At 36.7% G+C, this 72,089-nt stretch overlaps 1 protein-coding gene and 1 non-coding gene across 2 annotated transcripts; one reads left to right on the top strand and one right to left on the bottom strand.

Annotated features, from left to right (window-relative positions):
* The first annotated feature begins 20,748 nt into the window (after positions 1-20,748).
* LOC141659082 (uncharacterized) lies at positions 20,749-22,426 on the top strand. Its single transcript, XM_074465815.1, has 3 exons — positions 20,749-21,045; positions 21,139-21,412; positions 22,165-22,426. Exons 1-3 carry the CDS (start codon positions 21,024-21,026, stop codon positions 22,223-22,225), a joined length of 357 nt encoding a protein of 118 aa, XP_074321916.1. The 5' UTR covers positions 20,749-21,023; the 3' UTR covers positions 22,226-22,426.
* Positions 22,427-40,333: 17,907 nt separating this feature from the next.
* Positions 40,334-40,440, bottom strand: LOC141663472 (small nucleolar RNA R71). Its single transcript, XR_012551540.1, has one exon. It is a non-coding gene; the product is annotated as a small nucleolar RNA R71 (small nucleolar RNA).
* Positions 40,441-72,089: the final 31,649 nt, after the last annotated feature.

Consider the following 72,089-nt stretch of genomic DNA (forward strand, 5'->3'; position numbering starts at 1 on the left):
CCGGTTCCAATGCACCTTGCATTGTTGATGAAAAAAGGAATTGTTATTATCACCAAGTTGAAGCCATCTAACCCTGGCCTTTTGAAGTAAAAGAGATTCCTCTTGATCTAAGGCTGTATTAAGTTTGGAGATTAACTCCCGCTCTTCCAATATTTTGGACTGGTCCAAAGTGGAGCTTAAAGATGTTTGAAATGCCTCAAGAACGGCACGAGCAGATTGTACGTTACTATGAACATTGCCAACGTCTCTATTAAGCTTTCGCAAGTGCAGTTTGGTATGCTTAAGTTTAGTACTAAACTGGACAAGAGGAGAACCAAAACATTGAATAGACCAAGCAGAGGAAACCAAATCTAAAAACCCAGGTACATCGATCATGTAGTTGAAAAACTGAAAAGGCTTACCAAATTTCTGGAATTGCATAGGCTCCTCGAACAAGAGAGGATTATGATCCATAATACCTCGATGCTTGACAAAAAGACTACCCTCAATGAAGGTGTTAAACCATGTAGAGTTAGCAACCATACGATCAAGTCTCTTAAAAATAGGATCATGCAATCTTTTATTAGTCCAAGTGTAAGTGTCACCAACCGTACGCATATGTTCCAAACCACTATTAAGCAAACAGTCCTTGAAACATTGCATCTCAGGGGTCCAATGCTCACGTCCTCCAAGAACTTCAGAAATATTGGTGATGCAATTAAAATCACCAAGAAAAGCCCAAGGTAAAGAACTGGAACAAGTAGAGTGAATGTACTCCCAAAGTGGCACACGGCCTATAGCATCATTAAAGGCATAAACAAAAGTTACAATAATTTTCAGATTCTTCTCAATGAGTCTAGCATTACAGGTGATAAATTGAGCAGATTTCGAGTGCAAAGAGATTTCCCAAACATTAGGGTTCCAACCGACCCAGACCCTACCATTTCATGCTAGTTACTGATAAGTACTATAATTTCAGTGACTTGGTCTTGTTTGAGTTAGGCTTTAAGTTAGGAAAACTCAATAAGAGAGGTAAAAGTGTCTATTATGCTAGATTTTTCATGATGCTTACTAACCATCTCATTGAGAATATTGTGATTGAGAACCCAACCAACAAGCAGAATTGTTGGGTTCAAGAAAGAAGAATAATTGCAGATCTTAACAGAGCAGACCACCACAAAGAGGTGCCCCTCTTCTATTTTCCAGTAATTGAGGGACCTCAGGTAAGTGAGGTAATTTCTACTGTCTCCACCCTTCCAACCTCACACACTTTTTTGCCTTCTAATGTAGCAATGTCATCTATATCAATGACCAAACAGATGCATACCCAAGCTACTAAATCACAAACTTCTAAATCCAAATCTAAGAAAGCCCCCACTGGTTTCTTTCAAAAGAAACCAGTTACAAAATCTACTAAACAAAAAGAGGGGAGTGTGAAGGTGGGTAAGAAAGGTGAGGGACATGGTGAAAATTAAAGAAACCCTAAGGATAAGGCTGGAGAGAAGAGTGTACCCAAACCTAGCCACACCACAGTTTCCCAATAAACTGTGGTTGTTAATAAGGAAATCAGCTCATTACTAGTTTCATCCTCCCAAAAGGATGTCACTATTGAAACAAGCTCCCAACCAGGAGCACAGGCCAAAAGGGGTAGGGACACTAGCTCACCATAAACTTATGCTAGAAAGAAAAGATCAAAAACCCTTGGGGATGCACAGGGCACACACATAGTGCAAACTGGTACTAAAAACCCAGTCACTACACCATCTCAAAGTCAAATTGATGTGGCTCAAATAAATGTGGAGTCACAGCCAAAATCTCTCATAATTGAAGCACCTGTTACACCAAATTCTCCTACACACTCACTGGATGTTGACATGATAAATACATCACTTCCAAATTATCCATCTTTAACTCTCTTGGAGAAGCCAAAAATCCAAGCAAGTGAGCATCATCTTTTAGATGATTTGTTGGCTCACTTGCCATTTTTTTCTGAGACTATTGAAACTTCTGTGCCTAAATTATCATCAATCTGCACAGAGTCTACAATAGTCTCCATTCTAAACTCATTTATTTCTTCTATCCCGATGGATATTCATCATCCATCGAGTAGTGACTGTATCCCCACGGATAAGCCTAACAGCAGTCATCCGTTGGATAGCGAAACTACTATCCTGATGGATATTCCTCATCCATCGGGTGTCTCTGCAAAACTTCAAATCTATTCAATTCTCACAAGTACAGAAGACTTAGTAGTCATATAATCACTCTTAGGACTGAGGGAAGGGAGTGAATTGAGTAAGAGTCTGGGTTGTTCCCAGGAAAAAGGAGAGAAAAAGAGTGAACAAATGTAGTCCATTTCTTCAGGACTGGAAAAAGTGAGTGAGAGGAGTCCCACCTTAGATGGTGATGGTGAGGGTGTGAGGGTGGGGAGCCAAGGGGAGCCCTTGATGCAAAAAGAGGGAGAAATTGAGATAAATGCAGGTACATGAGAAATAAGGATGGACATCATTGCTAGTGAGTCAGTGAATGCCAATGATGTAGACATAGAGAAACTATCTCAGCATGATCAAGCTGTTATAGGTTCCATCTCTTTGGATATTGAGGCATTTACTCATCCTGTTCCAGCATATCAAATTTTGGCTGGACAGGGCAATGAAAATGCAGAAAGAATGCTGAACTTGGTGCACACTACCCAGTCAATGCAAAGAGCTAAGGATGTCACAGCTATTCCACCTAGAGCTGATGATGATGTTGACTATGGGACTGGGGAATCTGCTCATTTCTTTGGAGATGATGGTGAAACTGAGGAGCTCATGGACATAGGGGGAGAAGCAGGCACCAGCTCTAGATCTGGCCTTCCTTCATGGGTATTCTCCAAGGGCTGTGATCTTCAACATTTTAAGGTCACTCTCATTCATCAAATTCAGGAAATACACAATGCTATTCATTCTACCACAGATGCCGGCACCAGGCAACTCTTACCAGCACATCTAATTTCTCTGCAACTGCATCTAATCTAAGGCCTCCAACACAACCAGGATATCACTTCTATCAAGACAGAGATAAATGAAGTAAAGAATGATATTTCTGAAAGATTAGATGTCAAACTTCTAGAAGCCACAATGATTGATATTAAAAGGCAGTTAAGGAAGAACACTGATCTTGCCACCAAGGTGGATTCCTTGGATAAAAGAATGAATGTTATTGAAGCCTCTCTAACAGCTATACATCTACATCAAGCACAGCAAACAGACTTGCTTCAAAAGCTAGTGGCAGCACAAACCTCTTCCTCTGCTTAACTTGCTGATAAAAAAAGGGTGGAGAAAGAAAATGCTATTGTCCCAATCAATCAAGAGGGATCAAGGAGTGAGGGGGAGCAGAAAGTGCTAAACATCCAAGTCAGTAAAGTAATTATGCCAACAATTTCTTTCACAAAGCCACCAGCCATGGACAGTATTGATATCATAAATCTGGCAGCAGCAAAACTGAACACAGATGACAAACTGCTAAAGATTGATGTAGCAGCAGCTGAGAAGGAGTTGAAAGAAAAGTGGAGAAAGATAGATGCAGAGATTCAACAAAAGTTTGGGCCAATTCAGAAGCCAGATAAAACATTCATTCATCACTCTCAAGTCAAGAACATTTCTGTGAATGAAATGAGTATGAATTACCTGGAAAAAGGCCAAACATCTTGCATCAAATCTCCAAAAGAAAATTTCATCTTGAAGCCTAAAAGAAACTATTCAAAGTTTTCAGACAAGAATCCTATGGATACTATGTAAGAAACCCTCAGTGGTATTTAAATAATTCAAGGTGGTGGATCCAACAAGGAATATACATGGTGAGCCCATAATTCCAAAGGATGAACAAGTGGACTGGGATAGTTTGCCTATTCCTGAGCTAAATTTACCTATCTTCAAGACAAAGAAGACAAAGACAAGAGCTAGCAAGAAAGTGAATCCAGTGATTCTCAAATCCAAGACCCTAGTCAAATCGAAATCCACAGTCAATAAAGAAGATATGTTGTACATCTGTGACATCAAAGAGTTTTCTGACATTAACCTCTACTTAGATGAATTGGAAGAAGTTAGAGGAATTGATGCTCACAGACATCTCCCTGAAAGACTGGTATTCAAATACAAGGGAAGAAAAGAGATCATATGGCCACTTCACAGGATCCTCCTAGAAATCTAGAAATCCAATATGTGCTAATAAAGATCTACTCATCTTTCAAGAAGAACTTTGGATACAATGTGACTACTAGAAGATTAGTTCTAAAGAAGATTGATGAGCTGAGGAGTAATAGAGCCAAAAATGCACTTCCAAAAACTCTATCTATTCCCTTCATAGGAAAGAGAGTGCATTTGAGGCCTTATTGGTTGATGTAATTCATGGATGAAAAGGGAGTTAGAAGATTTTTCAGATTCGAGGACTAATTGAGTATCTCTAGCAATGAGACTCTATTGGAAATGCAAGGAATACTAGATCTCTCAGAAGCTGATGAACTTGAATTTCATAGACAACTCCCGAACCAGATTGAAGAGAACAAAAGGAGGCTTGGGAAGAAACCTAGACAATCAAGAAAATAGACTTATCTACTCAGACTAGAGGAGCACATTGATAATGATTGTAAGCTATTCTATGTGTACTTTGCATTGTTAAATTCTCAGTAAATATTACAACACTTATCAGTTTTATCTACTATTTCAAATTTGTATTCTTAGAGTGTTTTGTTATCATCAAGTTTCTCTTAATTTATGGCTACAATTCCAGTAGACATAAATTGGGGGAGATTGTTAGGAATATGTTGTGAACATGATGATAAATCATACAAAACACATTAGTAGATTTAACTTGGTGAATTTTGTAGCACTCGACGGCTGATCAAATATAGTCCCGACGGATGATTCAATATAGTCCCGACGGATGATGATTTAATATCCATCGAGTGAGTAGCTTATGTAATAATAAGTATTATAGCACATTTTTGTAAACAACTTTGTGTAGATTCTGTAGTAGCATATGAGTCATGTTGACTACTAGTAGATATGCAGAATAGGTTGATTAATTTTATATATGAGATGTCTTGTAATTCTGCATAAATGAAATGGAGTCAAGTGTCAAATAGCTACCCGACGGATGATCAAAAAAGCTACCCGACAGATGATCAACAAGCTACCCGATGGATAACAAGCATGTACCCGACGGATGATCAATTCAAATATCTTTTGGCAGTGAGAACACAGTCACATGCGTTGGGTGTTTGCAAAAGGAATGTGGCATCCTGTTTAGCAGGAAATTGAGAACAAAAAAAGCATTACCATTTCCATGCTATTATGAAGATATTCAAAGATGATGGAATATAGTAATGAAGCAGCATGGAGTTAGACTTGATAGGTTTTATTTTATTATCTTGTCTTATTACCATGTAAACTTGGTGATATATAAACCAAGTGTAGCTAGTATAATAAATAACTAAGCAAACACTTTTAGAAGAGAAATAGAAAAAGCTGTACTTGTCAAGAATTTCTCAGTAGTTTGTTTGTTCAACTTGTAAAGCAGCTGTGAGCCAATTTGAGCTTCATAGAGTTCTCAAATAGATATATATATGTATATATATGTATATATCTGGTGGATACATTCAAATCAACCTGAAAGTTTTAAAGATTTGTATTTTTATTACTTTGTGTTTCATTTACTTAATTCTTTCATTCCGCAATTTGCAATCAAACCACTTTTATATATATTGAGTTAGAACATTTTTATAAATCTCAAAGAGAAGCCAGAATTACATTCAATCCCACTTCTATAATTCTTGTTATACTGTTAGGGAATAACAATCTAGGATGATGGAGTTCAATTGTACCAACTTGCGGAAAAAAATCATTTTATCTTTCAAAACTGTATTCATTGATGGACCTCTTAACCTCTTGGCAGATGAATTAGATATATAAAAAAGAGGGCTCCTTGATCTAATATTGCTAGATGCATTTACTGTAATTCAACATTGAAACACATAAAAATAATAAACATTTACACTGAGCTGAACAACATTGTCCAGTTATATTTTTAAACAGGTAATAATAGTATATAAATATCGAGAAAATAATACCTTTTGACTGTGTACTTGTATCATTCCTGAGAATTCTGCATCTTTTATTAGCTAGTGCAACTTGCAATATATTGGCGATATATAAATATTGTACCAATGGATGATTTAAACAATCAAAACCGATAAGAACAATTAAAGACACAATGAAGCTTTTTCAAATTTAATACATGTGGTCTAACTCATACCACTTTCATCTGAGGTCCATTGAAATCCACGATTCTCGGTATTTTCACGAATTTCATGACCATGGGATAGCGGGGTGTCTAATATAAAAAAATGTAATCCTGTAAATAAAACCTATGTTAGGTCACACACACACTGTAGAGGGGGTGAATACAGTGCAAAGTACAATCAAATCGAACTTTAATAACTCAAATAACAGAAAACAAACTTTATTGAAACAATAAACTCTGTTACAGTATGGAACTGTTACCTCTCAGTGATGAACAAATATCACGAGAGCGGGTTACAATGAATAATCTTCTCGAATATGATAACACTTATAGTGTAAACCCTATGTCTGTGTTTATATACTACACAGTTACAATACAAGATAATCGCTGATTGATATGGAATATAATTTTGCTTCCTAAAATATATCAATCAGATATCTTTTCTTTCAAGTATTCTATTCTTCATAGAATTCCTTTTTCATGCATATCTCTTTTTATGTTTATCCCAATCTTCTTTCCTTTAATCAGCTGTTGTCCTTATCTGAACGTCCTCCAGTACTTAAGTTCTGATATCCATCTTCGGATGATTATCTCCTGATAATATAAGTACTGATATCCTTAAGTCCCGACTTCCAGTAAGTACTGATTTATCCTGTTTAAGTAAGATCTGAAAAACTAAACATAAATCATATTAGCCATGACATTATCAAATATATCTAACAATCTCCCCCAACTTGTAAATTAGCATAATATACAAGTTTAACAGATATTTGATGATGTCAAAAACATTAAGTACAAATGCATGAGAATTAGACTAGATAACTACAACTTACAGTCCTTAAAGCTTTACCAATCTTTAACTTCTGATAACAGCTTCAGTCTGTACAAATATCAGAATTTAATCAGTTGTAGATCTTGACTTGGCTTCATCTTCTGATCTCTCTGATGTCAGGAGTTGTTCTGAGATAGTTCTTCAACAAACATTTCTCAGCATATCTAAGTTCATCAATCATCCTCCTTTTAGCATCTTTAAGCTCTGCAGTATCTTCACTAATTTGAAAGATTGCAGCCTTGAGATCATTAATCTTAGCTTTTCTTATATCCTGATCCAGTCTGATCAAATATGCCTTATCAGACTCAAGATTGAATTCCACAGCCCTGTAACCCAGAAAGGTAGTTATAATCTTAGCAGTGTTGGGCTTCATTTCAACTATATCACCCTTGTGATCTCTGTACTTTGGAAAATATGTGCTGTCAGACTTAACAGAATAAAGTCTTTTCTGTCTCTGAATTTGATCCTTCAAATAGTTTGCAGCACTTTCTGTTAATCTGTCATTCACTTGAAGTAAGAATAGTACATGCTCCAGTTCTTCAAAATACTTCAATGGAATGGCATTTTGCCTTATATGATAAACCCTACCATCTGTCATGAAGTACAATAAGATGTGTTCTTTCAAGTAGGTATGGTAAACCATTTGTACAGATTCCAGTTGATTCAATCTCTCAGGAGTTGCTCCAATACCTGGTTCACTCAAGGAAGTTGGATCATTGGTAGTGTTTTGTATTCTTCTTTCATCAGCACTTCCCAATCCAGTTTTATCTCTTGCTTCCTTTCCAGTAACTACTCTTGCTTCAAAACCACTTGCAGCAGTCTTCAAAGGTTGAGTCTGTTTTGCTTTAGTGAATCCTGGTAGGACTGTCTTTGATTTATCTTTAGATATCAAGTTAACTTGAGCTATGTCAGAGGTTACTTGCTTCTTCGAAATATCAGAACTTACTGTCTCTTGACTCTGAACAACTTGAGCCATGTCAGAGGTTGTCTTAAAAACTTTTCTTGAAGTTAGAGCAAGATCATCATTTTCATCAGTGATTTCTTCATTCTCAGGAGGCACATAAACCTTGATAGGTTCACCAACTTTTTCTTTACCCTTGGATCTAGGATCTATCTGCGGTTGTGATTTAGCCAATGTTGCTTCAGTATTTTTCCTTTCTTTTATCACAATGCCTTTGAGTTTTGGAAGTGTCTTTTTACCAGAAGCTTCAGATTTAGATGTGACTTTCTCTGATTTAAGTCTGGCTTCTTCTTCCATTAAAAACATTTCTTCATTAAGATCTAAAAGTTCATCAGATTTTATCCTTTTACCAGTAGCAGAACTAATTCTTTTTCCAGTATCAGAACTTGTCCTGTGACTTGTGATTTCAGCTTTTCTTGATGAAAAACCTCTACCTTGACTATGACCTCTACCATTCCAGAGTTTCCTTGGTCATCCTTTTCATCATCCTTCCCCTTCAGTGTCTTATCAGTTTTGCATTTGGACTTAATTACTTTCTCCCCCTTTTTGGCATCAGCATGTAAGAGAAGAGAGACAAGCAATTCCACTGAGGCTTGGATTTCATTAAGTTAAGATTGCTGAGAAGCTTGATTTTTCAGAATATCATCAATTTGAGCTTGTTGTTTCTCTTGAGTCTTCTCAATATAAGCAACTCTGTCAAAGGTAGGTTGGAAGAATTTTTTCTTGTCAATTTTTTGAACTTGTTCTTGCTTAATGAATTCTTCCTGAATCTTATGTAACTCTGCATGAGTAGTTGAATGAAGACCTTGTAGATGTTTAGTACTCAATGCAGTGACTCTAAGCTGTGTTTTGAAATCATCAGTAATTAACATCTCATCAACTTTAGTCAAGTGCTCAGCAAGATGCTTTGCATTTGGAACACAGGAAACTGAGTTCCATTCCTTAGTCCACTCCTGTCCTGCAGGAGTTTCACTCCAAGGCACTGGTGCTTCTCTTGTAACAAACTTCTTAACAAGTTCAGATTTAAGAATAGTTTGTTGAGGGGCATGTCCTGAAGGACCTGCTTCATCAGCATCTGCAGTTAGAGCAGCATCACCAGTATCTCCAGCATTTGCAGCATCAGAACTTACAGAATTAGTATCTTCTGATAAAACAACAGTATGAGTAGCAATGGAGGCTTCAAGATCATCCTCTAATTGTTGATCTGGTTCCAAGTTCTGATCAACAGCCATATCCTGATGCTCACCTATATTCTGATCATCAGCATCTAGATGCAGAGAAGGTGTAGGAGATAATTCTGGAGTTTGAACAACATCAGTAACAAGTGTAGTTGACGGATTAGTTGTTGTTGGAGCTTCTAAGTAAAGTACTTCAGGCACAACCAAGTTCTGGATATCAATATCAGTACTTGTGCCTGAATTAACAGGAGATACAGTCTTAGGAGACACAGATGGTGTGTTGGCCTTTTCAGTAGCAGCTTCCTTAGTTGGAGTTAATGGAGAAGCAGTGGTTTTAGCAGATTCTGGTTCTTGTGAGATCAGAGATTCCTGATCTCCTTTCTTAGCTGCTGCTTCCTCATCATCTGAAACTGGCCTTTTTGCCCTCTGTTTCTTGTATCTCTTTGAAGATATGGATTCCTTGGGAGTTTCATCAACAGTCATTCTTCTAAGCCTTTTGAGAAGCCTAGATCCCCAAATTGCAGAATCCTTCTGAGAAGGAACTTTCTCAGCTTCTTTGACAACAGGTTCTGATGTAGAAACCTGTTCCTCACTGTCAGATTCATCTCTCAAAACAATCCTCCTTCTCTTCTGAGGTGTTTGGGGAACTGTCTTTGTCCTCTTAGCCTTGGAAGATAAAGGCTTCACAGGAGATGCTGAGGATGAAGGTTGAACTGTCTGTGAAGTTGAGAGATATGATTTGAGATATTATCTGAGGGTAGGTTGAGTAGTATGAGTGGTATGTGCTGATGATTGTTGTGGTGTTTGAGATGTGGTGGTTGGTTGGACATCAGGATAAACAGATCTGTAGGTATCAGGATCAGTATTTACTAAGATCTGTTGTACAGATTGAGGAATCTGTAAGGATCTAACAACCTTCTTCTTAACATCAGCATTTACCAAATCATTAAAGGCTTGTTTTGCAATTTTGAAAGATGGAGTTAAGTCAGTGGTAAGTTGGGGGTTATCAGCACAACAATGATTAAAAATAAGCTGACAAAATCTAGCAAAGTAGACAACATTCCTATCTTCTGTCATCCTATCCCCAATAAAACCTATCACAGCAGTTACAAAATCAGAATGAGTTTGGTTAATGATAGCATACCCGATGTGCTGACTTATTATAGGAATAGCATCAAAGTTTGAACATTTATTCCCAAAAGCTTTAGTTATGCAGTCAAAGAAGAAGCTCCATTCCTTTCTGATATGAGCCCGTTTCAACTGCCCAAGCTTTGCCAAACTCTGCTCATACCCCAAACTAGCCATGAACTCTTTAAGAGCTGATTTCTCCGGGGTTGAAAAAGTACATCCTTCTGGTAGATGTAGGGCCTTGCGAATTGTACCAGGAGTTACCCCATATGTAGAATCACCCAATTCAAAAACAGTACTAGGAGTACCATTTTGACCACCATTATCAAAGTTTCCAGTCCTCCAAAATGTCAGAACTTGGCTCGAAAAGGTTAAAGGTTGGGTCAATGCATACCCGATTTCACTGTGTGCAAGAAGATCTTGCACAAAATGCAACTCAGACGGAGCTTCAGCATGCTCAAGAATTGCAGCATAGTTATTTGGAACAAATTTAGCTCCATCAATGATTAAATCCTTAGGTGCCATGAAAATAATCGAGATTTAAGAGTGCCTGTTAGGTGTTTGATAAAATGTCTAAATGAAAAACCAACATCAGGAGAAGAAAGAGAGTAAAAGAAAATAGAGAGATAAAGTATAAAAGTGAATAAAAGGTTAAAAAATCCTCTCTCTGTCTTACTTATACTTTAAAAAAAATGTAATCGTTGGACACCTGTCAAACATGCAGTAATAATACATAGTTAATGGGCACGGAAAACAGTAATCATTACTTACCCATTTGCAGTTTTTCAAGGAAAAACCGTTCCACTTACCCAGTAATTCCATTAATCAAGGTAAATCAGTTTTAATTTAAAATTGAAACTGTTTCCACTTATTCAATTACTGCAACACCAATATTCTGGAAAATAAAATTCGAGTGAGAATGACCAAAATAAATCAAGGGAACAAGTACTGATAATGTAAAATCAGAACATAATTTAAATTTAAATTGTAATGGTCATCAGAATATGAATATTTATCAGGATTTATCAATTCATTTCAGAACATCTCAGAGACAAGAACTTGCAAACAGAGAAATTTCATTAATATATTAAGAGAATACATTCATAAAATTTAAATTACATCAGAACTTTTACAAGATTATCCTAAGCTGCTAAACCTAACATCAACAGCTAATGTCCTGAGCTAAGAAGCCTGACAAAGCTGATGATGAAGAAAAATAGGAAGAAGAAAATAAATTATTTCTTCTTCCTACTCTCGACAAAGAGAATAGCGAGTCATATTATTTGCTCCTGCTTTCGAAGACGACGAAGGTGAAGTTCTCTTCGAACTGCCAGCAGATCACGTTTAATAGCCTCTAGAAATTGAATCCAGAGATTATGAGGGATGTTGGCGATAGGGTATGGAGTTGGAATCCCATTTAAAAAGACATGTACAGTCTCATCGCCATAGTTGTAAAACCAGCGAAATGCAGCCATTTGTGGTGGTAAGTGTAAAACGAGAGTGAGTTTGTGATAAAAGAGTTGATGTGAAGGCTGATGTGAAGTGGTTGTTTTTATAGGAAAAAGAATGTCAGGAGACGCAAGGAAATTTAATGCTGACAGGTAGAGTTAATTCTACCTCGTCTCCCCAGACTTGGAAGAAGGAAAACAGTTATTGGAAGTTTAAGTCAGGGTTAATGCGCACAAGTAACAAGTAAAAATTACTGTACGTGTATGTGAACCACTATCCCTAATGATATTGACTGTTAATATTCTACCCAAACATAGTCTGATTTAAAATGAAACTATTTTTAGATTTTATCCACAAATAAGTCAAGTAAAGAATCAGAATTTAATATCAGAACTTAGACCTATATTAGAACTTAATAGTTATCAGAACATAATTTCTTAACTCGAAAAATGAATGCCTATCTTAGTAAGTCCTCGCACAAATTCTGATTTAGATTCTTCAGAACTTAATCATCAGAACATGCAATCAGAACTTGTCCTCAGAATTTGTGTAATGTGACACATAAATTGTTCATCTAAAATAACATAGATCACCACAGTAATTTTCATCATTCATATGGAGTGTTTAGTGTGTGCATTAAGCTAAACATCAGACAAAGAGTAAAGTCTGATTCACTTCAGTACATATTAGAAATAAGGCATAACTAAAACTTTACTAAAAACCTGTCATTATTCTGAGACCTACTATTCAATGAGTTCATGCTAAAAGTCCACCTCAACTATTTTGTGCTAATTTTGTGCATCTTTTTGAATTCCATTTTACAGTGGCTTCTCAGTGTAAGTGAGTCACGACTGCTTATCAGAATTTATGCTATTATCAGAGTATTTCTCCAGTAATCATAGAGTGTGAAAAGTCACCAAGAAAATATTTTGCTTTTCTGATGCATATTTACTTAATACCAGCAATGCACTTGGGTCGTTCCTTCCACATTTATACTCTAGATCTCAAAGGAGTACCTGAATTTTAATCCTTGAATCTTTTCTTTTTCTTTTGATAAGAGAGGTTTATCAGCACTTAGTACATTCAAAAGATTTACTAGCGTAAGAACTTAACAGATGAGAAGCATTATTCTAGTTTGTGACTTAGTAATAAGATAGACAAAGTAAACTCAACTAAGCTCAATATCAGAATTTGCTTGTGTCAATAGATTTCCACAGAAATAATTACTTCTAACATGGGATCCCTAGTTTATTGAAGACTACTAGGTCAGCATCTAGCACAGGTATCCTCATAGGATTGAGTAGTTACATTAACAGACATATCATTATCAAAGTTTAGAAACTTACATCAGACAACAGTCAGTACTTAAGCAAATTTTCAATTAAGCACAGAATACACAAAGAGAGTAATTTCTGTAAATACTGATCATAAAGTCTGATGCATCAGAACAAAACTAAGCAGATTTAGAGAAAGAACCTGAAACCATTCCAAGTTCATTTACCAATCTTGTAAAAGTAGCTTCACACAATGGTTTTGTGAAGATATCTGCTAGTTGTTGATCTGTTGGAACAAAGTGCAATTCCACTGTACTTTCATCCACATGCTCCCTTATGAAGTGGTACCTGATGCTGATGTGCTTTGTCATAGAGTGTTGAACTGGATTACCTGTCATAGCAATAGCACTTTGATTATCACAGTAAATAGGGATTTTGAAATATGTTAACCCATAATCCAGTAACTGATTCTTCATCCAAAGAATCTGTGCACAACAGCTTTCTACAGCAATATACTCTGCTTCTGCAGTTGATGTGGAAATTGACTTTTGTTTCTTGCTAAACCAAGAAACCAATCTGCCTCCAAGAAATTGGCAGATTCCACTTGTGCTTTTCCTGTCAATTTTGCAACCTGCAAAATCTGCATCTGAGTAACCTATTAGTTTAAAATCTGATTCTCTGGGATACCACAATCCCAGATCAACTGTTCCCTTAAGATACTTGAAAATTCTTTTCACAGCTGTTAAGTGAGGTTCTCTTGGATCTGCTTGAAATCTTGCACAAAGACAGGTAGCATACATGATATCAGGTCTACTAGCAGTTAGATAGAGTAGAGAGCCAATCATACCTCTGTAATCAGTAATATCTACTGATTTACCAGTATCCTTGTCCAGTTTTGTTCCAAATTTCTTCAGCAAGTTTCTGGTGTACTTAGTTTGACAAATAAAAGTGCCTTCTTCATTCTGCTTGACTTGAAGGCCCAGAAAATAGCTAAGTTCCCCCATCATACTCATCTGATACCTTGACTGCATCAGTTTGGCAAACTTTTTGCAAAGTCTATCATTTGTAGACCCAAAAATGATATCATCAACATAAATCTGGACCAGAAGTAAGTCCTTTCCATGATTGAGGTAGAACAGTGTTTTGTCTATTGTTCCTCTATTAAATCCACTTTCCAGAAGAAACTAAGCTAAAGTCTCATACCATGCTCTAGGAGCTTGCTTATGTCCATAAAGTGCTTTATCAAGCCTGTAGACATAATCTGGATATTTGGAATCTACAAAGCCTGGAGGTTGTTCAACATATATTTCTTCCTCCAATTCTCCATTGAGAAAAGCACTTTTCACATCCATTTGAAAGACAGTAAACTTTTTGTGAGCAGCATAAGCCAAAAATATCCTTATGGCTTCTAACCTAGCAACTGGTGCAAATGTTTCATCATAATCAATTCCCTCCTGTTGAGAATATCCTTTTGCAACCAGCCTTGCCTTATTCCTTGTAATTATGCCATTACTGTCAGTTTTGTTTCTGAATACCCACTTTGTACCAACAACAGATCTATTCTTTGGTCTTGGTACTAGGGTCCAGACTTTGTTTCTTTCAAATTCATTTAACTCTTCCTGCATTGCTTGCACCCAATCAGCATCTTGAAGAGCTTCTTCCACTTTCTTTGGCTCAGTCTGAGAAAGAAAAGAATTGTAAAGACATTCATTTGAAGTACTTGTTCTAGTTCTGAAACCTGCATCAGGATTTCCAATTATCAAATCAGGTGTATGTGATTTAGTCCACTTCCTTGCAGATGGAAGGCTTTCTCTAGAACTGGATGCTCCCCCATGATCCATGCTGTCTTCATTTTCATTTTCTGATGCTCCCTCTGAAACTATGCTCTCTGAGTTGGATTCTTCAGAATTTGATTTTCAGAACTATCAGAACTTGGCTTATCAGAACTTGACGAATCAGAACTTGAAGAGCCAGATGTATGTTCTGATGCTTCTTGAGATGTGGTAAGATCTTGAGTATGCTCCCCCTGCATAGGTGCATCTTCCTTTGGCGTAGTCACCACAGTTTCAATAATATCAGAGTTTAATCCATCAGAGTTTGCAGTATCAGGATTTAGATTGTCAGGATTTTCAGTGTCAGAATTTGAGTTTTCATTTTCAAATCTCAGCTGATCATGATCAATAAAATCTTCAAGTCCAGTAATCTTCTTATCATCAAAAGAGACATTGATAGATTCCATGACCACTCTTGTTCTCAAATTATAGACTCTGAAGGCTTTTGTGGAAAGTGGATATCCAACAAAGATTCCTTCATCAGCTTTTAGATCAAATTTGGATAGCTGTTCAGGATGAGTCTTGAGAACAAAACACTTACATCCGAGTACATGAAAATACTTCAGATTTGGCTTCTTTTTCTTTTCCATCTCATATGGTGTCTTTCCTTGCTTGTTAATGAGTGTTGCATTTTGAGTAAAACAAGCAGTCTGCACAGCTTCAGCCCAGAAATAGGTTGGAAGCTTTGCTTCTTCAAGCATTGTACGTGCAGCTTCAATGAGAGTTCTATTCTTCCTTTCAACAAATCCATTTTGCTGTGGAGTTCCAGGAGCAGAGAATTCCTGCTTAATTCCATGGTTTTTGCAGAACTCTTCCATTATCAAATTCTTGAACTCAGTGCCATTATCACTCCTTAAAGTCTTCACAGAATCTTTGACCAATTTATCCAGTTGTTTGACATGATCAAACAAGATAGATGCAGTTTCACTTTTTGTGTGCAAGAAATACACCCATGTGTATCTGGTGAACTCATCCACTATGACCATAACATATTTCTTCTTTGCAATAGACATGACATTGACTGGACCAAATAGATCAACATGTAGTAGGTGATAAGGCTCAAGAATTGATGATTCAGTCTTGCTCTTGAATGAAGATTTTCTTTGTTTGGCCTTCTGACAAGAATCACAAAGGCCATCAGGAGCAAATACTGACTTTGGCAGTCCTCTCACAAGATCTTTCTTGACCAACTCATTTATATTGTTGAAATTTAAATGTGAGAGTTTCTTGTGCCAATTCCAGCTTTCTTCAATTGATGCTCTACTCATCAGACAGATTTTCAGAACCATCAGTACTTGTTGAAAGCTTAGCTTCATAAATGTTACCACGCATGTATCCTTTCATAATAACTTTGCCTTTAGATTTACTCACAACTTCACAGTGTTCTTCAAAGAAATCAACATGATAACCTCTGTCACAGATTTGACTTATACTCAGCAGATTGTGTTTAAATCCTGAGACCAGAGCTACTTCTTTAATGATGACATTCCCAAGATTGATATTGCCATATCCCAATGTTTTTCCAATGTTGCCATCTCCATAAGAAACACTTGGGCCAGCTTTCTCCATAAAGTCTGATATCAGGGCTTTATTTCCAGTCATATGTCCTAAACATCCACTGTCCAGAACCAGGATGTTTTTCCTGTTGCCCTGCAATCACAAAAACCACTAATGATTAGTTTTAAGGACCCAAACTTGCTTGGATCCTTTGGCCTTATCATGTTTGTTAACATTTGCAGCGGATTTAGCATCAGAGTTTATGTTGACATTTTTCTTATCAAAACTTACACTATCAGACTTTGAGTCAGAATTTACACTAGAAGGAACAATGGAAACTTTCTTTAAAGAAGGTTTTATTTGATAATAATCATAGTACAAACTATGATATTCCTTACAAGTATAAATGGAATGCCATAAACTATCACAATGAAAACAAGGATTTTGTGGCTTATATCTAACAGACTGACTGTTAACTCCTGACTTTGAAGGTAAGGAGTTTATGTTCTTATTCTTCCTGCAAAAAGAGGCCAGATGGTTAGAACTTCCACAGTTATGACACGTTTTCCTAGGAGCTTTAGGAACAGGCTTATAATCATTGCTTTTATTCACACCTTCCTTTCCATTCCTATTTTTCCTAGGTGATTTTACCTTGTTTGTGTTCTTAACATCTTTCAGCTTATGCTTAAGCTGCTTCTTAGTCATTAAACCTATGTTTACTTCAGCTGTCTTTTCCTGTTTAAGTTTGTCAGAAGTTAATCCCTCTTTAACTTCTGATTTCTCATTTTCAGACTTTACTGCTACAAACTTAACAGGTTTTAACTTTGGCTTTTGATGAACAACAACATGCTTCATTTCTACAGTTCCTTTATCACTCCTATCCTCTCCATAACCTAAGCCCTCTTTCCAGTTTTCACTACTTAACAAATTTTGAGTTGTTCTGCCAGAGTTAGTCCAAGTCCTGATAATCTCTCTTTCCTTTTCTAACTCAGTTTTTAGAGATTCATTCATTTTTAGCACTTCATCCCTAACATAAAAAGCATCATCTCTATCCTTCTGAGTTTGATGGAACATAACTAACTCTTTTTCTAAGAAATCATTTCTTTTCTTAAAAGCAAGATTTTCAGAAGTTAATCTTTCACATGTTAAAGTTTGATCTCTATAACTAACAAACATGGTTTTAAGATATCTTCTCAACTCATTAATATCATCAGTATGAAAAGCATAAGTAGTCTGAGGTACCTTTGATTCAGCAGCTTCAGAACTGCTTTCAGCACTTGCTTTATCAGCATTTGCCATCAAAGCATAATTCTCCTCACTTTCAGAGTCTGAGGTGTCTGTCCAGCTTTTCTTCTTTGTGACAAGAGCCTTGCCTTTGTCACCCTTCACTTTCTTGTAATCAGGAGATATGTGGCATTTCTCACCACAGTTATAGCATTTGACATTGGTATAATCTCCTCTGTCAGACTTTCCTCCTCTGCCCTCAGATCTTCTGAAATTCTTCTTATCAGAACTTGTGCCTTTCCTGGAAAACTTCTTTCCCTTTCTGAACTTCCTGTATGCAATCTTTGTGATCCCTTTCACCATAAGAGCACACAGCTTCATCATCTCCTCATCAGCATCAGTCTCAGGCAAGCTTTCAGAATCTGAGTCATCATCACTTTCAGATTTTGATGACTCAGTATCAGACTTTGTGAAAAGAGCTTTACCCTTGTCTTTCCTTGAGGTAGCTACCTTGGGGGATTCTTCTTCAGCCTTAAGAGCAACTGTCCTTGACTTTCCTCCTTTCATCTTGCTTCTTTGTTCCATCTCAAGTTCATAAGTCTTGAGCATTCCATAAATTTCATCAAGAGTTGTTTCATCAAGATTGTAGTTGTCTCTTATTGTTGTTGCCTTCAAATCCCAGCATTCAGGAAGAGCTAATAGGAATTTAAGGTTTGAATCTTCAAGATCATACTCCTTATTAACTCGTGACAAATCTTTCAAGAGTTTGACAAATCTATCATATAAATCAGTCAATGACTCATTAGCCTTTGAGTCAAAGTGTTCATATTCTTCAGTGAGTATTGTCTTCCTGTTCTTTTTAATTGTATCAGTTCCCTGACATCTTATTTCCAGAGCATCCCATATCTCCTTTGCAGTCTTGCAGTTAATTACCCTGTTTGACATTACATTATCAATGGCACTATGTAGTAAGTGTCGTACCTTAGCATCCTTAGCAATTGATGTGATATCTTCAGCAGTATAATCACTCTTCTCCTTTGGTACAGTTTTTGCTGCTTCACCTGCAACAGCGAGCTTGGTTGGTTTGTGAGGTCCTTCCTTGATTCTATCAAGATATTCTGGATCTGTAGCTTCCAGAAACATGGTCATCCTCACCTTCCATATAGCATATTCAGATGGTCTCAGTATGGGAACTCTGATGGTCTCATACCGACTTTGAATTTGTGTCTTTGGAGGTTCTTCAGTTTTGGTAGGCTTAGTTGGAGTTTCTATGTCAGACATGATTGTGTTTGGATCTTAAACTGTTTGTGCGTTAACAGATAGGCTCTGATACCACTTGTTAGGTCACACACACACTGTAGAGGGGGTGAATACAGTGCAGAGTACAATCAAATCGAACTTTAATAACTCAAATAACAGAAAACAAACTTTATTGAAACAATAAACTCTGTTACAGTATGGAACTGTTACCTCTCAGTGATGAACAAATATCACGAGAGCTGCTAGGGTTACAATGAATAATCTTCTCGAATATGATAACACTTATAGTGTAAACCCTATGTCTGTGTTTATATACTACACAGTTACAAGATAATCGCTAATTGATATGGAATATAATTCTGCTTCCTAAAATATATCAATCAGATATCTTTTCTTCCAAGTATTCTATTCTTCATAGAATTCCTTCTTCATGCATATCTCTTCTTATGTTTATCTCAATCTTCTTTCCTTTAATCAGCTGATGTCCTTATCTGAACGTCCTTCAGTACTTAAGTTCTGATATCCATCTTCTGATGATTATCTCCTGATAATATAAGTACTGATATCCTTAAGTCCTGACTTCCAGTAAGTACTGATTTATCCTGTTTAAGTAAGATCTGAAAAACTAAACATAAATCATATTAGCCATGACATTATCAAATATATCTAACAACCTATAACAATAATTGATATTAAACAATTATGGATAAACATACTATTAGAAACACATGAATGTTGTGTTTATTAAGTTGGAGGACATTAGAAGATAAATTGTTAATGCTGATTTCCTGCGATGAACCTGCAAATGAAATTATACAAACATCAGAATTAATACAAACAAAGTGTATATATAAGCCAACATGAACACCGACCAATTGGAAATACACTCTCCTTGTCTTTAGACAAATTTGGCATGTTAATCATTCTGTTATGTAAAAACCTGTCAAGGATGGAAACACGGTTGGGACGAATAAAAACTGTACATAAATTACCAAATAAAAGGACCGTACGCAAATATGTAAAATTAGACATAAGACATTAAATAAACATTTTCCAGGTTGCATAATGTTCTTGTTGAAGGCATGTGGATGAGAATCAACATTTACGGAATTGGCAGGAAGATTAATTGCAGAATCAGAAAATACACGATCATTCTCATGAACAAAATTACTATGCTTCGAAACTGCTATAATAAATATATTACAAAACCAAATATCATAACATACATGTTAAACGAACACACAGAGGTAACGATAAATATTTGAAACGTAATTACCATTATTAACATTCTGAAGCGACCTATCTCGTTCATCCATATGACGGGATGTATCAAACTTCTCCCCATCAATACGACGGCTATTATAATGATCCATTAACCTGTAAACTCAAAAAAGATAAACGAATGAGATATTTTGAAATGATTTTGTTTTCTCTCTTCAACGAATCAGACGTAAAAATTGTGAGGAGAAGATAGGAGAAGATAAAAGAAGATAGGAGAAGATAGGGTTGATCAGGAGAGAAAGTTGTGAGGATTTTTGAATTTGAAAATAGGTTAGCGAATGATATGGAGTAGTGATTGGAATGATTTGTGGGCTTTTTAATTGTTTACTAAATTTTAATTGCAAGGAAATGGTTTTATTTCCTTGTATGTATTAAAACCTATTTTTTAATTAGTTTAAGATAGGTCAAATCTAAATTTGCATGAATTCTTCTTCAGCACACATTAAAAATAAAAAGATTTTTCTTTAATATTTTTTAAACAAATTATATTTACTTTTAATTATTTTTGGAAGTTGTTAACAATTTTTTTATGAAGTGACCGAATCAAACATGATTTTGATTATAAGAGCAAAGTATAGATAGACAGACAGCGTATGATTTCGGTGAACCGGGGAAAAAAGGATAAGGTCCGCCGATAAGTTTATTACTTAGCTGCTACGACTCTCCTCAGCCTGACAACAATTACAGACTTGTACTTGATAGCTAAAACATACAGCTTCATCACAGTTTTCATTTTCTTCTTCATTCTCTACACAACTAATGAATTGAGGTTGTTGAGTATTTATATTTAGATAGTCATCTGAAATTGTTGGCCAGCCATCAGATCATAGATAGGATATTAAGATGACCAATTATCCTCCACGAGGCATGATCTTATCAGCATTTTCATTAGATTGTTTGTTTTTTTTCCTGTTTTACTCAATTGCTTATGTTTTGTCAATATATTGCATATAAGCAGGGCATGAAGCACTAAAAGGTTCATATCCACCGCCAAGGCCTCCTTATCCTGCACAACCACACGGAGGAGGAGGCGGCGGCGGCTATCAAGGTTACTTCCATGACGGGGGTCATCATCCACCAGGACCACCACCACCACCACAGCACATTCACCATCAGCGCTATGATCCGTATTACGATTCTTTTCCTCCTCCACCTCCACCTCCACCTCCTCACCATACTCATCATCAACACTACCACAACAATGACTCCTGTTTGTCCTTCTTAAGAGGCTGGTATATCTCTATCTATCCATTCCCCTAGATCAAATAGATCATATCTCTGTCTAACAAAGCATTGCGGATTTATATTTGTGCCTTGCCCTGTTCTACAAAGACTACAGAAAACCTGATTGCTGTTAAATAAACAATAGTCTAGTCTAATTAAGATTAAGAATAGTCTATCTAGTCTGACTAACATTGTAAACATATTTATTTAATGAAAAATAAGAATGGTCTATCTAGTCTGAGTAACAATGTGAACGTATTTATTTAACATATGTTTCAGGATTTATTCTACTGCTTAACTTGTTACATCGTTGTGAGAGCCAAGGAAGATGCTTACTCTGAGTTTGGGAGAACATTGACAAATATGTAGAATGTCATTATGATGAAACATGTCCTTGTGGTGAAAACAAAAATAGAGGTTCTCAAGTGTACCAAGTCTTTTAATCGGTCACTGCATATATAAGATTGAAGTCATTTCTGTTGCCTTTGGTCCTTAATCTGTTTTGATCATAAAGGAGCCATGCTACTTGAGTTACAGTGTGTTATCTGAATGCAGAGTCTTGATCTGATATAATTCGAGAAGGGCTGCTTATCCTACAAAGGATCATGCTCTGCCTATATTTTTTAAAAAATATTGTGTAGTATAGAGTATATCTCTAAAGTACTAGCTAGTAATGTGTTGACGATCGTGAGTCATGTTTTTTATCCACATTTCTACCCGAAAGTCATGTTTCTGATCCATTTCAATTTACGCTATGTAGTTTTGCTGCTCTTTGCTGCTGCTGTGTTTTAGAGGAGTGCTGCTGTTGCTGCTGCTACTAGGATGCTTGAGCAATCAAATTATAATGTCCTAAACCTCATCTTTTTATATTATCTTCCATTGGCATTAATTAGCCTCAAATAATTTCTCTATAGTTGTGGATTACCATGTTGTGTATGGAGAGAGTGCCTGAACTTTAACGACGGAAAACTGAACATTAATTTATATTTTAGAATGACAGCTTTTTTTTCTTTTTTGTATAATGGGGAATGGGGATTTGATCCGTTGCCTAATCACTAGAATTATTCTCATCCAGTAATCCTCAACCAAAATTTGAACACTGCAACTCGGGTTTTTTTAAAAATACATGATAATTCATAAAATATTTTTGGCTGGGTTACTCGTTGTCCTTAAGAACATGTTACACCTAAACGCGCTCAACTCAGGTTACTTTAAAAGTACATGATAATCTTTAAAATATTTTTGATTGGGTTATTCATTTTTCTTTTTTTTTCTTTCTTTTTTTTTTTATAAAAAAAACGCACTTGCATTATTATTTCTCAGAATCAAGCATACAAATGATAAAGTCCGGAGCAGAAACAGTCCACTCCGTAAGACCTGACATTGAATATGTGTACATTGAATATGTCTCGCGTGTTAATCTATGAGCAACATTATTCACAGATCTATGTGCACAACACACTAACACCTCATCAAAGTGTTTAAGAATATCCTTACAATCCTCTACAAGCATATGAAAATACGGGTGTTGAAGAATATCTTTACAATTTTCTACAAGCATATGAAAATATGTATTACCCCGACCTCCATTAACGCATCTACCAGCAACTTTGCGTCACATTCAAACACACATCAATACCCCATCCATTCCTTCATCCAAGTTAGAGTTTCCTTAAGTCCTATAGCCTCTGCTTCTTGCACCTGGAAACTCCTTTGCACTGCATTACTTCTAACTCGTAAAAAATTACCACATTAATCTCTGACAACACACCCCACCCCTACTTGATTTGATCCCGGCATACAGGTTGCATCAGTATTTATCTTTACCCACCTTATCGGTGGTTTACACCACATTCGATTCACATGTAACTGCTGCACTGTACTCAAAATACACGCCTTTCTTGCTCGTTGCCATTCCTGTAGCATACTACGAGCCTTAGATCTGACTTCAGAATTCGATATATTCATTCGACTCCATACCCAGTTGTTTCGTTTCCGCCAAAGATTCCAACATAATAAACCAACCATTAAAACTTGATCTTTACTATGTATCTGAAAAAAATCTTCGCAACGCATCTATCACGGTATCACTTGGAAACACCAAAACTAGATTTACTAGCCCGACCTGTTCCCATACCTCATGAGAAAAATAACACTAAAACATCACATGAGTATCATTTTTCACATACCTATGACACCAAGAACACATCGTATTAACCTGAACACCCTTTGTGGCTAAAGTAACAGTCGTAAGTAAACAACATCGACAAGCACGCCATACCAGGTTCAACACCTTTCCAGGAAACTTCAAACTCCATAATTTCCTCTAAAAATTCTTATCCACACACTCTGCTTTCCCTATCAATCTTCGATAACAGTTTTTAACTGTAAACTTGTGACAGCCTCAACCCCGGGGTCAGGAGTTGATGTCACCAACTAAAATAATATTAAACATAATATAATCCAAATCACTAATTATACATAACCACGACCCTTTTATCAAGACCTTTTCCAGGTTTAAGTATGATTTAGGTTACAATCATCACAAAACCAACTTACTAGAGACAATCCTGACAATAATATCTCAATACAGCAACTCAACAGACCAACTTTGGTCTAACACAACTACCTCAGAGGAGCCTGGCACGGAAGGAACTGGAACTCTGCCCTGACTACCACTGAAGAATCTCCTAGGCATCTTTAATACAGATATAAAACATTCTGCAAGGGTGAGAATCAATTGCTCAGCAGTACCTGTAACACCCCCAAATCCGGGGTCGGGGATCCGGGTTGTCACGAGTTCCATTTCCCTTAATAACACTCAATCTTAATAAACAACCAACTACTGCATACTGTGACCCCACAATAAACACACACACCACAAGTTATAGTCTCAGAGATGAATACCAAAAATAACACAAGTCATTTTATTCTAGAATTATAAGTCATTACACCTCAAAAGGAATTCTGAATAAATTTACATTTCCTTGCCATTATTACAATTCATATAGATACCTAAGTCTGGCACAAAAAAAGTTGAAAGCCTAGCCTATTGGTAGTTCATACCTCAGCTACAACGGCATCGACGCCTACAGGAAACTGCAGAACGTTTCCTAACCGCTCACGAATTGGGAGCTTGATCCTGTTCATCTTGTCTATCTGTTGTTGTGTGATGAAAGAAGAAAGCAAGGGTGATCAACAAGCCCACCAAAATAATATGTATAATGATTAACAATATATGAGCTTTCTCATCATAAATATACATAAGTCTGGTACATCAACAGTTGAAAACCTAGCCTATTGGTAGTTACTACCTCGGCTATAGCGGCATCAACGCCTACACGAAACTGCGGAACGTTTCCTATCCGATCGTGAATTGGGAGCTTGGTCCTGTTCATCTTGTCTATCTGTTGTTGTGTGATGAAAGAAGAAAGCAAGGGTGATCAACAAGCCCACCAAAATAACATGTATTGTAATTAACAATATATGAGCCTTCTCATAGTACTCATGAAAGTCTTGGTCAAGCAGATATGAACCAAGTCTCATATCTTAACGCGACCAAGTCGTAAAATATTCAGTATATATGTATATATACTTTTCAAAATCTTGGAAGTCCTCTTCCATGCATAATGTACACATAGTTCCAGTTTATAACTGTATAAAAATATCGTCGCAAGGTGATCTCATATATCTAACCTTGTCTCAACGTTTTTCTGAAAATCTTTGTCATACATAAGATAATCATTTACTAGATATAAGTTAAAAGATGAAGTTACAAGATACTCCAATATACTTATATCTTTTCCGAATACTACTTGAACTACCACCGTTCAAGTTATAATTAGTTTCAAAAGTTCATCACACAGATGAGACTACAAGACAAGACTTGAATAGATTCAATCTTTGAAATATTATTGAATAAAATAAAGTTACGAGATACTTCATTAAGTCCCGATATATATCAATATATATCTCTCTCATACATTTCCTGAAAACCTCTGTTATGTAAAGTATGAACAGAGTTGTAATATCTAATGAATTTGGAAAGAAAAGAATTTTGGCATAAACCTGATATCTTGCTGATCAGGCAAAGATACCAATAAGTAACCTTTTCTACTAGTAGATGGATGAATCCCCCACCGGTCATCACCCTGGCCGCATTAGGACCTTGTGCTGGACCGCCACCCGGCTTCTTACGCGTTGATGGACTGCCACCCAGCCACTTACACCTTGATAGATCGTACCCCGGCCTGTCGCTTATGCTGACTCAATTAGATGGACTTATTTCCCGAACATTGGGTAAGTAATCAATTCATTTATCAAAACAGCAACCTCGTTGCGAATATAAAATACACCACAGAGCCGGATCCCTTAGATTTTTTTGAGCGCACATTCAAGTCCCCTTCGAAAGGAAGATCTTAAATCTGAAAACGAGTTTTGGGATCCGATCTAACTTTTAAAATCATTTTGAAGACTCGGAAACATTTTTAAGAATGTTTGGAGTAATGCTGATTTAATGAAATAAATCAGTCCCAATATATTAGAAAATATCTGAATATTATTATTTAAATAATATTCCCATAAGGATAATCCTTTTAAAAATAATTGAAGTAGAAGTTTTAAAACTTATACTTGAAATGAATAATAAATAACCAAAGATATACTTATACGAAAGTACGATCTTTATTTAAATAATCAAAAATAAGTTTGATTATCGAAACATTATTCTTTAATAAAATAAAGAATATTATTTAATAAAATAAGCGGAGTCATAAGTCCTCGAATGAATATTCAAAATAATATTCATTAAATAAAATAAGCGGAGTCATAAGTCCTCGAATGAATATTCAAGATAATATTAATTAACTAAAATAAATGGAGTCATAAGTCCTCAAATGAATATTCAAAATAATATTCATTAAATAAAATAAAGTTATCGAATAAACCTTATTCGATTAATAGTTTTGAAAACTATATCAATATATATATATAAATATATATATATATATATATTATACTCGGGAACATCGACTTCCGGTTTAGAAAATGTTCACCTTTGGGTCCCCTATACTAAGGGTATACACAACTACTGCTTATCTCTAGCATAGGTATTATGCTACTTATAAGCATTTGAATCAACAATTAGATATCAAGATTACGAAACAGAAATGCATATATACCATATCAGCATGCTCCAATATATCGCAAGATTTGCTAATAACAATCATGCACTTATCACAAGATAATGCATATACATATATACATCACAACAACAGTATAACGGGTAGAAAACTTGTCTGAGCGACTGGGGGTAGTAAAAGGCCTGGGGCGAGTCTGGTAACCTATAAACAACATATAAGTTGGAATTAACCAAAGTTGCTTAAGAAACTAGACTTTAACCAATTAGACTCTAACGTTCTCTTATGGTCGCTTATACGCTTAACGATTCACTTAAGTCGCTCGAGAACTCTTGGCTCCACCATTTTTAATAAATTAACCATTAAGAACTTTAAGGCGATTCTTTCGCGAGTACTCTACCAACTGCCTAATCCACTTTACATAATTGTTTCATACTCCAATTAGTCATTTAAGGGCCTTAACCAAGGTTTCAAAGTAAGGCGAGGGGTAATGGTTTATTCGTGAAACGCCGTTACTTAAAACGATCGTTTCTCCTAAACCGTACATCGGATTCAAGCGAACCACATATCAAAATGAAGATCATAACATGAACTATCTAAACATGGCAATGGTCAGAATCTAACAGTGAGTTCAAGGGTCCTGAAGTTAAGAACAAAAACAGTCTAAGGTAAATCGGGCATTACGGCGACTATGTTTACACGATTACCAAAGTTTATACTACTCCAAAACAATCACAAACCAACTTACAACCAACATTACAACCAAAATCCATACAAACCTCACTACATCAGTCCATTACTTCATGTTTTATCCAACTCATTCAATCACAAACAAAAGCTACTAACCATACTAAGGTTCATTAACTAATAACCAAGATTCAACCATCAAAATCACTACAAACTCAACCAAACTTTAAGCAAACAAGCATCATGCTTCTCATATATTATATCAATCAAAACCACTCCTAAACATTCAAGTGAAGCTTAGGGTATGAGGTTTTACCTTCCCTGGTGAGTGATAAGTTGATAGGAAGCCTTAGGGAGCCTTGATCTATCCTCCTACTAGCTTGATCTTTCCAAAGAAATTAAGAACACAAAATTAATTTCAAGAAAGTACTATTCACCATCTTCTTGAATGATTTATATAAACTTCTAGGAAAGGATATTGAAGCTAAGATTCCTAGGAAGTATGTAACTTAACTAGGAGAAGCTAGGATAATTACCTTATAAATTAGCAAGTGGAGGAGCTTGAATTTCCCATTTGTTAAGAAAGAAGCCGAGAGGTTTCTTCAAGAAATGGGGATGAAATGATTTGTTTGCTTGCTTGGTGTGTTTGTGTAATGTTTTGTTAGTTTGGTTAACAATTAACCTTTGTTTGACTATGGTTTAAAATGCTTGGCTAGGATTCATCCTTAAAAATATCTCTTTAACCTTGCTTACCTCATCATCCCTATGTCACTTCCATGCCACATGTCTTTATCTTGTGGTTTGATGATGTCACAATCCCTGGCTTCTTGTACAAGCTTGTCTCTTGGTCGCTTATTTGTTTTACGGTTCGCTTATCTCTCGTTTTCGTTAATCGTTTGAGGGATCATATCCGGGATCTTATTACTTGGGTTCCCCTAAACTTTTCTCAATATTTTATATTCCTTTTATGATCCTCTCTTATAATCCTTGAATTTAAATCCTTTTAATCATGTTACCTTATACTCAATTCCTTCGGTATCTGGTGGATTTTCGGGGAAAAATCAAAGTGTCCGGATTCGAATTCTAACTACATTTACATACACTCATTTACTTTATGGAATACTAATACGATCTTAGAATTTCTATAACAGTACTCCTATATAGTGTGGTCTGATAATTTTCCTTAGTCAGCATCATCAGCAAAAGTTACTATTCATCCGTATTTCAAAAATTCAAAAAATTGGGGTTATTACAGTCTCCCCTCCTTAAAAGGATTCCGTCCCGGAATCGGATAGAAAATGAATAGGGATACTTTCTTCGCATTGCGCTTTCTAACTCTCAAGTCAATTCTCCACATTGTGGTTCTAGCACTAAACTCTGACTAGTTTGATAACCCTTCTCCTAAGCACTTGTTCCTTTTCGATCTATAACCCTTCCTGGTTGCTCCATATAAGTTACGTCTTGTTGCATGTCTATGCGCTCATACGCCCCTATTTGTCTGGCATCCGAATTATACTTCCTTAAAATTGATACGTGGAACACGTTATGAACTTGCTACATGTTCGGGGGTAGGGCTAGCTCATATGCTAACTTCCCAATACGTCTTAATATATCCAATGGTCCAAAAATTCGTGGGCTTAGCTTTCCTTTCTTTCCGAACCTCATCCATCCTTTTCAAGGGAATACCTATAACAGCACCAGGTCCCCTACTTCCTATTCTTTGTCCTTCCGTGTCAAATCAACATACTTGTTATGTCCATCTTGGGCTACTACCAGCCGTCCTCTGATTAGATCTATTATATCCCTGGTCCCTTAGACTACTGCGGGTCCGAGCATCTTGCGCTCTACAACTTCATCCTAACATAAGGGAGATCGACATTGTCTTCCCCCAAGGATCTCATAAGGCGACATCTCGATAATGACGTATGATCTATTATCGTAAGAAAACTCAATCCGCGTTAAGTGATCATTCCAAATTCTTTCAAGTCTATTGCACAGACTCTCATCATAGCTTCTAGCATTATAGCTTTTGCTTCTCAATACTCCTCCTTTTCTTGTTCGTAAGCGTTACTATCTTCCGTACAGAATACTATTCTAGATATACCTTTACTCGCTAGAGTTTTATAACATTTTAATAAATGCGTCAACCTTAGTATCACGAATGTGTTTCCATTCCGAATACCACCATACTTGGTACCACTTCATCTCTAGCTGCCTCCATCTTCGAAAGCTTGGTCCTTCGTGTAGAAGTAAAAGAATTTATTGAGAGATCACTATGATCATGAACACTTGTTCTATTGCATAGTTAGTACAGAAGGTGGCCAACCTTTAGTACTTGACAAACAATTAAACAATATGTGGTATCCTACTAGGCTTCTATCACACAGATAGATAGTCATTCGGCAATACCTCCCCTTCTGGAAGTTTTGTTCTTCTCATCTTATACAAAATGAAAAGGAGAGAAAAGAATGAATTGAAGAGAAGTGTATATGAAAAAATACTGCCACAAATATTTGGCTTGGAATCTACCTCTGAACTATAGAGGTTTGTCATAGGAGAACAAAATATATGTGTATATATATCAACATCAAGTATTATAACATCGCAATTCACGTGCCTGAATATTTACTATTCCGTCCATCGTCCTATGGACCCATGCTCTCGCTCGAGCTTATAAACAATCACCGTTGAAACTCCCTCGACAGCGAAAATCGAATATGGGATTTCATTCTAGACATCATCGTTACTAGAATTCTATGCTTGCACTGCAACCTTCCTCGTATAGTAATACGGCTCTCTATTCATAAGAAGGAATAAATATTCAATAGGTAGATAATTGACTTAATTAGTCTATCAATGATAACTTATACATCACCACGACCCGATTAGTGGTACTCAATCTCAACATCTATTCTAATACAACTTTTACGGTTGTAATCGACTCATTACTCGCAGAATTATTGCTGCATTACTATGGTCCATCGCTGACCTATTGTAGTCATTCGTTTTCCTCGGAATCTCAATATCTAATCATACGGAGTCCATATCTGCCGTATCAAAATCTTATAAGGAGTTAACATAATCACCATTCATGATTCATGAAGAACACTCCAGATCCTGACGTACATTCATGACATGAAGCAGATAAAATTGCAGAAGAGTTTCAATCAAAGCAACGATAGCAGGTTAATACCATTCTTAATCATATGTCTTTATTAGGAGACATGAAGCTCAAAGGTTCATTTAGTCCTTTCATAACATGGTCCTGGCTTATCTCAAGATATGACCTTATAAGATAGATAGCCCGCTCACGGCGATTACATAAATTAAATCTTTACCAAACTACTATCACGGTTGAGTATCGCACAATCATCAGAAGGAATGTCAATCTTTCAAACCATAATACAATCTTCACGGCTTTAACCATTATCACTGTATTCCTCTGGCACGAGCGCCGATAATTGTCTTCTTACACTTAAAGTGTCGACCACTTCTTTGGCCTTTCTTGATAGTAATATTTCCTTACAATCAATGTCATTTTAACAACCTTCACTAAATTTTCCACCTCATTTCAAATCACTGCTTATGTGAAAATGCTTTTCTTAAGTCCTTGTGATAAAAAAATCACCATTTTTTCCATAAGTCACCGCCTTAGTCTTTAAAGGTAAACATTATCATGGCTGACTCTCGATCATACTTAGGATGTCTTTTTATCTTGGACCCTTCTTGCTTTAACAATTCTGACCTTCATTGGTTTAATCTATACTTCTTATGGTTTAACCCGTGCCCACCTGGCATTATTATAATTACGCCATAATTCCTTCATCAAAATTTCTATTCTTGAGAACTTTGAATATTACCTTTCTCCTTGTAAAACCTCTAAGGTTATCCTTAAATCCTTCATCAAGTACACCCTAGGCATAGGGCATATCAAGATACCATTTACTAATACCAGAATCATTGTCTATATACTTCTGAAAAATTTCTCCACTGATCCTTAAAGGTTGTTGTTACCTTAATCCTTTCCAATTCATACTGTCAAAACTCATACTATCCCTATTAAGGGTGAAATGCCAACCTTTATGCATTCCCCCAGGATTCATTTTAAGTTATCGATGTTCTATCCCTAATTCCACCTTTAAAAAGGTACATGCATCCTTCCATGGATAAATCAAGTCATATATCCCTGATAAGGGTGTCTTATTCCATCATTCCCACCTCGATAGTATATGCCTTATTTCACAATAACATTTGAATTCAAAATGAGGTCAATCAATATGGCCTCCAAAAGATAACAACGGTTATCCACCTTTCTTGCCTAATTTGGTAACGATAACAAGGATGTTCTGGAAGATATTGGTCGTGTTCAACGTGAACTTCTTCTTAATAATTCCTCATTTACTTTTGTTGTTTATCTCAACAGTCATCTCAATGTTGGGATGTCTTTCATACCTGGCGTCTCCCTTTCTGGGTATCATGCCATCGGTCTTACACTTCACATTCTTGAAGGTCACTTCCTTCATCCAATTTTCCTAATTTCTTACTTTCTTGTCTCCTCGGTCTATCCGCGTCTCATTATTTATCCTTCGAACTATCTCAAGGTTTCCTCGAATCCTCCCAACTTACAGGGGATAAAATATATGTATCTCTTATGCCTTCAATCATCAACTTTAACTCATAGTGAATCACCCTCATCCTGACGATTATATACTTTTCTATTTCTATTGCTACGAGTCTTAGGGTTTCCTCATACCCAACTCCCTTATCATTCCTCAAACTGTATTGCCTTTTTATTTCTTTCCACTTCAGTTTCTCTTTATTTTCCTTTCTCTTACAATCATTTCATGAACCCACAAATCATTGACTTCAAACATCACGTCGTTCTGGGATTCTTGTCCTCAGAACGAATCTTTACAACTTTTACAACTTACATTTATAATTCATCATACTTGTCCGCCTTTGTTCTGGATCTAAAGCTTTTACACTATCTCTCTATCTTCCTTAGCCTTCCACCAGCGGGTGGCCTCTCTCTTAGGAAGGTAAGTGACAAAACAGTCTTTTGTGTTTCATCAATCATTTAGAATATAAAATCATTCCTCTATTTTCTTTAGCCAGGCTCTTTCCTCGATTGGGTTAACTTGTTTCTAGAAACTTTGAGAGCTTAGCGACTTAAAGGTCCTGAAAGAATTTCCCACTACATTGTTTCCTCAGGGTGGTGTTTAGGGGGGGGGGTTTAAAATTCTAAGTTCTGTTTAGATAGGTCCATGAATTTTCGTATAGGAGTACCGTTCTGGTGCTCCCTTCCTTGCTCGACTTATGTTTTCTCAGTCTAAAATATTTCTTCCTACTCCCCATAATCGGGGTTATCCTATATTTAAAATCCTCATTTTTTACTTCATTATGTTCCGGGTCCCTTATATCTTAATTGCGACCTCCCTGATTATCACATTCAGGGTTTGCCCCAAATCTTACTCTTCATGGGGGCATAATGCTTGAGAAAAAAAAGAAATTTGTTTTTTGAGAATCTCTTGATAATTGTCTTACTTACTTTGCTTAAGTCTTTCCCTCGTTCAGTCCTTACATGATCGTAAATTTTGAATTCTCAAGTTCTATAAACTTCATGACACTCTTAAGTGTTAATAGTGCAATTAACAATATGAACTTATCACAAACAAACTGATTTGAACTGAAAGGAACGAATATATACATAACCATTTGTTCGAGGGTACAACAATTGGACACATGAAAGAGAATTACATCGTTTGGCCTGATCGCTTCTATCCCAAAAGTACTACCACAGATAATCATCTAGTCATTAAAAACTAATCATTCATAACTTAGGCTAATCCTCCAAAAGTGGTGCTGCATGTAATTCTTGTCTGATTGCTCAGACTCTACACACTATTATGGATCAAGAAATGCGGGCACGCACGACATCCCTAACCTGCTCCATTAAAGCGGTGATGAGGTCTAAGATAGTCGCAAGTAGAGCTAGATCAATCTGACCCTCAAGATGGCCTCTAGCTGTAATTCGGGTGGTAGCCTCAATCCTTTCCATGCTATAAGCTAATCCTGCTGGAAGTACCCCGCCCTCAATCCTTGGTGCAGTAAGTCGATCCAACAGATCACTCCTAACATTACGGGCCTCAGACATGCCACCCAAAGTCATATGATAATCGGCGATAAGAGAAGCCTGAGTGGTAGCATCTAGCAGTCCATGGGGTGCAGGTGGTACATACCCAGGAGATCCAAATGGATAACCAAGCACGGTATCGGGTGGATTTGGTGCAGGAGATAAAGGTGGCATTTCCTAAGTAGGTGTTGGGCTCTGTATAGGGGAGGAAACTGGAATTGGTGGAACCTCATGGATTTCTACAAGAACCTCTGGAAGAGGGTCTGATACTGGTATGATTGGTGTCGTGGAAGGTCTCACTCCTTTTGCCCTCATTATCCTCTGTGCCCTTGGTAACTCTTCATCCTCTAGTGCCACCCTCGCGGCCATTCTAGCTCTGGCAGTCGCCCTGACTATGGTCATCAATTCCTCAGCAGTCCTCTCTTTATTCTCGTCAGGACCCTCCACGAGATCCTCCTCAGCAGCAATCCCTTCTGGGATAACATCCTTAACTGCAATATTCCCAATATGAATCTCATTCGGTCCCTCGTTAGGGTACTCTATCGGATTCACAATTTGATTTCCAACATGTAATAAAATATCCTCATGCTGATGCTCCTGAACCTCAGGGTTCGGTGCCCCGCTGCCCTATATGATCACGAACTATGTTACTATCATGATATTTATAAAGGTTCCCATAAGGGTTTTAACTGTCAGTACTACGTTAGGTAGTCCTACTATGAACTTAGCAAGAGTTCTTATTATCTTAGTGAACTTATTATTTTAACGTCACATCATCTCTAAGGTTTATAACGCTTGGCTCTGATACCATTTCTGTAACACCCCCAAATCCGGGGTCGGGGATCCGGGTTGTCACGAGTTCCATTTCCCTTAATAACACTCAATCTTAATAAAAAACCAACTACTGCGTACTGTGACCCCACAATAAATACACACACCACAAGTTATAGTCTCAGAGATGAATACCAAAAATAACACAAATCATTTTATTCCACAATTATAAGTCATTACACCTCAAAAGGGTTTCTGAATAAATTTACATTTCCTTGCCATTATTACAATTCATATAGATACCTAAGTCTAGCACAACAAAAGTTGAAAGCCTAGCCTATTGGTAGTTCCTACCTCAGCTACAACGACATCAACGCCTATAGGAAATTGTGGAACGTTTCCTAACCGCTCACGAATTGGGAGTTTGATCCTGTTCATCTTGTCTATCTGTTATTGTGTAATGAAAAAAGAAAGCAAGGGTGAGCAACAAGCCCACCAAAATAATATGTATAATGATTAACAATATATGAGCATTCTCATCATAGTACTCATGAAAGTCTTGGTCAAGCAGATATGAACCAAGTCTGATATCTTAACGCGACCAAGTCGCAAACTATTCAATATATATGTATATATACTTTTCAAAATCTTGGAACTCCTCTTCCATGCATAATGTACACATAGTTCCAGTTTATAACTGTATAAAAATATCGTCGCAAGGTGATCTCATATATCTAACCTTGTCTCAACGTTTTTCTGAAAATCTTTGTCATACATAAGATAATCATTTACTAGATATAAGTTAAAAGATGAAGTTACAAGATACTCCAATATACTTATATCTTTTCCGAATACTACTTGAACTACCACCATTCAAGTTATAATTAGTTTCAAAAGTTCATCACACAGATGAGACTACAAGATAAGACTTGAATAGATTCAATCTTTGAAATATTATTGAATGAAATGAAGTTACGAGATACTTCATTAAGTCCCGATATATATCCATATATATATATATATATATCTCATACATTTCCTGAAAACCTTTGTTATGTAAAGTATGAACAGAGTTTTAATATCCAATGAATTTGGAAAGAAAAGAATTTTGGCATAAACCTGATATCTTGCTGATCAGGAAAAGATACCAATAAGTAACCTTTTATACTAGTAGATAGATGAATCACCCACCGGTCATCACCCTGGCCGCATTAGGACCTTGTGCTGGACCGCCACCCGGCCTCTTACGCGTTGATGGACTGCCACCCAGTCACTTACACCTTGATAGACTGTACCCCAGCCTGTCGCTTATGCCGACTCAATTAGATGGACTTACTTCCTGAACGTTGGGTAAGTAATCAATTCATTTATCAATACAGCAACCTCGTTGCGAATATAAAATACACCACAGAGTCAGATCCCTTAGATTTTTTTGAGCGAACATTCAAGTCCCCTTCGAAAGGAAGATCTTAAATCTGAAAATGAGTTTTGGGATCCGCTCTAACTTTTAAAATCATTTTGAAGACTCAGAAACATTTTTAAGAATATTTGGAGTAATGCTGATTTAATGAAATAAATCAGTCCCAATATATTAGAAAATATCTGAATATTATTATTTAAATAATATTCCCATAAGGATAATCCTTATAAAAATAATTGAAGTAGAAGTTTTAAAACTTATACTTGAAATGAATAATAAATAACCAAAGATATACTTATACGAAATTACAATCTTTATTTAAATAATCAAAAATTAGTTTGATTATCGAAACATTATTCTTTAATAAAATAAAGAATATTATTTAATAAAATAAGCGGAGTCATAAGTCCTCAAATGAATATTCAAAATAATATTCATTAAATAAAATAAGCGGAGTCATAAGTCCTCGAATGAATATTCAAGATAATTTTAATTAACTAAAATAAACGGAGTCATAAGTCCTCGAATGAATATTCAAAATAATATTCATTAAATAAAATAAAGTTATCGAATAAACCTTATTCGATTAATAGTTTTGAAAACTATATCAATATATATATATATAAATATATATATATATATATATATATTATACTCGGGAACATCGACTCCCGGTTTAGAAAATGTTCACCTTTGGGTCCCTAATACTAAGGGTATACGCAACTACTGTTTATCTCTAGCATAGTTATTATGCAACTTATAAACATTTGAATCAACAATTAGATATCAAGATTACGAAACAGGAATGCATATATACCATATCAGCATGCTCCAATATATCGCAAGATTTGCTAATTACAATCATGCACTTATCACAAGATAATACATATACATATATACATCACAACAACAGTATAACGGGGAGAAAACTTGCCTGAGCGACTGGGGATAGTAAAAGGCCTAGGGCGAGTCTGGTAACCTATAAACAACATATAAGTTGGAATTAACCAAAGTTGCTTAAGAAACTAGACTTTAACCAATTAGAATCAAACGTTCTCTTATGGTCGCTTATACGCTTAACGATTCACTTAAGTCGCTCGAGTACCCTTGGCTCCACCATTTTTAATAAATTAACCATTAAGAACTTTAAGGAGATTCTTTCGTGAGTACTCTACCAAATGCCTAATCCAATTTAGATAATTGTTTAATACTCCAATTAGTCATTTAAGGGCCTTAACCAAGGTTTCAAAGTAAGGCGAGGGGTAATGGTTCGTTCGTGAAATGCCGTTACTTAAAACGGTCGTTTCTCCTAAACCGTACATCGGATTCAAGCGAACCACATATCAAAACGAATCTCGTAACATGAACAATCTAAACATGGCAATCATCAGAATCTAACATTGAGTTCATGGGTCCTGAAGTTAAGAACAAAAACAGTCTAAGGTAAATCGGGTATTACGACTCGCTTATCTCTCATTTTCGTTAATCGTTTGAGGGATCATATCCGGGATCTTATTACTTGGGTTCCCCTAAAATTTTCTCAATATTTTATATTCCTTTTATGATCCTCTCTTATAATCCTTGAATTTAAATCCTTTTAATCATGTTACCTTATACTCAATTCCTTTGGTATCTGGTGGATTTTCGGGGAAAAATCAAAGTGTCCGGAGTCGAATTCTAACGACCTTTACATACACTCATTTACTTTATGGAATACTAATACGATCTTAGAATTTCCATAACAGTACTCCTATATAGTGTGGTCTGATAATTTTCCTTAATCAGCATCATCAGCAAAAGTTACTATCATCCGTGTTTCAAAAATTCCAAAAATTGGGGTTATTACAGTACCTCTATATGAATAACAAGTAAAACAATTTATGGTGAAACAGTTATAGGATCAGAATTCATAACTCGTTAGAAAACACGTAAAACATGCATAAACTGGATATCAAAACTAGCATGCTCTGTAAGCATAAACTGGATATCAAAACTAGCATGCTCTGTAAAACAATAGCATCAGTAGTGTGCTGTGTAGAAATACCAGAGTCTAATTCTAGCATGCCATTTTCATTTCCAAATCCGCTGTATAAATCACTTGTTCCGTTACGGGAACCAAATATCCAAATCAGATACGTAGTGGATATGTGAAGATAGTTGATCAGGCTATCAACACCAGACGGCTCCATCTGCCATCCCATAAACATGTTCCGGAACTCAGAGACTAGCTAGGTCTCTGACCTACTGGACTAATCGATAAATATAGTGCGCGCAACCGAATTAGCCTCTTACTCCACCTTAATAGGCTGACTATAGCCCCTATATATCCCATATCTGATCGTTTTATCCGGTTTTCAAAATCACTTGTACCTATCTCATTTCAAAACCATTCATTTTAACAACACACATAGAAAATCTAGTTCGCAAATGATTTCATTCGAGATAGGTACCTTTCGAAGTTACTTTTCCCCAAAACATATTTAAACAATGATTTATAACTACAGGGGATACGTAACTTAAAACATTTCTATTCCATTACGAGATTAAAATATTAGCTATTCATATGTACTGAACCATAAAAGAATGGCCAGGGGTACTTGCCTTGCAGAGTTTTACAACCATCTCTGATTGACCTTGAACCGATTTAGTCACTTGACTTTTTTTTTCGCCTTACTAATAGTCTATCCTGGATCCGACTTCAGCATTCAGGTCCTTCGCTCGGAACCTCGATGCGTGATAAATGGCATTCTATACCACTTAGAGCGTCTCATAACAGCTTGAATTGGTTTCTTGGACTCAAGTATTTTGTGTATTTGATGCGGTTTCTAGTGTTTTTGTATTTCAGGGTATAACTTGCTTAGATAGGTGGTTTTCATCTAATAAATCTTAAAGAAGTGCTTGGAATTAGTCTAGGGGTGATGAGCAGAGAAATTAGCACAAACGGGAGAAAAATAGAGAATTTTCCAGAAGGGTAGCACACGACCGCGTGCCAGCATGCTACCGCGTGGAGGGAGCAAGCGACCGCGTGTGTGCGGAATTTCAGATTCTGGTTTTATTTGTTTTCAATTTTGTTTGGGCTTCTGTTGGCGCGGTGACTCCTGGACTCTTATATAAACCTTATGGGAAGACATTTTCTTCAACCAGAGTGAAGGCAAGAAGATTGAGAAGACCGTTTTAGCACGCAACAACGAAGAAGATGAAGCATTAGTTTATTTTATGATTCTTTTAATTCATTGTAACAGTGGATGCTAGTTTTCTTTATGCTTTGAACCTTAATACTCTTGTGATGTACTTCATTATTTATTAAGTATTTTTCAACCCTATATCATTGTGTTATTATCATGCTTTCATATGAACCCATGGTGACGATGAGTTCTATTATGGGCTAATCGTGATCATGGGATTCTAGCGGATTTACTATGTAATTCTTTAGTTAATTGTTTAATACCTTGGTATGTGGTGATTATATGATATCTAGTATAGGTTATGCTTATTCGTCTTATATGTGTCGCGAACATGTAAGATAGCATGTTAATCTCTTGTGAAGCGACATTGGATCTTGAGATTTAGAACTTGCCATGCTAGCATAGGTTCATGTGTTGTATACATGATTAGTGGGTAACTCTAACCGTTTTACTTGCCCTGTGGAATCATCATGAATAACTTATGCTTAAATTGTTATGTTGTCAAATTCTGTAGACATATAGGGTCTCAACATAAATGATGCCTATTCAACTTCTATCTAAATTGTGGATGTTTAGTAGAATGGTATTCGTACAACGAAAGTTGGCGATTATCAGTTTCGTGTTGTTCGATTAATATCATCACCATTACATGCTAAGGTTAATAACAATAACTATTGAATGAAGTAGTAATAAAGTTAGGATCTCATGTGTGTTTAATATTGACTAATTCAAGTGTTTAATTCTAGTAGTTAATATTAGTTAACCAACCTTAATTTGTTATAGTCTTAGCATTTAATAATAACCATACATTGTTGCTTAGGTGTGTAATTTAGATAGTTAACCAATACAGTCTCTGTGGGATCGAATCTGATTTATATCTTATACTACTTGCGAACTCGTATACTTACGTGTAATATTAGCGCGTGTTTAGCGACTAACAAGTTTTTGGCGCCGCTGCCGGGGACTGCAGTTAATTACTAGTTTATGTGCTTTCCATCAGTGGTCATAGTTCATTGACTCGGACGTTGTAACTTAATTGTTTCCTTGTCTTGTTTCAGGTGATCTAGCGAGGGTGTATGCATACACATTCGCGTACTCGTAAGAGAACACTGGATAAAGCCGAGGAAGAACTTGTGGTAATTCACAGGAAAGTTTCTGAGGAAGAAAAGAAGGTAGAAGAAGAAGAGAAAGTTGAAGAGCCAATTATAGTAGCTATGGGTGATCAAACAGCAAATCTGAAGGCTTTGATGGACTATTCTAAGCCTAAGATTCAGTCTAGTATCATTAGACCATCCATCACGGCTAACATTTTTGAGATCAAGTCAAGCACGATTCAGATGATACATAACTCAATTCAGTTTGGGGGTTCTCCTACCGAAGATCCCAACTTGCACATCAGGGATTTCATCGAGATCTGCGACACTTTCAAGTTCAATGGTGTGACTGAAGATGCTATCAAGCTACGACTCTTTCCATTCTCTCTGAGGGACAAAGCTAAGTGATGGTTACACTCTCTACCAGCAGGGTCTATAGAAACTTGGGAAGATCTTGCTCAAAAGTTTCTCACTAAATTCTTTCCCATAGCGAAGACAACAGCAATCAGGAATGCTCTTACCCAATTTGCGCATGAAACTGGGGAATCTCTGTGTGAGGCTTGGGATCGATATAAGGAGATTCTAAGGAAGTGCCCACACCATGGCATGCCTGATTGGATGATTATCAACTGTTCTACAATGGATTGGGTCCTACTTCTAGGCCCATGCTTGAAGCAGTATCAGGAGGAGCCTTATGGGCTAAGAGCTATGATGAAGCTTATGAACTTATTGAACTGATGCCTGCTAATGAGTACCAGAATCCTACCTAGAGGTTGACTCAGGGAAAAGTTGCAGGAATTCTGGAGCTGTATGCAGCAACTGCTATCGCTGCCCAACTTAAGGCTTTGACAATGAAGGTGGACACTTTGTCTAATTATGGAGTTAATCAAATCACTAGTGTCTGTAAACTTTACGTTGGTGCCCATGAAACTGATCAGTGCGTAATTTCTAATGAATCGGCTTAGTTCGTGAGCAACTACCAGCGATCGCAGCAACCTGTGCCAGCCACCTATCATCCAAACAATTGTAATCATCCTAATTTCAGTTGGAGCAATGCTCAGAATGCTGTTCAACAACCTTATCAGCAATATTCAGCTAAGACGTACAACCCCCCTGGTTTTCAGCAATCGCAGTATGCACCAAAACAACAACTCCAGCTGCAGCAAGCTAATGAAAAATATGAATTAGAGGAGTTGAAGCTTATGTGCAAGAGCCAAGTTGTTTCTATCAAGACCTTGGAAAATCAAATTGGGAAAATTGCCAATGCCTTGCTAAATCATCAACCTGGTACACTACTTATTGACACTGAAGTGCCAGGGAAGAAGGAAGCTAAGGAGCAGGTAAAGGCAATCACTTTGAGGTCTGGGAAGGTTGCTAATCCCGCACAAACTCAAGAGTTGGATGAGGAAGCTAGAGCTGAGAAAGAAGTAGAGCAGCATTGTGACGACTGAGAATTTTGTGACGTAATTAAGTGAATAAAGTATGTGTTATGTGATATGATTATAATTATGAGACTAAGTGTTGATTAATTGTCTTATCTGTATACTAGAGTTTAGGAGCGTGGATAAAAACGTTCCAATTTAAAGAGTCAGCTTAGAAGTTAAGCTGTGGTGTCGGGCCGTCAGGTAGAACGGAACCCGTCCTAATATGGAGTTAAAGAATATAAAATGTGAATTATGTGTGATTGAATGAAATGAAAGAGTAAATAAAAGTATTTCGTCCTAAGTGACGTGTTGATTGGTAAAGATATTGAGAAGCGTAATCGAAACGCTAAGCATCGGGACGTCAGGCTGAACGTGACCCGGTACGCGTAAAAGAGGATAAAGATTAAAGAGGGATAGATTCTATGATCAGACCTGAGTTGTTATATGACTGTATATGTGTGATTGCTTGACTATGTGCATGACTATGTGTTCTATGTCAATTTTGTGAATTTTAAAGGAATTACATGATTTAAATAAAGGTTTAATTAACCTTCGTGCATTTTTATAAAATCATCCGAGTAAGATAAAAGCATGGGATTTGTTCTGTGATCTTCGTAATGGTCCTAGAGACTTTTTAAAAATGATGAGTGAATATAATTGTGGGTCGTTGCATTTTTAAATTGATTTTATGAGAAAAATGTATTTATTAAAGCAAGTTTGCGAAATTCATATAAAATCAACCGTTCGCTCAAAAATTCATTATGAGTAATGGTTAAAAAGCTAATTTTGAGGCCTACGTGTTAAAATTGTCATTTTCAATAATCCTCGACTTCCCGAGAGATATATATTTTATATTTGAATTTTGTTGCATTTGAGTAAAAAGAAAAGGAATGAGTGAGTTAAAAAGAGAGTTAGTAAATTAACAAATTGCCCTTGTTTCCAAGTGGTATATATAACCCACTTTCCTTTCTTTTCTTTCTTTTGTTCACTCACTTTCTCTCTTTCTCTCCCGAATTCTCTCTCACTCTCTCTCGGCAACTCTCTCTCTCTTATTCCTCTCGGTATATTGTCTCTCCCTCTCTAATTCTTTGAAACACTCAATGAATCTTCATCTTTATTCCATGCAAGAGCTTTAATTCATGTGCATGTGTGTGATTAAGCTTGCATGTCGATGTGTGTGTGTTTTGTGTGCTCGGTGTGTGTGTTCACCCTAGAACCACATGTTTCTTCTTGTTATTGATTGATGTCATCTTGTTTAAGCTTGATTCTTTGCAAACAAATGATAGAAAAGATGTGCATGTTAGTTATTTTGCGTAATTGACGGAAATCGGGGGTTTCGTGGTTGGACACCCTCGAATGTGGGCACCACCGTGAAGCCACCGCCACCGGTGATGAACTCCGGTGAACCGGTGGTGAGTTATGATGTGTAAACTGAACTCTAGACTAAATACACTCTAATTTTAGTGGTTGCATGCGGTGTTTTTCTAAATATCTGAATGGGTTTTTGTTTTAAAGAGATCAAGTTGATTTTTGACAATGAAATCGAAGATGGATAGTTGTTAATAGAAAGTATAAAATAATTACAATTAATTTGTGATTTATAAACTTGAGATGATGCATGCATGTTGTGATTTATGTGAAATTCGAATTCTTGGATTTGTGTTAAGAAATTTAGTTGGTCTAATCAATGAAAATGAGTGTTTGATATAGTGAAGAGTTGAATTTGGATTGTATGTGAGCATGTATGTATGTTTTTGTTCGAATGGTTGTTGATAAGAAAAGGAATTTGATTTTGTGAGTTAATCTTGGTAAAAACTAAGTTTATAAGGCCTAAAAGTGATTGCATGCTAGTTTTAAAGAAGATCAAGATGTGCATGTCATTGATTTGTCCTTGAGTTGTAAATTTGAGTCATGCCGAATGGAAATTGGTTTAAAAAGGGATTAGTTTGATGAATAAGAGAATGCATGTTGATGATTAAGTGGAAGTTGCTAAGTAATGCATGGTTTGGTGATGTAATGGATAAAATGATTTAATAAGGGATTAGAATAAGTGGAAATGTGGTATATAACTTTGCATGTCAAATTGATTCTTGCATGTTTGATTTATGGAAAAACCCGAATTGGTCTTAGTAGTAAAAAGGAGGAACTAAGTAGGTTCTTGCAATTATCTTAATGACTAGTGAGAAATTGATTGCATGATAAAGATTGGATGGTTTTTATGATCGAATTTAATAATTAAAAGAAAGTGTTAATTTCGAATCTTAATATAAATAGGATTCGGATTTTTGATTAAAAAGGGATAAGTTTAAGTGCTAAATGACCCTTGTGAATTGCATTAGTTGTGTTTGATTATATGAGGTTGAAATTGAGTATACTTGGTTGTGTTTTGTATGTATGGTTTGAATTAAGGAATGAAGGAAAAAGGAAATTAAATCATTTATTATTAAGAGTTATAAGTGATAGCTATGGTCGTAAAAAAAGCTATGTTAGTGTAATTGAAAAATAGCCAAGGTTGAGCGAATACGCTTTGGTTGTTAAGTGTATAAGGATTTAAAAGTTGCAAGAAAAGGGTTATGCTAAATTCTATGTGCTTTGTGCTTATGTGTATAAGCTATATTCGTATACTCGAGTCAAAAATATAGTCGAGTTATCATATTGAGTGATCGTTCCGGGAACGAGGGTTGAGAATCTGTTTAAGGTTTTGGTTTTATTGTAGATTCGGAGCGTGAGGGCATTCAGGCTAGGAAAGGAAAGGATTTACTAGGTGGCAGTAGTTCAACCTTCAGGAAAGCAAATTCAGGAAAGTAACTCTGATTACTTGTGTAAATGGTTATAAGAGAATGTTGTTCATACCATGTAGAGTATTGAACTGTTTAAGTATGAAACCCTTGCTTTATTAAACCCTAATATTGATTTGAAGTACCCTTATTCTTGATAACCAGTTATTGATAAGCCTATTGATTTCACCCTTTGATAATCTGTCTTTTCTGTTCAAGTTACCTATTAAGCCATGAATTGTATTGAACCTTTTGATTATTCTTGACACCCCTGTTTAATGATACCCTGTTTCTCTTGATCACCCTATTGATCCCTAAATCAATGCTGATCCTTCTAATTTAGTACCTTGTTATCCTTGATACAGAATTCTTGTGACTTGTTCGTTGCGTATCTTTGAATCACTCCCTGAACTTTGTTTCCTTAAAAATCTGATTTAAGAATGAGTTTCGACTTGAAAGAGTCCGAATGATTTCAAATGCTTGGTAATGATAAAATGGATTTTTGAGAACCTATTTGTTTTTCCAACTCAAGGTTTTCCAAATGAATTCCTAATGGATTGGATTGGGACGTAAGAGGCTAGTGGGACTAGTCCAGTCATGGTAAGAGGCTAGCGGGGCTAGTCCAACTTAAGGCTGAAATTATGCCGATTGGTACCTTAAAGACCGGAATGGAGGTCGATACGGGCGGATCACCCGTATATAATGATATGGAAAGATAAAGTGATCCACTCAAGGGTTCTAAGTGATTATTTAAAAAGGGAACTGAAACTTTTGTTCAGTAAATTGATTTTGAAAATGAAAATGGTTTATATTTCTTTGAAAAGAGTTGATTATGTCATTGTGGAGCTTAAACCTCGAGAACCCTGATTCTTGAAATTGTTGATCATATGATTGATTCTATATCTTAAAATACTGTTTCTTTCCTCTATCGAAAGATCTATTTTGATCCTATAATTATTTGTGATGAATGTCGGCTTTCGTCCAGCTTCGAGCCTTGTTCCTTGAAAGCCCCACTATTCTTCAGAAACCTTTCCTTAACCCAAATGCTGGAAATCTGCCACCTAGATCAAATAAAGTAGAATGCCCTGAGTTTGGTAAAGCATATTGTGATTTGATATTGTAGAACTGCTATATAGTAACTTGCTGAGTTTTATAATCATTTGTTTTGTTTTAATCTAACCATGGCAGTTAAGCGAGAAGATGGTCAGGCTTAGGCGCACTGCTCGTAAGAGCGTACCTGGTAGTCCCTACCGTGTTGAGGGCTTCCGGTTGCTTAGCAGTTAGTGGTAATTATGAGTGAGCTAGCACCTAGAAAGAAGTTTTTAAAGATACAATGGGTTATCTGTCGGTTCCCATCCGGAATCGATACTGATTATTTAATAATATTTTGGGCTTGTAAGTTATATTTTGTGATTGGTAGTTGTGATCTTGTCTCATACTTATCCTGTTGATCCCGTTAGTAGTTAATCGGGGTTTATACATATTTAATTATTAGATTAGAGGTGTGTGAGTCCTAATTTCCTAACCCCGAGATTGAGGGCGTCACAAGTTGGTATCAGAGCTACAGGATCTAGTCCCTGAGACAAGTTAGGATTTAAAAGGGGTATTTTGGAAATATATCTATATCGCGAGAGAGTTCGACTCATATAGAGTTGAGTTAGACTATTAGGTATAGTCTAAGGAAAGTGTTTATTGGTAAAGCGGAAACTAGAGTTAGGGTGTGAGTTAGCTGGAAGCTTTATTTAACCCTAACATTGTTTCTTGATTGCTGTTTTATGTTTTCTCTCAGGATCCTAGTAGTGGTAGTGATTCAGACTCAGAGATTAGATTGACTGGTACCCCTGTGGACCCTATTCCACCCTCTTCAGAGGAACCTGTGTATGTTAGTTCAGACCCAGAGGAGGACCCTTCTGAGAGTAGTGAGATCCCCATGCAGATTTCACCCTTGAGGCCTGATTCAGAGACCCCTGCCCCTGAGCCAGAGTCAGAGATGCCTAAGACTGTTGCTGTCAGTGTTGGTGGCAAGTTAGCCCAGGATCGAGACTTTGTGTACTCCCGCATTCCTGAGTTGGGAGCTTTGGTAGATAGATTGATTCGAGATTCTAGGCAGAGGACTTCAGTGGTAATGGAGGAGTGAAGAGCTAGGATTCAGTTGGTGGAGCAGGTTGCCAGGAGGAGATTGGATGAGGGACCATCCACTAGTGATGCTGATGTTGAGGCCCGGAGGCTGCATAAGATCATTCGCTGGATGTTGGTTATGTTGAGAGAGATTTTAGATGATTAGACGGGACTGTTGGTTGAGCCCGTAGATTGTTCTTGTTTTTCAGCGCCGGTAGGCTTTGGGATACTTGGTCAGATGTCGGGATCCCTTTTCATTTGTCTTGTTGTATTTCAGACCAGTGTAGTAGTAGTAGTAGTAGTAGTAGTAGTTGGAAGTTAGGGGTAGATAGGGGGATGTTTTCCAGTTTTTCCTCTGTTTAACCTTGCTATTTATTGTACCTTGTTTCAGAACCTTAATATCCAGAATATTCTCTATGTACCCTTTGTTTAAATAATTCTATTGTCTTGCTTTCCATTGTGCACCTTGATTATCTTATAAACTGTTCACAATACCATGTTTTCGTATAACCATGTTTTAAAGCTCATAAAACCCTGTTTTGTGCCATGATAAAACAACAATGATATGAGAATTATGTAGTAATAGGATTGCATGTGCAAATTGGGTAAAACTTAAAACCCACAAAAGAGATTTCATAAAAACCGTTATTATACATGCCATGCCATCGTATTGCTAAATAATTGCTCAATCAGGTTTGTAAGAAATGGCCAACACACCAGATCACCAAAAAGAAGAAATTCCCACTCAAGACCCAGAAATAAACCCAGAAACCACTATGATAAGCAGACTTGCTCAGCTTTTGCAACAACTTGTGGCCCCTAAAGTTGGAAACTTTAAGCACTTTCAATCTGTTCATCCTCCAGAGTTCTTAGGTTTGCCAGACCCGATTAAAGCACAGTCGTGGTTGAGAGAGATGGAAAAAGCCTTCGAGTTAGCAGAAGTTAAGGATGATAAGAAAGCTCAGTACGCAAGTTATTATCTGAAAGATGAAGCAAGTTTCTGGTGGGAGTCTTCTAAGGCGTTGTTGGAAGGCAAAGACTTATCTTGGGAGAAGTTTACTGAGATGTTTCTAGAAAAGTATTTGCCAAGCTATATGCAAGATCAATTGGAGATGAAATTTCTAGATCTTAGACAGAAGGAAATGTCGGTAGAAGAATATGAGGTGAAGTTTTCAGAATTGTCTAGATTCGTACCCGAGTATGTGAAGACGGAAGTGAAGAAGGCTAAGAGGTTCCAACAGGGACTTAAGCCATGGATTAGGAGTCAGATAACAATGTTGGAAATTAAGAATTATGCTGCTTTGGTTCAGAAAGCAATGATAGTGGAAGGTGAGCGGGAAGCTGCCCGAAGGGAAAATGAAGGAAGGAAGAGGAAGTTTGAAAGCTCTGAGCAAGAGCAAGGAAGCTCAAAGTTCAGAGGGAAGTTTGGGAAGAATGGTGGAGGTCAGAACCAAAAGTTCCAGAAGTTTAGACCCGGTAATGGAGCTCAGAAGAATCGTTTCCAGAAAGTTGGACAACCGGGGAAGGATTGCAGACCCCAGATTCAAGAATGCAGGAACTGTGGAAAGAGACACCCGAGGAGGTGTAATAAGCTGGATATAACATGTTTTAAGTGCAACCAGAAGGGACATTATTCTTTAGAGTGTCCAAATGGAGTAAGGAAGCCTGATTCGACATGTTTTAAGTGTGGCAAAGTGGGCCATATGGCCAGGAATTGCAAGGAGCCTGTGTAGAAGGCTAATGTTCTCAGAATTGCTGGACCGGCGTATCTCCCAGCACCATCAGCTCAACCTAGAGCTAGAACCTTTAACATGACAATAAAAGATGCGGTGCAAGATGTGGACGTGGTGGCAGGTATGCTTGTTATAAACTCAGTAGAAGTAAAAGTTTTGATGGATTCTGGAGCAACTAGATCTTTTATCTCTGAAAGTATTCTGGATAAGTTAAATTATGTTGCGTACCCTCTAGAGCCTAATTTGATTATAGAGGTAGCAAATCAAGAGAAATTTATTGTTAATAAGATTTGTCCTGATTGTGATGTGTCTATAGAAGGTCGGCACTTTTCTGCTGACTTTATTCCTTTTAAATTAGGAGAATTTGAGGTTATACTAGGAATGGATTGGTTGTCAAACCATGAGACGTAAATAGAATGTAAAAGTAAGAAGGTGAAGTTAAGAACCAAGGATGGTGAGGAAGTGATATTTAAAGGAAAGAGGCAAGAGAAGAAATTTTTAACGGCTATTGAGACAAGAAGATTAATACGTCAAGGATGCGAAGTTTAATTGGCTCATGTCGTGGACGTGGAGAAAGAATCTGTGAAGATCCAGGATATTCCGGTAGTAAGAGATTTTCCGGATGTGTTTCCTGATGAATTGCTTGGACTACCTCCAGACAGAGAGATCGAGTTTATGATTGACTTGGCTCCTGGTACGGAACCAGTGTCGGAAGCTCCCTATCGCATGGCGCCGGTCGAGATGAAGGAATTGGCAGCTCAGTTGCAAGAGTTGTTGGAAAAAGGAGTGATCCGACCGAGTGTATCCCCGTGGGGTGTACCGGTGTTATTTGTAAAGAAAAAGGATGGAAGTATGCGGTTGTGCATTGATTACCGTGAGCTGAATAAGTTGACGATCAAGAATAAGTATCCTCTACCGCGGATCGATGATTTGTTTGACCAGTTAAAAGGAGCTTCGTGTTTCTCAAAGATTGAATTAAGATCTGGGTATCATCAGCTAAAGATTAAAGCGGAAGATATACCCAAGACAGCGTTCCGAACGAGATACAGACATTATAAGTTTTTGGTAATGGCATTTGGCTTGACGAATGCGCCAGCTGCATTTATGGATCTTATGAACATAGTATTCAAGCAGTATTTGGATAAGTTCGTTATTGTGTTTATCGACGATATACTGATTTACTCAAAGACGGAAGAAGATCATAAGGAGCATTTAAGAATTTCCTTGGAAATTCTGCGAAAAGAGAAGATGTATGTGAAGTTTTCAAAGTGTGAATTTTGGCTAAAGGAAGTGCAATTTCTTGGTCATGTAGTCAATAAAGAAGGAATTAAAGTGGACCCAGCCAAGATAGAAGCTGTAATGAATTGGGAAAGACCCAAGACTCCGACGGAAGTCAGAAGTTTTCTGGGATTAGCCGGATACTATAGAAGATTTATGCAAGATTTCTCTAAGATTGCCGTTCTGTTGACAAAGTTGACGAGAAAGAATGAAAAGTTTGTTTGGACAGAAAAGTGCGATGATAGTTTTCAAGAGTTAAAGAAGAGATTGGTAACCGCCCCAGTGTTGGTATTACCAGATGACAAAGGGGAATTTGTGATATTCAGTGATGCTTCATATAAAGGACTTGGATGCGTGTTAATGCAACACGGGAAAGTAATAGCATATGCGTCAAGGCAACTCAAGCCGTATGAGCAAAAGTATCCAACGCACGATTTGGAATTGGCAGCAATTGTGTTTGCCCTTAAGATTTGGAGGCATTATTTGTACGGGGAAAAGTGCGAGATTACACGGATCATAAAAGCTTAAAGTATATCTTTACTTAGAAAGAATTGAATATGCGACAAAGAAGGTGGTTGGAATTGATCAAAGAATATGCTTATGCGATAAACTATCATCCTGGAAAGGCAAATGTGGTAGCTAATGCTTTGAGTCGAAAAGAAAGATTGAATCTGTTAACGTCATCGAGAGAATTAATCAAGGATTTCAAAAGGATGGAAATAGAGGTGCAGACTCCAGAATGTGGAGGTGAAGCTATATATGCAATGCTGTTTCAACCTGAAATTTTGGAAAAGATTCGATGTTGTCAAGAACAAGTGATGAATCGCGAAAAAGATAAGTTGACGGGAGAAGAAATTAAAGCTCAAAAGGATGGAAAAGGGATATACCGTGTTAACTCACATATTTGGATACCTAATGTCGTGGAACTAAAGCACAAGATTTTGCAAGAAGCGCATAACTCGAGATTTTCAATTCACCCTGGAAGCACGAAGATGTACCAGGATTTAAAAGGAAATTTTTGGTGGCCAAACAAGAAAAAGAAATTCGGAATGGATAAGTAAATGTTATACGTGCCAAAGAGTCAAAGCGGAACATCAAAGGCCAAGCGGATTGCTTCAGCCACTGGACATACCCGAATGGAAATGGGAGCATATAGCGATGGATTTTGTGGTAGGATTACCAAAAACCAAGTCAAATCACGATGCGATTTGGGTGGTAATCGATCGGTTGAAAAGTTAGCACATTTCTTGCTGGTAAATGAAAGGTTTTCATTGGAAAAGTTGATCAAATTGTATTTGGATGAGATTGTGATGCGTCATGGAGTTCCTGTATCTATCGTGTCTGATAGAGATCCAAGGTTTAATTCGAGATTTTGGCGACAATTCCATGATCATTTGGGAACGAAATTGAAAATGAGTACGGCATATCATCTGCAGACAGACGGACAAAGTTAAAGGACAATTCAGATGATTGAAGATATGTTGCAAACTTGTGCAATAGATTTCAAAGGAAATTGGGACGATCATTTGCCCTTAATTGAGTTTTCCTACAACAACAGTTATCACGCGAGTATTAGCATGCCGCCTTATGAAGCGTTGTACGGAAGAAAGTGTAGATCCCCTACTTATTGGGACGATGTTGGTGAGCGCAAGTTAATTGGCCCAGAGCTAGTTCAGCAAACGAAGGAAAAGGTTGAAATGATTCAAAAGAGATTAATTGCAGCTCAAGATCGACATGCAACGTACGCAAATCAAGAACGGAAAGATGTGCAATTTGAAACTGGAGACAAAGTCTTGTTGAAGATATCTTCTTGGAAAGGTTTAACTCGCTTTGGAAAGAAAGAAAAGCTGAGTCCAAGGTATATTGGACCATTTGAAGTATTGCGACAAGTTGGGAAAGTGGCATATGAATTGGCGCTACCGCCGCAAATGCAACATCTGCACAATGTGTTTCATGTATCTCTCCTGAAGAAGTATAATGGTGATGCGAGCCATGTGATCGAGTTGGAACTAGTGGAAATCCAACCAGATTTGTCCTATGTGGAACAACCAGTGCGAATTTTGGATCGAAAAGAAAGGATGCTTAGAAATAAAGTTGTACCTCTAGTTAGAGTGTTGTGGAGAAATCCATTAGTCAAAGAATCGACTTGGGAATTAGAAAGCGAAATGAAAGAAAAGTATCCCCATCTATTTGCTTAGATTAGATTCTGGGGACAAAATCTTTTTAAGGAGGGTAGATTGTGACGACTGAGAATTTTGTGACGTAATTAAGTGAATAAAGTATGTGTTATGTGATGTGATTATAATTATGAGACTAAGTGTTGATTAATTGTCTTATCTGTATACTAGAGTTTAGGAGCGTGAATAAAAACGTTCCAATTTAAAGAGTCAGCTTATAAGTTAAGCTGTGGTGTCGGGCCGTCAGGTAGAACGGAACCCGTCCTAATATGGAGTTAAAGAATATAAAATGTGAATTATGTGTGATTGAATGAAATGAAAGAGTAAATAAAAGTATTTCGTCCTAAGTGACGTGTTGATTGGTAAAGATATTGAGAAGCGTAATCGAAACGCTGAGCGTCGGGCCGTCAGGCTGAACGTGACCCGATACGCATAAAAGAGGATAAAGATTAAAGAGGGATAGATTCTATGATCAGACCTGAGTCGTTATATGACTGTATATATATGTGATTGCTTGACTATGTGCATGACTATGTGTTCTTTGTCAATTTTGTGAATTTTAAAGGAATTACGTGATTTAAATAAAGGTTTAATTAACCTTCGTGCATTTTTATAAAATCATCCGAGTAAGATAAAAGCATGGGATTTGTTCTGTTATCTTCGTAATGGTCCTAGAGACTTTTTAAAAATGATGAGTGAATTTAATTGCGGGTCTTTGCATTTTTAAATTGATTTTATGAGAAAAATGTATTTATTAAAGCAAGTTTGCGAAATTCATATAAAATCAACCGTTCGCTCAAAAATTCATTATGAGTAATGGTTAAAAATCTAATTTTGAGGCCTACGTGTTAAAATTTTCATTTTCAATAATCCTTGACTTCCCGAGAGATATATATTTTATATTTGAATTTTGTTGCATTTGAGTAAAAAGAAAAGGAATGAGTGAGTTAAAAAGAGAGTTAGTAAATTACCAAATTGCCCTTATTTCCTAGTGGTATATATAATCCACTTTCCTTTCTTTTCTTTCTTTTGTGCACTCACTTTCTCTTCTCTCCTTTCTCTCTTTCTCTCCCGAACTCTCTCTCACTCTCTCACTCTCTCTCGGCAACTCTCTCTCTCTCTCTCTCTCTCTCTCTCTCTCTCTCTCTCTCTCTCTCTCTCTCTCTCTCTCTCTCTCTCTCTCTCTCTCTCTCTCTCTCTCTTATTCCTCTCGGTATATTGTCTCTCCCTCTCTAATTCTTTGAAACACTCCATGAATCTTCATCCTTATTCCATACAAGAGCTTTAATTCATGTGCATGTGTGTGATTAAGCTTGCATGTCGATGTGTGTGTGTTGTGTGTGCTCGGTGTGTGTGTGCACCCGAGAACCACATGGTTCTTCTTGTTATTGATTGATGTCATCTTGTTTTAGCTTGATTCTTTGCAAACAAATGATAGAAAAGATGTGCATATTAGTTATTTTGCGTAATTGACGGAAATCGGGGGTTTCGTGGTTGGACACCCTCGAATGTGGGCACCACTGTAATAACCCCAATTTTTGAGAAATTTTTGAAACCCGTATGAATAGTGTTTTTGCTGAATGAGAAAACTTTTCATGCCACACTATGTAGGGGTTCTGTTATTGATATTCTGAGATTTTATTAGTACTTTATATGGGATATAAGTGTATGTAAAGATCGTCAGAATCCAAATCCGAACACTTTGATTTTTCCCGGAAATCCACTAGATACGGAGAGAATTTAGTATAAGGTAACAGGATAAAAAGGATTTAAATTAAAGGATTATAGGAGAGGATCATAAAAGGAATATAATATATTGAGAAAGGTTAAGGGAACCTAAGTAATAAGATCCCGGGTATGATCCCTCAAACGATAAACGAAAACGAAAGTTAAGCGAACCGTATAACAGATCAGCGGTCATTAGGCAAACAATTAGGAAGTTAAGCAAAGGGATTAGAGGAAGTGATGTCACCCAACCAATGAGAAGAGGACAAGGAAGGGAGGATGACATAGCAATGTGATGTAAGCATGACATAGGGAAGGAGGAGGTGTGGTTGGTTTATAACCACACAAATATAAGGTTATTAAGGTAATTAACCAAAAACAAAACAAAAGAACAACCAAGCTAAGCCAAACAAATCAAAAAACACAAAATCATTTCATTCTCATCATCTTGCTCTCGGCTTTTCATCTTTTTCAAGGGCAAGAATTTCAAAAATCAAGTTCCAAGCATTGTTAAATCACAAGGTAATTATCTAAGCTTCCTTGTACATAGATATGGATATGCTATAAGTTTAAGCTCCTAATTCATTCACAATCTCTTCCAATAAATCAAGGAAGAAGATGGTGAATAGTAACCTTCAAGAAATAACTTTAGTTTTCTTGAATTTTTATGAAAGATTAAGGTTATACAAGCAAGGATCAAGGTTCTTTTAGGCATTCAAAGCTCTTGGGTTGTGTTAGGAAGCTTCAAGGAGGTATAAACAACTTTCACCTTTAACTTATAGTTTGAACTTTGAGTTTTGATGAGTTTATGGATGGATTAATGTATATATAGAAATATCCATGTATGTATAGCAAGATCCATGTATGTTAGATAGTTTGGTTGGATTTGTGGTGATTTTGGATATGAATCTTGGTTAATGGTTAATGAATCTTAAGTTATGGTTAGTAGATCATGTTTGCGGTTGAATAAGTTGGAAAACCTTGAGATTATGGACTGACTTTGCCTTGATATAAGTTGTGTTTGATGTATTGATGATGGTTGGGTGGTTTGTAGTGAATTGGTAAAGAATTGGAGTGGTATAAATATTGGTAATCGCGTAAACATAGCCGTCGTAACGTCCGATTTTCTTTAGACTGTTTTGTGCATAACATTAGGACCCGAGGACCCCCTGCTAGATTATTACCACTGCCATGTTTAGATAGCTCATGTTACGAGCTTCGTTTTGATATGTAGTTCGTTCGATTCCGATGCACGGTTTAGGAGAAACGACCGTTTCAAGTAACGGCGTTTCGCGAACGATACTTTTCCCCTCGCCTTACTTTGAAACATAGGTTAAAGACCTTAAAGGACTAATTGAAGTATGAAACATTTATGTAAGGTGTAATAAGCAGTTGGTAAGACATCCGCGAAGGAATCGCTTTAAAACTCGTAAAGGTTAAATTATTAAAAATGGTGGAGCCGAGGGTACCCGAGTGACTTAAGCAAATCAGTGAGCGCAAAACAAGCGTTAGAGTCTAAGTTAGTTAAAGTATAGATTTACAAGTGACTTTGGTTTAATTCCAACTTACTTGTTGTTTATAGGTTACCAGACTCGTCCCGAGCAATTCGTAACCCCAGTCGCCCAGGCAAGTTTTCTACCCGTTATACTGTTGTTGTGATGTAAATATATGTATATGCATTATCTTGTGATATTGCATGATTGTTAATAGCAAATTTTGCGATATATTGTAGCATGTTATATGATATATATGCATGCCTGTTTCGTATTCTTGCTATATATATCTGTTGGTTCAAGTTGATAATACCTATGCTAGAGGATAGCGGTAACTTGCTTATACCCTTAGTATAGGGACCCAAAGGTGAAAACATTTTCTAAAACCGGGAGTCGAGGATCCCGAGTAGATTTTGTATATATGGATATGGATATATATATATATATATTTATATATATATATATGGTTATAGTTTTCCAAACTATTAATCGAATAAGGTTTATTCGATAACTTAAACTTTATTTTATTATTGAATATTATTTCGAATATTATTCGAAGGCGTATGACTCCTTTTGTTTATTTATCTGAATATTATTTGAATATTCATTCGAGGGCTTATGACTCTTTTATATTATTTATTGAATATTATTTGAATATTCATTCGAAGGCTTATGACTCAGTTTATATTATTTAATGAATATTATTTGAATATTCATTTGAGGATCTATGACTCCGATTATTTGCTGAAATATATTCTTTATTTTATTAAAGAATAAGGTGTTAATAATCAAACTTATTTTCGATTATTCAAATAAAGATAATACTTTCATATAAGTATATCTTTGGTTATTTAATACTCGTTTCAAGTATAAGCTTTAATACTTCTACTTCAATTATTTTTATAAAGATTATTCTTTATGGGAATATTATTTAAATAATAATATTCAGTCATTTTCTAAATATTCTGGGGACTGATTTACTTCATTAAATCAGCTTTACTCCAAACACTCTTTAAAGTGTTTTCGAGTCTTCAAAATGATTTTTAAAAGTTAGAGCGGATCCCAAAACTCATTTTTATATTTAAGATCTTCCTTTTTAAGGGGATTTAAATACTCGCTCAAAACCTGGGGAATCCGGCTCTGTGGTGTATTTTATATTCGCAACAAGGTTGCTGTTTTGATAAATGAATTGATTACTTACCCAATATTCGGGAAGTAAAATTCTTGGAACAAGTTAATCCATTAACAGGCATCGCCTGGGAAATATCGGTGAGTTTTTCTTTCCAACTAGATACGACTTCTTGGTGAAGCCGTATCAACAAGTTTCTACTTGGGGAAAGGGGGAACGAGCTTTACGTTTCAGAGTCATGGATTTCATCTGAACTAGGAGTGGCATAAGTGGCCGAGTAGCGCCGGCCCAGCCTTATTATATTGGCCCAAATGGCCTGGAAGTTCCGCTAAGGCGGTCCATTCCTTAGGAGTTCAGTGTTCGGTTGACAAGTAAATCCGACAGGTTCTCCTCTACATGTAGAAAATGGTGGGGTTGTACTACTACGACTGATCATCGTAAGTGGTCTTCCTGGCGCGGCAAACTCCCGTAATGAGTTCATCATCCAATTGGATAATTTTTGCAACACTACCCAGAGCACTTCGATAGAAAGGCTACGGTTGGCGATTGTTGAGTGTTGGCAGGGTCAAGTTTTCAAAATGATGTTTACATCAAATGAAGTATCTCATAACTTCATTTTATTTTGATAATATTTCAAAGATTGAATCTATTCAAATCTTGTCTTGTAGTCTCATCTATGTGATGAACTTTTGAAATTAATTATAACTTGAACGGTGGTAGTTCAAGTAGTATTTGGAAAAGATATAAGTATATTGGAGTATTTGGTAACTTCATCTTTTAAACTTATATCTAATTAATAATTGTCTTATGTATGACAAAGATTTTCAGAAAAACGTTGAGACAAGGTTAGATATATGAGATCACCTTGCAACGATATTTTTTTTATATATACAGTTATACACTGGGATTTTGTGTATATTATGCATGGAAGAGGACTTCCAATATTTTGAAAAGTATATATGTATATATACTGAATATTTTGCGACTTCATCGCATTAAGATATCAAACTTGGGTCATTTCTTTTGACCAAGACTTTCATGAGTACTATGAGAAGGCTCATATACTAGTAAGTATATACTAGTAATTATCTTACACACGATAAAAGATTCTAGTAAGTATCCATTTAGATACTTATATTATTGTTATCACTATATATTATCTTGCGAGCTGTAAGGCTCACTCTTGCTTTATTTCTTCATCACACAACAACAGTTAGGAAAGATGGCCAGACTCCAGCAGACCCAGCGCAAGCGCGTGGGAAGCGTCTCGCGTCTTCCCGATGATGTTGTGGCTGCTATAGCTGCAGAGGTAGATCTATTGGTAGATCAGGCATTCTATTTTTGAGAATCAATTATGTATAATTATAACTTGTGGCAGATAATGGCAATCAACTGTAAATTTATCAAGTAATCATTTTGGGTTGTAATAACTTTTAAATTGTGGATTCCAAGACTTGTACTTATTTCAATTTCATCTCTGAGACTATAACGGGTTGTGGTGTGTGTTAGTGTGGGGTCACAGCATAAGGTTATTTTTATTAAGTAAGTGAAGTGGTATTGTGGAATGAAAGACCGTGACGACCCGGATCCCCGACCCCGGATCTGGGGGTGTTACAGAAGTGGTATCAGAGCTAAGCGTTATAAACCTCAGAGATGATGGGACGTTAAGATAATAAGTTAACTAAGATAATTAGAACTCTTGCCAAGTTCATAGTCGGGCTACCTAATGTAGTACTGACAGTTAAAACCCTTATGGGAACCCTTATAAATATCGTGATAGGAGCGTAGTTCATTATCGTATATGGTAGCGGGACTCCGAACCCTGAGGTTGAGGAGCAACAGCGCGATGATGTTTTATTACTAATTGGAGATCGGATTGTGGATCCGATAGAGCGTCCTAACGCAGGACCGGATGATGTTGATATTAAGGATGTTGTCCTAGAAGGGATAGTTGCTGAGGAGGATCCCATGGAGGATCCTGACAAGAATGGATAAAGGACCACTGATGAATTGATGACCATGGTTAGGTCAACTACCAGAGGTAGGATTGGTCGATCACTACCGGAGGTTCGTTCAAGTTTGTAAAGATAGTAGCCCCCTTTAACGCGGCTTACTCGTAAGACTGAGAAGTTCGAATGGACAAAGAAATGCGAGAACAGCTTTCAAGAACTGAAGCAGAGGTTGGTGATGGCCCCTATGCTGGCATTGCCGGATGGAAAAAGGAGATTTTGTGATTTATAAGTGACGCTTCGCATAAGGAATTAGGGTGCTTCTTAGCACAGCAAGATAATCGCGTCTGCGTCAAGACAATTAAGGTAATATGAAATTCGATATCCCCGCCCATGAGCTTAGGCTCGTGGCAATAGTTTTACCCTAAAGATTGGAGGCACTACTTGTATGGAGAGAAGTGCGAGAATTACCTAAGCCATAAGTGCTCTAGTACATTCTTACGTAGAAAGAGCTCAACATACGCCAGAGGAGGCGGTTAGAGCTAATCAAGAATTATGATTGGGAGATTCTTTATCATTCGGGGAAAGCCAATATGGTGGCTGATGCCCTTAGTAAAAAGGAGAGACTCAAGATGATAATGTCTTTTGGAGAGTTTATAAGAGATTTTGAGAAAATGGAAATAGTAGTGAAGGTAACCGGAGCCGGTACCGAAAAGCTGTTTGAGATAGCAATACAGCCCGAATTATTGGAAAAGAACATATTGTGCCAGTAAAGGTGATGAATGAAGGCAGAGAGCCAACAAATAAATATGAGATTAATATCGAGAAAGATGATAAGGGAATAATGAGGTATTGGGTTCCAAATGTTCAAGAGCTTAAGGATGAGATCTTAGATGACAGCTAGTTTGAGGAATAAGATTTAGAGCAAACCCTGAACGTGATAGTCAGGGAGGTCGCCATCAAGATAGAAAGAACCCATAACATAATGAAGTGAAAATGAGGATTTAAAATATGAAGGATGACCCCGATTATGGGGAGGAGGAGGAAATGTTCAGACTTAAGAAACAGAAGTCGAGTAAGGAAAGGAGACCCGAGACGGTACTCCTATATGATAATTTATGGCCCTTTCTAGACAGAACTTAGACTATTATTCCCACCCACCACCCTGAGGAAACAATGCGGTGAGAAATTCTTTCAGGACCTTTAAATCGCTAAGCTCTCAGAGTTCCAAGGAACAAGCTGACCCAGTCGAGGCAAGAGCCTGGCTAAAGGAAATGCAGGAATCATTTGAGATTTTAAATAATTGACGAATCACAAAAGAGTGTTTTTGTCACTTACCCTCCTAAGAGAGAGACCACCCGCTGGTAAAAGGCCAAGGAAGGCACGAAGCCAGAGGTTATGATAAACTGATTTAAGTTCAGTAAGTTGTTTTCGGGAAAGTACTTCCCAAGGTTATGGAAATAGTGTAAAAGCTTTAGAGCCAGAACAAAGGCAGACGAGTATGATGAATTATGAATCTAAGTTGTAAAGATTATCAAGATTCGTTCTGAGGACACGAATCCAGAATGACGGGATGTTTGAAATCGATGCTTATGATGGGTTGGTTCATGAAATAATGATAAGGGAGTTGGGTATGAGGAAACCCTAAAGACTCGTAGCAATAGAAATAGAAAAGTATGTAATCGTCAGGATGATGATGATCCACCATGAGTTAAAATTGATGGTTGAAGGCATAAGAGATACATATATTGTACCCCCTTTAAGTTGGGAGGATTCGAGGAAATCTTGAGATAGTTCGAAGGATAAATATTGAGACACGGATAGACTGAGGAGACAAGAAAGTAAGAAATTAGGAAAATTAGATGAAGGAAGTGACCTTCAGGAATGTGAAATGTAAGACCGGTGGCTCGATACCCAGAAAGGGAGATTCCAGGTATGAGAGATATCCCAACATTGAGATGACTGTTGGGATAAACAACAAAAGTAAATAAGGAATTATTAAGAAGAAGTTCACGTTGAACACGACCAATATCTTTCAGAACATCCTTGTTATCATTACCAAATTAGGCAAGAAAAGCGGATAACCGTTGTTATCTTTTGGAGGCCATATTGATTGACCTCATTTTGAATACAAATGTTATTGTGAAATTAGGCATATACTATTGAGGTGGGAATGATTGAATAAGACACCCTTATCAGGGATATATGACTTGATTTATCCATGGAAGGATGCAGGTACCTTTTAAAGGTGGAATTAAGGATAGAACATCGGTAACTTAAAATGAATCCTTGGGGAATGCATAAAGGTTGGCATTTCACCCTTAATAGGGACAGTATGAGTTTTGACAGTATGATTGGGAAAGGGTTAAGGTAGCAACAACCTTTAAGAATCAGTGGAGAAATTTTTCAGAAGTATATAGACAATGGTTCTAGTATTAGTAAATGGTATTTTGATATGCCCTGTATCTAGGGAATACAGGAGGAACGATTGAAGGATAACCTTAGAGGTTTTACAAGGAGAAAGGAAATATTCGAAATTCTCAAGAATAGAAATGTGGATAAAGGAAATATGACGTAATTATAATGATGCCAAGTGGGGCACGTGTTAAACCACGAGAAAGTATGGATCGAACCAGTAATGGTCGAAATTGTTCAGGGCAATTAGGACCTAAGATAAAAGATGTTCTAAGTATGATTGAGAGTCAGTCGTGAAAGTGATGAACCTCTAAAGATTGAGGCAATAACTTATGGAAAAATGGTGATATTTTTTTTTTTACTTATCAGATTTTAAGGAAAACATCTTCACTCAAGCAGTGATCGGAAATAAGGCAGAAAATTTATTTGGAGGTGGTTAAAATGACATTGACTGTAAGGAAATTTTACTATCAGGAAAGGCCAAAGAGGTGGCCGACACTTTAAAGGTAAGTGGATAATTATAGGCGCGTGTGCCAAAAGAATACAGTGATGATGGTTAAAAATGTGAAGGTTGAATTATGGTTTGGAAGATTGACATTCCTTCTGATGACTGTGCAATACCCAACCGTAATAGTAGTTGGTAAAGGTTTAATTCGTGTAATCGCCATAAACGGGCTATCTATCTTAGAAGATCCTATCTTGAGAATGAGCCTGGACCATGTTTCAAAAGGACTAAACGAACCTTTGAGTTAAGTCTTCATTTGAAGGCATATGATTAAGAATGGTATTAACCTGCTATCGTTGCTTTGAGCGAAACTCTTTTGCAATTTTATCTGCTTCATGTCATGTATGTATGTCAGGATCAGGAGTGTTCTTCATGAATCAGGAATGGTGATTATGTTACCTCCTTAGAATGATTTGATACGACATGTATGGACTCCGTATGGTTAGATATTAAGATTTTATGGAAAAGTGAATAACAACAGTAGGTCAGTGGTGGACCATAGTAAGGCAGCAATGATTCTGCGAGTAGTGAGCTGATTACAACCGTGAGAGTTGTATTGGAATGGGTATTGAGATTGAGTACCACTAATCAGGTCGTGGTAGTGTATAAGTTATCATTGATAGACTAATTAAGTAGAGTATCTACCTAGTGAATATTTATTCTTTCTTATCAATAGAGAGTCGTATTATTATACGAGGAAGGTTGCGGTACAAGCATAGAATCCTAGTAACGGTGATATATAGAATGAGATCCCAGATTCGATTTTCGATGTCGAGGGAGTTTCAAAGGTGATTGTGTATAAGCTCGAGGAAGAGCATGGGTCCATAGAATGATGGACGGAATAGCAAAAATATTTAGGCATGTGAAATAGGATGCTATAATACTTGATGTTGATATAAATACGTATATGTTTTGTTCTCCTATGACAAACCTCTATAGTTCAAAGGTAGATTCCAAGCCAGATATTTTATGGCAATAAAATTTTTTATGAATATATAATTCTCTTCAGTTCGTTCTTTTCTCTTCTTTTCATTACATGTAAGCTGAGAAGAACAACCCTTCCAGAAAGGGGAGGTATTGCCGAATGACTATCTATCTGTGTGATAGAAGCCTAGTAGGATACCATCTATTGTTTAATTGCTTGTCAAGTACTAAAGGCTGGCCACCTTCTGTACTAACTATGCGATATAACAAGTGTTCATGATCATAGTGATCTCTAAACAAATTCCTTTACTTCTATATGATTGATCAAGCTTCCAAAGATAGAAGCAGCTGAAAAAGGAGTAGTAAAGTTGTGGTAGTATTCGGAATGGAAACACATTCGTGATACTAAGGTTGACGTGGTTAATAAAGGGTTATAGAACGCTAGCGAGCAAAAGTATAACCAGTATAATATTAGGAACGGAAGGTAGTAGCGATTACGAACTGGAAAAGAATGGGTATTAAGAAGCAAAAGCTATAAATCTAGAAGCTATAATGAGAGTCTGTGCAATAGACTTGAAAGAAATTGGAATGATCACTTAACACGGGTTGAGTTTTCTTACGACAATAGATCATATGTCAGTATTGAGGTATCGCCTTATGAGATCCTTGAGGGAAGACAATGTCGATCTCCCTTATGTTAGGATGAAGTTGTAGAGCGCAAGATGCTCGGACCCGCAGTAGTCCAAAGGACCAAGGATATGATAGATCTAATCAGAGGACGGCTGGTAGTAGCCCAAGATGGACATGATAAGTATGTTGATTTGACACGAAAGGATAAAGAGTATGAAATAGGGGACCTAGTAATGTTATAGGTACCCCTTGGAAAGGATTGATGAGGTTCGGAAAGAAAGGAAAGCTAAGACTACAATTTGTTGGACCCTTGGATATATTAAGACGTTTGGGAAGTTAGCATATGAGCTAGCCCTAACCCCGAACATGTAGCAGGTCGTAACGTGTTTCACGTATCAATGTTAAGAAAATGTAATTCGGATGCCAGATAAATAGGGGCATATGAGCGCATAGGCATGCGACCAGGCATACCCTATAGGGAGAAACCAGAAAGGGTTATAGATCGAAAAGGGACAAGTGCTTAGGGGAAGGGTTATCAAACTAGTCAGAGTTTGATGGTAGAACCACAATGTGGGAAAATTGACTTGAGAGTTAGAAAGTGCAATACTAAGAAAGTATCCCTATTTATTTCTATCTGATTCCGGGACGGAATCCTTTTAAGGAGGGGAGACTGTAATAACCCCAATTTTTGAGAAATTTTTGAAACCCGTATGAATAGTGTTTTTGCTGAATGAGAAAACTTTTCATGCCACACTATGTAGGGGTTCTGTTATTGATATTCTGAGATTTTATTAGTACTTTATATGGGATATAAGTGTATGTAAAGATCGTCAGAATCCAAATCCGAATACTTTGATTTTTCCCGGAAATCCACTAGATACGGAGAGAATTGAGTATAAGGTAACAGGATAAAAAGGATTTAAATTAAAGGATTATAGGAGAGGATCATAAAAGGAATATAATATATTGAGAAAGGTTAAGGGAACCTAAGTAATAAGATCCCGGGTATGATCCCTCAAACGATAAACGAAAACGAAAGTTAAGCGAACCGTATAACAGATCAGCGGTCATTAGGCAAACAATTAGGAAGTTAAGCAAAGGGATTAGAGGAAGTGATGTCACCCAACCAATGAGAAGAGGACAAGGAAGGGAGGATGACATAGCAATGTGATGTAAGCATGACATAGGGAAGGAGGAGGTGTGGTTGGTTTATAACCACACAAATATAAGGTTATTAAGGTAATTAACCAAAAACAAAACAAAAGAACAACCAAGCTAAGCCAAACAAATCAAAAAACACAAAATCATTTCATTCTCATCATCTTGCTCTCGGCTTTTCATCTTTTTCAAGGGCAAGAATTTCAAAAATCAAGTTCCAAGCATTGTTAAATCACAAGGTAATTATCTAAGCTTCCTTGTACATAGATATGGATATGCCATAAGTTTAAGCTCCTAATTCATTCACAATCTCTTCCAATAAATCAAGGAAGAAGATGGTGAATAGTAACCTTCAAGAAATAACTTTAGTTTTCTTGAATTTTTATGAAAGATTAAGGTTATACAAGCAAGGATCAAGGTTCTTTTAGGCATTCAAAGCTCTTGGGTTGTGTTAGGAAGCTTCAAGGAGGTATAAACAACTTTCACCTTTAACTTATAGTTTGAACTTTGAGTTTTGATGAGTTTATGGATGGATTAATGTATATATAGAAATATCCATGTATGTATAGCAAGATCCATGTATGTTAGATAGTTTGGTTGGATTTGTGGTGATTTTGGATATGAATCTTGGTTAATGGTTAATGAATCTTAAGTTATGGTTAGTAGATCATGTTTGCGGTTGAATAAGTTGGAAAACCTTGAGATTATGGACTGACTTTGCCTTGATATAAGTTGTGTTTGATGTATTGATGATGGTTGGGTGGTTTGTAGTGAATTGGTAAAGAATTGGAGTGGTATAAATATTGGTAATCGCGTAAACATAGCCGTCGTAACGTCCGATTTTCTTTAGACTGTTTTGTGCATAACATTAGGACCCGAGGACCCCCTGCTAGATTATTACCACTGCCATGTTTAGATAGCTCATGTTACGAGCTTCGTTTTGATATGTAGTTCGTTCGATTCCGATGCACGGTTTAGGAGAAACGACCGTTTCAAGTAACGGCGTTTCGCGAACGATACTTTTCCCCTCGCCTTACTTTGAAACATAGGTTAAAGACCTTAAAGGACTAATTGAAGTATGAAACATTTATGTAAGGTGTAATAAGCAGTTGGTAAGACATCCGCGAAGGAATCGCTTTAAAACTCGTAAAGGTTAAATTATTAAAAATGGTGGAGCCGAGGGTACCCGAGTGACTTAAGCAAATCAGTGAGCGCAAAACAAGCGTTAGAGTCTAAGTTAGTTAAAGTATAGATTTACAAGTGACTTTGGTTTAATTCCAACTTACTTGTTGTTTATAGGTTACCAGACTCGTCCCGAGCAATTCGTAACCCCAGTCGCCCAGGCAAGTTTTCTACCCGTTATACTGTTGTTGTGATGTAAATATATGTATATGCATTATCTTGTGATATTGCATGATTGTTATTAGCAAATTTTGTGATATATTGTAGCATGTTATATGATATATATGCATGCCTGTTTCGTATTCTTGCTATATATATCTGTTGGTTCAAGTTGATAATACCTATGCTAGAGGATAGCGGTAACTTGCTTATACCCTTAGTATAGGGACCCAAAGGTGAAAACATTTTCTAAAACCGGGAGTCGAGGATCCCGAGTAGATTTTGTATATATGGATATGGATATATATATATATATATTTATATATATATATGGTTATAGTTTTCCAAACTATTAATCGAATAAGGTTTATTCGATAACTTAAACTTTATTTTATTATTGAATATTATTTCGAATATTATTCGAAGGCGTATGACTCCTTTTGTTTATTTATCTGAATATTATTTGAATATTCATTCGAGGGCTTATGACTCTTTTATATTATTTATTGAATATTATTTGAATATTCATTCGAAGGCTTATGACTCAGTTTATATTATTTAATGAATATTATTTGAATATTCATTTGAGGATCTATGACTCCGATTATTTGCTGAAATATATTCTTTATTTTATTAAAGAATAAGGTGTTAATAATCAAACTTATTTTCGATTATTCAAATAAAGATAATACTTTCATATAAGTATATCTTTGGTTATTTAATACTCGTTTCAAGTATAAGCTTTAATACTTCTACTTCAATTATTTTTATAAAGATTATTCTTTATGGGAATATTATTTAAATAATAATATTCAGTAATTTTCTAAATATTCCGGGGACTGATTTACTTCATTAAATCAGCTTTACTCCAAACACTCTTTAAAGTGTTTTCGAGTCTTCAAAATGATTTTTAAAAGTTAGAGCGGATCCCAAAACTCATTTTTATATTTAAGATCTTCCTTTTTAAGGGGATTTAAATACTCGCTCAAAACCTGGGGAATCCGGCTCTGTGGTGTATTTTATATTCGCAACAAGGTTGCTGTTTTGATAAATGAATTGATTACTTACCCAATATTCGGGAAGTAAAATTCTTGGAACAAGTTAATCCATTAACAGGCATCGCCTGGCAAATATCGGTGAGTTTTCCTTTCCAACTAGATACGACTTCTTGGTGAAGCCGTATCAACAAGTTTCTACTTGGGGAAAGGGGGAACGAGCTTTACGTTTCAGAGTCATGGATTTCATCTGAACTAGGAGTGGCATAAGTGGCCGAGTAGCGCCGGCCCAGCCTTATTATATTGGCCCAAATGGCCTGGAAGTTCCGCTAAGGCGGTCCATTCCTTAGGAGTTCAGTGTTCGGTTGACAAGTAAATCCGACAGGTTCTCCTCTACATGTAGAAAATGGTGGGGTTGTACTACTACGACTGATCATCGTAAGTGGTCTTCCTGGCGCGGCAAACTCCCGTAATGAGTTCATCATCCAATTGGATAATTTTTGCAACACTACCCAGAGCACTTCGATAGAAAGGCTACGGCTGGGAGATTGTTGAGTGTTGGCAGGGTCAAGTTTTCAAAATGATGTTTACATCAAATGAAGTATCTCATAACTTCATTTTATTTTGATAATATTTCAAAGATTGAATCTATTCAAATCTTGTCTTGTAGTCTCATCTATGTGATGAACTTTTGAAATTAATTATAACTTGAACGGTGGTAGTTCAAGTAGTATTTGGAAAAGATATAAGTATATTGGAGTATTTGGTAACTTCATCTTTTAAACTTATATCTAATTAATAATTGTCTTATGTATGACAAAGATTTTCAGAAAAACGTTGAGACAAGGTTAGATATATGAGATCACCTTGCAACGATATTTTTTTTATATATACAGTTATACACTGGGATTTTGTGTATATTATGCATGGAAGAGGACTTCCAATATTTTGAAAAGTATATATGTATATATACTGAATATTTTGCGACTTCATCGCATTAAGATATCAAACTTGGGTCATTTCTTTTGACCAAGACTTTCATGAGTACTATGAGAAGGCTCATATACTAGTAAGTATATACTAGTAATTATCTTACACACGATAAAAGATTCTAGTAAGTATCCATTTAGATACTTATATTATTGTTATCACTATATATTATCTTGCGAGCTGTAAGGCTCACTCTTGCTTTATTTCTTCATCACACAACAACAGTTAGGAAAGATGGCCAGACTCCAGCAGACCCAGCGCAAGCGCGTGGGAAGCGTCTCGCGTCTTCCCGATGATGTTGTGGCTGCTATAGCTGCAGAGGTAGATCTATTGGTAGATCAGGCATTCTATTTTTGAGAATCAATTATGTATAATTATAACTTGTGGCAGATAATGGCAATCAACTGTAAATTTATCAAGTAATCATTTTCGGTTGTAATAACTTTTAAATTGTGGATTCCAAGACTTGTACTTATTTCAATTTCATCTCTGAGACTATAACGGGTTGTGGTGTGTGTTAGTGTGGGGTCACAGCATAAGGTTATTTTTATTAAGTAAGTGAAGTGGTATTGTGGAATGAAAGACCGTGACGACCCGGATCCCCGACCCCGGATCTGGGGGTGTTACAACCACCGTGAAGCCACCGCCACCGGTGATGAACTCCGGTGAACCGGTGGTGAGTTATGATGTGTAAACTGAACTCTAGACTAAATACACTCTAATTTTAGTGGTTGCATGTGGTGTTTTTCTATATAGCCGAATGGGTTTTTGTTTTTAAAGTTATCAAGTTGATTTTTGACAATGAAATCGATGATGGATAGTTGTTAATAGAAAGTATAGAATAATTACAATTGATTTGTGATTTATAAACTTGAGATGATGCATGCCTGTTGTGATTTAGGTGAAATTCGAATTCTTGGATTTGTGTTAAGAAATTTAGTTGGTCTAATCAATAAAAATGAGTGTTTGATATAGTGAAGAGTTGAATTTGGATTGTATGTGAGCATGTATGTATGTTTTGGTTCAAATGAATGTTGATATGAAAAGGAATTTGATTTTGTGAGTTAATCTTGGTAAAAACTAAGTTCATAAGGCCTAAAAGTGATTGCATGCTAGTTTTAAAGAAGATCAAGATGTGCATGTCATTGATTTGTCTTTGAGTTGTAAATTTGAGTCTTGTCGAATGGAAATTGGTTTAAAAAGGGATTAGTTTGATGAATAAGAGAATGCATGTTGATGATTAAGTTGAAGTTGCTAAGTAATGCATGGTTTGGTGATGTAATGGATAAAATGATATAATAAGGAATTAGAATAAGTGGAAATGTGGTATATAACTTTGCATGTCAAATTGATTCTTGCATGTTTGATTTATGGAAAAACACGAATGGGTCTTATTAGTAAAAAGGAGGAACTAAGTAGGTTCTTGCAATTATCTTAATGACTAGTGAGAAATTGATTGCATGATAAAGATTGGATGGTTTTTATGATCGAATTTTAATAATTAAAAGAAAGTGTTAATTTCGAATCTTAATACAAATAGGATTCAGATTTTTGATTAAAAAGGGATAAGTTTAAGTGCTAAATGACCCTTGTGAATGCATTAGTTGTGTTTGATTATATGAGATTGAAATTGAGTATACTTGGTTGTGTTTTGTATGTATGGTTCGAATTAAGGAATGAACAAAAAAAGGAAATTAAATCGTTTATTATTAAGAGTTATAAGTGATAGCTATGGTCGTAAAAAGAGCTATGTTAGTGTAATTGAAAAATAGCCAAGGTTGAGCGAATACGCTTTGGTTGTTAAGTGTATAAGGATATAAAAGTTGTAAGAAAAGGGTTATGCTAAATGCTATGTGCGTTGTGCTTATGTGTATAAGCTATATTCGTATACTTGAGTCAAAGATATAGTCGAGTTATCGTATTGAGTGATCGTTCCGGGAACGAGGGTTGAGAATCTGATTAAGGTTTTGGTTTTATTGTAGATTCGGAGCGTGAGGGCATTTAGGCTAGGAAAGGAAAGGATTTACTAGGTGGCAGTAGTTCAACCTTCAGGAAAGCAAATTCAGGCAAGTAACTCTGATTACTTGTGTAAATGGTTATAAGAGAATGTTGTTCATACCATGTAGAGTATTGTACTGTTTAAGTATGAAACCCTTGCTTTATGAAACCCTGATATTGATTTGAAGTACCCTTGTTCTTGATAACTAGTTATTGATAAGCCTATTGATTTCACCCTTTGATAATCTGTCTTTTCTGTTTAAGTTACCTATTAAGCCATGAATTGTATTGAACCTTTTGATTATTCTTGTCACCCCTGTTTAATGATACCCTGTTTCTCTTGATCACCCTATTGATCCCTAAATCAATGCTGATCCTTCTAATTTAGTGCCTTGTTATCCTTGATACAGAATTCTTGTGAATTGTTCCTTGCGTATCTTTGAATCACTCCCTGAACTTTGTTTCCTTAAAAATCTGATTTAAGAATGAGTTTCCACTTGAAAAAGTCCGAATGATTTCAAATGCTTGGTAATGATAAAATGGATTTTTGAAAACCTATTTATTTTTCCAACTCAAGGTTTTCCAAATGAATTCCTGATGGATTGGATTGGGACGTAAGAGGCTAGTGGGACTAGTCCAGTCATGGTAAGAGGCTAGCGGGGCTAGTCCAACTTAAGGCTGAAATTATGCCGGTTGGTACCTTAAAGACCGGAATGGAGGTCGATACGGGCTGATCACCCGTATATAATGAAATGGAAAGATAAAGTGATCCAATAAAGGGTTCTAAGTGATTATTTAAAAAGGGGACTGAAACTTTTGTTCAGTAAATTGATTTTGAAAATGAAAATGGTTTATATTACTTTGAAAAGAGTTGATTATGTCATTGTGGAGCTTAAAGCTCGAGAACCCTGATTCTTGAAATTGTTGATCATATGATTGATTCTATATCTTGAAATACTGTTGCTTTCCTCTATCGAAAGATCTATTTTGATCCTATAATGATTTGTGATGAATGTCGGCTTTCGTCATGCTTCGAGCCTTGTTCCTTGAAAGCCCCACTATTCTTCAGAAACCTTTCCTTAACCCAAATGCTGGAAATCTGCCACCTAGATCAAATAAAGTAGAATGCCCTGAGTTTGGTAAAGCACATTGTGATTTGATATTGTAGAACTGCTATATAGTTACTTGCTGAGTTTTATACTCATTTGTTTTGTTTTACCGAGAAGATGGCCAGTCTTAGGCGCACTGCTCGTAAGAGCATACCTGGTGGTCCCTACCGTGTTGAGGGCTTCCGGTTGCCAGAGCAGGTAGTGGTAATTATGAGTGAGCTAGCACCTAGAAAGAAGTGTTTAAAGATACAATGGGTTATCTGTCGGTTCCCAGCCGGAATCGATAATGATTATTTAATAATATTTTGGGCTTGTAAGTTATATTTTATGATTAGTAGTTGTGATCTTGTCTCATACTTTATCCTGTTGATCCTGTTAGTAGTTAATCGGGGTTTATGAATATTTAATTATTAGATTAGAGGTGTGTGAGTCCTCATTTCCTAACCCCGAGATTGAGGGCGTCACAAGCATGATGAAGAAGTGGAACCAAGGAAGACTACTGTTGAGCACACTCTTCCTGAGGGTAATATAAGGGAGAAACAGATCTATCCTCCACCACCTTTTTCTAAAAGGCTGTAGAAGAAAAAGCTGGATAAGCAATTCGAGAAGTTTTTGGAGGTGTTCAAGAAACTTCATGTCAACATACCTTTCGCTGAGGCTCTCGAGCAGATGCCTAGTTATGCAAATTTTATAAAAGGTATTCTCTTTTGGAAAGTGAAGCTAGATGATTTAGAGATTGTCGCTCTCATGGAGGAATGCAGTGCTGTGCTGCAGCAGAAGTTGCCTTGAAAGCTTAAAGATCCAGAATGCTTCACTATTCTATGTACTATTGGGAATGTGTCTTTTGACAGATGCCTATGTGACTTGGGATCTAGCATCAATCTGATGCCTTTGTCAATCTTCAAGCAGTTGGTCTTACCTGATCCCAAACCAACTTACATGACCTTGCAGTTGGCCGACCGTTCTATTACATATCCGAGAGGTATTGTGGAGGATGTCTTGGTCAAGGTGGATAAACTCATCTTCCCTGCTGATTTCGTCATTCTTGATTTCAAGGAGGATAAGAAGATTCCCATAATCTTGGGAAGGCCTTTCTTGGAAACTGGACGAACCTTGATTGATGTGCAGAAGGGTGAGCTTACAATGCCAGTGCTGGATCAGGATGTGACTTTCAATGTGTTCAATGCTATGAAATTTCCTACTGATAATGAGGAGTGCTTAAAAGTTGAGTTGGTCGATTCGGTGGTCACATTGAAACTTGATCAAATGCTAAGGTCAGATGCCTTAGAAAAAGCCTTGTTGGGAAATTCAGACAGTGAAGATGACGAAGGAGATGAGCAATTGCAATATTTGAAATGCGTCTCCCTGGAAAAGGAATATTGATATGCCTTTTGAATATCTTGGAATGGAAGAATTGAGCAAGGCTCTTAAACGCCTCAAGCCTTCTATTGAGGAAACACCTACTTTGGAGTTTAAACCATTGCCTGAACACTTGAGGTATGCTTTTTTAAGTGATGCATCTACTTTGCCTGTTATTATTACATCTGACCTTTCAGGTAGTGAAGAGGACAAGCTCTTGAGGATTCTGAGAGAATTCAAATTGGCCATCGGATGGACTATAACAGGTATAAAAGGGATCAACCCTTCGTACTGCATGCATAAAATTCTTCTAGAGGAAGGTAGCAAGCTGACTGTTGAGAAACAGTGAAGGCTTAATCCTATCATGAAAGAAGTGGTGAAGAAAGAAATTCTAAAATGGCTGGATGCAGGAATCATATATCCTATTTCTGACAATTCTTGGGTGAGCCCCATACAATGTGTACCTAAGAAAGGAGGTATTACTGTGGTAGCAAATGAGAAGAACGAGCTCATCCCCACTCGAACAATCACAGGTTGGAGGGTATGCATGGACTACAGGAAGTTGAATAAAGCCACAAGGAAGGATCACTTCCCTCTTTCATTCATTGATCAGATGCTTGACAGGTTGGATGGTCATGAGTATTATTTTCTTCTGGATGGCTATTCGGGCTACAATCAGATTTGCATTACACTAGAAGATCAAGAGAAGACTACTTTCACTTGTCCATTTGGCGCGTTTGCTTTTCACAGAGTTTCTTTTGGCTTATGTGGTGCACCTGCCACTTTTCAGCAATGTATGATGGCCATTTTTTCTGACATGATTGGCTAGAATGTGGAAGTGTTCATGGATGACTTTTCAGTCTTTGGTGATTCTTTTGATGAATGCTTACAAAATCTCGGACACATCCTCAAAAGGTGCGTTGAGACCAAGCTGGTTCTCAATTGGGAGAATTGTCACTTTATGGTGCGTCAAGGCATAATTCTCGGGCACAAGGTTTCTAATAAGGGTCTTGAGGTTAACAAGGCTAAG

The sequence above is a fragment of the Apium graveolens genome, chromosome 5 (assembly GCF_009905375.1).
Source record: "Apium graveolens cultivar Ventura chromosome 5, ASM990537v1, whole genome shotgun sequence".
In the NCBI taxonomy this organism is placed as follows: domain Eukaryota; kingdom Viridiplantae; phylum Streptophyta; class Magnoliopsida; order Apiales; family Apiaceae; genus Apium; species Apium graveolens.

Excerpts from the sequence above, each read along its gene's own strand:
- LOC141659082 (XM_074465815.1), top strand. The coding sequence starts at position 21,024 with ATGACCAATTATCCTCCACGAG. Across the intron at positions 21,046-21,138 it reads GACCAATTATCCTCCACGAG|GGCATGAAGCACTAAAAGGT; the intron begins GCATGATCTTAT and ends GCATATAAGCAG. Across the intron at positions 21,413-22,164 it reads TTGTCCTTCTTAAGAGGCTG|TTTTGCTGCTCTTTGCTGCT; the intron begins GTATATCTCTAT and ends TACGCTATGTAG.